Source organism: Vidua chalybeata, chromosome 23, assembly GCF_026979565.1.
Source record: "Vidua chalybeata isolate OUT-0048 chromosome 23, bVidCha1 merged haplotype, whole genome shotgun sequence".
Taxonomy (NCBI): domain Eukaryota; kingdom Metazoa; phylum Chordata; class Aves; order Passeriformes; family Viduidae; genus Vidua; species Vidua chalybeata.
This window is the reverse complement of record NC_071552.1, coordinates 2,902,639-2,972,462: the sequence shown is the minus strand read 5'-3', so window position 1 is coordinate 2,972,462 and position 69,824 is coordinate 2,902,639. Positions and strand designations below refer to the sequence as shown.

Sequence of the window (69,824 nt, the reverse complement as noted above, 5' to 3'; positions counted from 1 at the left end):
CCGGTGCTTCCTGCTATAATCCTATGGTTAGGGGACTTAGGATGGGAGAAGCAACCCTCTGGAGGCAGTGATGCCTCTCCACTGCTGAGAGAGGGAGTTTAAATAGCTGCTTCAGACTAGACATTTAATTTTTTAGGGCAATAAAATTTACATGAGGTGAACCCCAGGTTGGCTGCTTGGGAAATCTGTGTCAAGCGAGTCTTTGAGCAGGTTTTTAAAAATGCAGTTGTTTTCGACATATCCTCGAGAATCATAAATGTTGAATCATCTCCTGTCAGCCTGGGACTCAGCACAGGGGCACTTCTGGGTTGGATCTCGCAGGTTTTTGGCAGGTGGCATTTCTGTGGTGGGAGGGGAGGATCTGAGTTAAGAAATGAGGATGTGCTGAGTGCTGCTTTGTGCTGGGCGTGCTGCTTTGGAGGTGTGGGGGCACGGGTTGGACTCGATGATCTTTAAGGTCTCTTCCAACCCAGTAATTCTGTGAATCCTTTGTCAGCTTTAGGGTTTACCCTGGGCAGGGGATGATCTGGAAAGACCTGACACCTGACGGAGATGCTGGATAAGGCAGCAGAGGCGTGTTCCCACCCAAAAGATGTGGTCACCTGTCCTGGGTCACCTTCCTTGGCTGTAAGCAGCAATGCAAGACCCCGGCTCCATCCCAGTGGCACATCCAGGTGTCCCTTGCTGTCACCTGTGCTCTTTGTGCAGCTTTGAGCAGTGTCACAGCTCCTTTGGCAGCCTCTCCTTCACCCCAGAGGTGTCAGCAGCAAAGAAAGGCATTTCAGCAGAGTTTCTCCCTGTTCCTGTGGGAGCAGCTCGGTGAGGCTGGAGGCAAAGGCTGCAGGGAACAATTCCTCATCCTCGTTTTCCTTCCGAGGCCCAGTGCAGGAGGCTGGGCAGGGATATTTCACACGGAGCCCGAACTCCGGGGCTGCTCCTGTGTGCAGCACGGTGTGTTCAGCCCCTCCGTGCTGCACTCCCAGCCACCATCCCTGCGAGGTGCCCAGGAGAGCCACCCACCAAACCTCTCCTGGGCTGGGAAGGGAGGCACATCCCAGTGCTCAGGGTGCTGCATTCAGCCCAGATCTCAGCACAGCCCCTCCCTGCCCCTGTGCTGTGCCATTTCTGGAACCACTTCAGCTCCCTTCTGCTGCTTTTGGAAGCAAAGCAAAACAAGGCTGGAGAGGGGCTGGGAACACAAACCCTGTGAGGAACGTTTGGAGGAGCTGGGGTTGTTCAGCCTGGAGAAGAGGAGGCTCAGAGGTGACCTCGTTGCTCTCCACAGCTCCCTGAAGGGAGGTGCAGACAGGTGGGGTCGGTCTCTTCCACCGGGCAGCGCTGACAGAACAAGGGGACACAGCCTCAGGCTACGGCAGGGGAGGTACAGGTCAGATATTAGGAAAAAAAAAATCACTGAAAGAATAATCAAGCACTGGAATTGTCTTCCCAGGGAGGTGTTGAATCACCATCTCTGGATGTGTTTAAAAAAAGACTGGACGTGGCACTTGGTGCTACAGCCCAGCTGAGGTGTCAGGGCACGGGTTGGACTTGATGATCTTAGAGGTCTCTTCCAACCTCATTATTCTGTGATTTCTGTGATTCTGTGATTCTGTGAGAGGACCCACAAGCTCCCCAAAATTGGACTTCTTTGTGGCATGTCAGCTAAATATTGAAATCCAGGGCTGCTCTCCCCTGGCAGTGACATTCCCTGTGTCCCCAACGCGATTTGTGTTTGCAGTGAGGGTGCCTGGGATGTGGACCTGCGAGCACCTGGCAGTCCTGGCAGCATTTTGGCCCCCAGCCCCCACCTGGGGACACGTTTGGAGCCATCCCTGGCAGCACCCAGCCCCTGCAGCCCCTCCCAGCACACCCTGCCCCGATGTGAGGCTCCACTGTGCTCAAACATTTCACTGCCAGGATCCCTACCTTTTTATTTAAGTGTTCTAGGTGCTTTTTTCCCCTTTATTTTAATGATCTTTTTATGTTCTTTGAGTGTTTTGATATTTCCAACATGATCCCTGAAGGCAGTGCCTTTCTCTGCTGGCCACCCTGACACTGCAGCCCCTGTCAGAGCTGCTGTGGGCAGCAGGGGGAATAAATGGGAAGTGCAAGGGATGGAATGGCACCGTCACCAGATGCTCCAGCAAGGAAACACTTGGGAACCCTGTGATTTGTCCCTGCTGTGTGGCAGAAGCTGCTGCTGCACCAACAGCACCCCAGCCATGCACTTAACTGACTTTAAAAGCGACCGAGGTGAAGTAACCCTTCTTTTTATTTTATTTTATTTCTTTTTTTTTTTTTTTTTTTTAAATACCCTGTGGTGCCGAACTGAAATGGCAGCCAGCTTCTATTTTCAGAGGGCTCGGTGAGAGAATGTTTTTTATCTGGAGATACAATGACTGTGGCCCTGTAGCCTGCAGTTCCCAGGCTGGTGCTGCCAGGGCCCATGAATGCGTGCTTTATGAGCTGCTCTCGCAGGTGTTCGGGGGGCATGTAATCACTAATGAATAGTGGGGACACACAAACTCGGGGCAGGCTCTGGCACAGCAGCCAGGCCAGGCAGTTGTTTGCGCTTTTTTTTTTTTTTTTTTCCTCCTTCATTCTGTGAGAAAAAGCAGGAAAAAGAAAAAAAAAAAAAAAAAAAGTCCTGAGTTTTTCCTTCAAGAGTTGTCCCAGCCTCTGCCCAGCTCGGTGCTCACCCGCCCCGTTTGCACCCACCCAGATGGAAATTTGGGCACAGAATCCAGCATTTTGGGGTCTCTTTTGCCTCCCTCCAAGAGGGAGATCCCAGAGTGGCCAATGCTTCTGTCCACGTGGAGTTTGCAGGAGTTAACCTTGAGGATTTTGTGCTTTTTGTGCTCCTGGTTCTCCCCGTGCCAGGGCTTGTGCGCAAAACAAGGAGCAGTGACTTCAGGAGGAGATCAGCCCTCATTTGGAATGTGCACGCTATGGAGGGGGCCTATTAGGATAATGATGATTAATTTGCCATTAGGGCTGTCTGATCCTTCCCCTCGTCCCACCCTGCACAGGCACAGAGGGACAGGAGTGGAGTGGCAGGGGCAGTTTGGGTTTTGCCAGGCCGGGCTTCCAACCCCAAACAAGGCGCTCTGAACAAAGTTCTGGGTGAGAAATAACAATAAAAGCAACCCCAAGCAAGGCAGTTTTTAAAAAGGGGGGAAATCTCTGTAATTTTTAACTGATCTAACACAACAGCCCAGCAAAGGAGGGGAAGTCAGCCCAGTTTGTTTTGTGATTCTCAGCCAGAGTTGTTGGATAAATGATTTAAGCCCTCCTGGCTCCAAGCAGAGCAGAGCTGAGACAGCAGCAATCACACTCCAGCTTTGCTGAGCCCAGCCTCTGGCTTGGGATTTGGTCTGGGAGGATTCTCCAAGCTGGGAAACGCCAGAGTGTCCCCACCAAATTGGCTTGGAGAACCTGAGCTGCAGCTCAGCTGTGGCTGCCACAGGTGGGGTGGAGGTGGCCACTGATTCCAGAACTGCTGGGTCTCAGCGTGCCTGGAAAATCCAGGTGCCCAGGCTGGGTGGGAATCCTACCTGGGCAGAGTGGCAGGATTTCCCCTGGGAAAACTGCCAATTATTTCTATTTCTATTTATTATTATTATTATTATTATTATTATTATTATTATTATTATTATTATTATTACTATTATTACTATTATTACTATTATTATTATTTTAACGTTCTGTGGAAGAGAATAGCCCCCAGGTTATGATCACTTTTATCAGTCAGTGTCAGGTTAGCAGTTATCTATAAAGCAATATATCCTTCAGCCTGAAAGGAAGACACTATTTTGGAAAAAAAACAAAACAAAACAAAACAAAACAAAAAAAAAAAAAAACCAAAAAAAAAAACAAAAAACAATATTCAGAGTGTGCAGCCTGAGCCAGTGGTTTTATTTGTGCTCATATTTTTCACTGCCTTTCTTTTACACCTCAAGGACACATTTATGATCTCCTCATGGTATTTCACTTCTGAGGTGATGGTGATGCCTTGAGAAAAAACAGATTTCACATTAATTTGGCCCCCAAAGCCATCAGAGTGCTTGTGGAGTGGGAGTGCAGCTCTTGGATACTTGGTTGAATTTATCAGGAATTTGCCATTTTTGTGCTTCATTTCTGCAGTACCAATGCCTACAGAGGCCTTGTGTTGGAGCAGCACAAGTTTTCTGTAGAAATAAAGGCAGAGGGAAGCATTCCCTGCCCTCCTGGAAGTGGCATCCCTGAAGGATTACCTAAAAATCCTAAAATGCTGTCTGAACCTGCCAGGGAAAAATAAAGCTTTGTGTGTGTTTGTGAGTGGGGGTTTTACCCTGCAGAGGAGGAAGCAGAAATGCTGAGGTGAACTGCTATTAAATGAGGATAATTAGTGATAAGATCCTGCACTCCAAGGGTGCCTTTCTCACCAGGGACTGGGCTGGTGGTGTGGTGTCTCCCCTAGGGCTGAGGGAAATGGGTGTGAGAGAAGCCCAAGATCATCTGCAGAGTTGGTGGCACGGTAGGAAAAACAATCATCAACCCTGCAAGTGCCAGAAGATGCTTTAACCCCCAGAAAATGCAGCTTTGTGGTTGAATATTTTTAATTTTTAATTTTTTTTTTTTTTTGAGAGCACTCTGGCCCTTTGAGCATTTTTCGAGCAGCAAGGCAGCGCCTGTAAAACAGCAATTATCCCAATTTCCATGAGGGAAATGACTCATGCAGGGAGGAGATCCCCACACCTTTGCACAGCTCTCTGGCAGGAGGTTGGCAATAGTCTGGATCAGCTCAGGAGCAGCAGACAGGAATTTCAGGAGGCACACAGGGATCTAAACTGAATTCCCAGTGAGGACAAAGCTACTGGAGCCCTCTGTCTTGACATGGAAAGGGAATTTCTCTGTAGTTTGTCACAATCTTGGCTTTTCTTGGCTCATTTGTGAGGAAAAAAAAAGCGCCCAACAAGCAAAGACAGACAAGATTGGGTTGAGGGAAGGATGAATTTCCCCAACCTGCACGGTGGCACCAAGTCTTTGCTTAAATTTGAATTTACCACTATGTGCATTACATCCAGCCTCCCTTGTCCATCACGTTCCCAGGATGGGAGAACCCTTTCCCACCTTCCTGCAAGCCCCATCCTCTTCACTCAGGAAAAGAACAGAAATCCTCCAGGCCCTGCTCCACCCTGTTCAGCTCACCACTGCCGAGCTCATCCTCACCCTGCCTCTTATTTATGCTTTGCAATATTCCTGCCTCTGTCCAATACCCCGTACTTTTATCCCTGTTGGATTTCAGCCAGTTATTTCAGATGATTTCTCAATTTATCCAGATAATTTTGAAGGCTAATTCTGACCTTACCATGCTGGCAGGGCTCTCCCAGCTCTCTGTTGTCCACAAATTTAATAAATATACTCTCTGTCAAGGTCAGCGTGGAAAACATGGAATAGAAACAGAAGCACAAAAGCCTGCTTAAGTTTGACACCCACCACACCAATATTTTCCTCAAATTGTGCTGGTTTCAGCATGGAGGGAATGTAATTTCTGCCTGGAAAAGCCCCCAAGCTTGCAGCTCTCCCAAAGACTTCCAGCTCTGCTTTGCTGTTCAGATCTGTGTCTCACCTTAAAATTAAAGCAAAAAAGACCTCCCCCAAAAGGACCGAAACCACTTGGAGATTTTTAAAAAGCACATTTCCACTCCCAAGAAATGGGACAAAAATCCTGGAGATGCCATTTCCATCGATGAGGATCTCCAAATCCACCACAGCTCTCCCTGGATTATCTCCCTCCCTCCAGGACGAGGTAGAGCAGCCATTTTAACGCTGCACCGTTTAAACCCACACACACACACGAGCCGTGGGGTTTGGAATATTCTGGGGAGCCACAAACTTCTCGAGCTGAAATCAGTTGCTTCCTAACTCGAAGCTGCCTCAAATTATAAATTGCTTTCCCTCACCGATGCAAAATGTGGCAGCATAATGTGGTGATTGATGCTATAGAGGAAACCCTGGTACAGTTTGCACGCTCTCAAATATAATCCTGGTGCAGGTGGGGGACTGAAGCATGGGGTAAATGCAGCTGATTAGATATTTTGTCTCATTCAGGAGCCTTTTCTGCCAGCACTATATGAGTGAATGCATATTGCATGAGGGGCCTGTTCCAAAGTCCATTGAAATTGAGTGAAAGGCTCCCGTTTTTCCCTCGGCGTGCTTTGGAGCAGGGCAGAAACACTGTCAGGCACACACAACAGAGATGTTGCCTTGCAGTTTGAGGGGGACTGGCTCTCCTAATGGCAAAACCAAATGTTTTCCCCGTGATGTGTGGAGCCCTTAACGACAGCAATTCCTCGGAGAGGCCCGGGATTTGCAAATATTGAATGTATTTCCATTTTGTGGGAATTGAAGGATGGAAAATTAAAGGAAGTGGCCAGGTCCTTAGAGAAGAGCTGGAGTCTTGACCTGTGCTATAGCCTGGACATGCTGGGATGCTTATCCTGGCAGCAGTGCAGTGGGGATGGGGCTGGGATAATGCTCCTCACTTGCACTGCCCTTCCTGCTTGGGAAACGCCCTTTCCTTGCACACGCTGCGTGTGACCCCAGCCAGGTTGTTGTTAGTCCAGGTAGGGAAGAGCTTGTGCCACACCAAAAGGCAGCATGAACTAGGAAAAGAGCAGGGAAAATTCAGTGTTGGCGTTTCTGGGGTCTTTTCTGGGGACAGTCCCAGCAGGACCCTCATCCTTTACTCCTTGCACCCTCAGCTGGTCCAAGAGCAGGACCCAGGAACTCCTCTGGGAGCCCAGCTACGAGGTGTGAGGGCAAGGAATTGCCAAGCTGGGTTGATTTTCCTCTGCATTTCCCAACCACGGATGCAGATTTTTTCTGTTTTCCACAGAAAACCTGTTTTTCCTTGCTTGCATTTTTGTGCTGCGGGCGCTGGGGAAGAGCAGCACTGCCTGCACCAGCGCTGCCACTCCTGCTCTGCAGAGGCTAAACCGAGGCACAAAAGGCAGGGAATTTAATCACTTTTTGCGGGGATCTGAAGCCCGCAGGTGGGACAGACATAGGGCACTGCTGCCGAGGTAGGAGGAGAATCCTCACCCGCATCCCTGCGAGCATCTCAGCGCTTTTTAGCCCGGGGGAGGGAGGCACCAGGGGCTGGGGAGGGATCAGAGCCAGGTCTGTGTGCCCTGCCGGCTTTAGCTGCGTTTGTGCCTCCCCTGAACGTGCTGCATTTATCCGTGCGCCGTTTCTCCCTCTCGTGCCCCCTTTTTTCTTTCCCTCCCTCCTCTCGCCTTTTATAGTCACGGCTTCGAGGGGCGACCTCCCCTTGCCAGCGCCCAGCGCTGTCGGGAGCCCAAAAACCCAAAAAAACGGCTCCGGAGCGGCACCCGCTGCATCCCGAGCCTGGGAAAGGAATAAATGAGGGGATAAAGACAAATAAAGTGGCGGGCACCTCCAGCAGAACGCCAGTGCGTGGCTGGAGGTGCAGCCACTCCCTTGCAGCCCTCACCGGTGAGCAGTAAATGGAACTTTGTTCGCTCTCGGAAGGGTTTGGTTGGTTTTTTGGTTTTGCTTTTTTTTTTTTTTTTTTTTTTTTTTTCCCCTCATTTGCGGGTTTCTAGCGGTGCTCGAGACCTCCAAGAGGTCTGGGCGCGGATTGCAGTGACTTCCAACCTCGCTCCGGCTCTTTTGTGCCAGTTGTCTGCGGCTTTTCCTTCTTTTTCTTCTCCCTCTTTCTTTAAAAAGCCATAAAACAGCGAGGACTATTCAGTGATTAAGATTATTTGGGTTCACTTCAGTCCTGGCACGGTGCTAATAAAATAATAATTAAAAAAAAGAAAAAACCCTAACCCGGCGTTAAAGGGTTTGTTCTCTCATTTGCAGAAGAAACCGTCTGACTATGGGAATGAACAATTAACAGCGTTTAAATGAGCTGAACTTGGTGCTTTTCTCCCATTGTCTTTGTGCCTTTTGAATCATCTGGAATTGGATTTTCTCCGCTGTCTATTTTCCGGTGCGCTAAAATGTTTTACATAAATCACAGGGACCAGCCCCGAGCCGTAACCCCCTCGTCCCTGCAGAGCAAACACCACGACAGTGTTGTGCTCGGTCACCTGGAGCTGTTGCACGATTACAATCTTTGCAGATTATGATTTTATTATCATTCCCTGCCATTTTTAGTTTTTTTTTTTTTTTTTTTTTTTTTTTTCCTTAAAGGAAATACAGCAGAGGGATGGGGAGGGCGTTCTCTCCCCGGTTCCGTATCCGCAGGCATTGCTGCCTTCATTAATTAAAAATGATAGCGAGGAGGAGAGCGAGCAGAGGGGTTTGATCTTTACATGGGAAAGGCAGCGTGTAACCTCTCCTAAAACCTTTTTGGCGATGGATTTCAGCTCTTCTGTCATGCTGTAGCCTCAGCGGGCTGCATCTGTATATTTTATATATATTTTTTTTTTAATATAATTTTTTTCTGGGCTATATTCAATATATAAATATACTGAGTATGTAAAGATATTGAGTATGTAAGGATATTGAATGTATAAATATATTCAATATATATGTATATTGATTATATAAGTATATAGAATGCATAAATATATTCAATTACATATATATTGATTCTATAAATGTATTAAATATATAAGTACATTGAGCATATAATTATATTGAATATGTCAGTATATTCAGTGTTTAAGTATATTCAATGTATAAGTATATTCAATGTATATGTATACTCAATATATAACTATAATCAATATTATATATATAAGTATATTCAATATATTCAATGTTTATGTATGCTCAGTATATAAGTATATTGAATATATAACTATATTCAATATATAAGTATATTGATGATATAAGTATATTCAATATCTAAGTATATTCAATATATAAGTATGCTCAATATATAAATATATTGAATATATAACTATATTCAATATATAAGTATATTGATGATATAAGTATATTGAATATATAAGTGTCTTAAACACGGAACTATATTGAATACAGAAATATATCGAATATCCAACAACATTAAACACCCCAGGCAAGGGATGTGACACGGAAACCAGACAGCTCGTGGCGCTTTGAGCGCTTGGCGGGTGATGCTGGGGGCGGCTTCATCGCACCGGGGCGGCGCAAGCGGCGGCGGGGGGAGGTCGGGACGGGCTCGGGGGGCTCGGCCGGCGGTGCCCGCGGGGCAGGGGCGGTGGGGGCCGGGGCAGGGGCGGTCAGAGCCGGGGCAGGGGCGGTCAGAGCCGGGGCAGGGGCGATGGGGGCCGGGGCAGGTGCGATGGGGGCCGGGGCAGGGCCGGTCGGGGCCGGGGCAGGGCCGGTCGGGGCCGGGGCAGGGGCGGTCGGAGCCGGGGCAGGGGCGATGGGGGCCGGGGCAGGGGCGGTCAGAGCCGGGGCAGGGCCGGTCGGGGCCGGGGCAGGGCCGGTCGGGGCCGGGGCAGGGGCGGTGGGAGCCGGGGCAGGGGCGATGGGGGCCGGGGCAGGGGCGGCCGGGGCCGGGGCAGGGCCGGTCGGGGCCGGGGCAGGAGCGGTCAGAGCCGGGGCAGGGGCGGTCAGAGCCGGGGCAGGAGCGGTCGGGGCCGGGCCCGGTTCCGCGGTCCCGCCGCACCTCAGATGAACCCGCCGGCGGCCGCCCCTGTTGCCAGGGCGTGGCGGGGAAGGAGCGCGCTGATTGGTTGAGGCCGCGCCCCCCCGGCCAATGGGAGGGCAAGGAGGAGGGAGGGGCGGGGCGGGGCTCGCCCCGGCTCCATCCCGGGATGGGCTGAAATGTCCCGGGAATCGAGGGATCTACCGGGAATCGAGGGATGTACCGGGAATCGAGGGATGTACCGGGAATCGAGAGATGTACCGGGAATCGAGAGATGTCCCGGGAATTGAGGGATGTACCGGGAATCGAGGGATGTACCGGGAATCGAGGGATGTCCCGGGAATCGAGGGATGTACCGGGAATCGTGGGATATCCCTGGGAATTGAGAGATCTCCCGGGAATCATGAGATGTCCCGGGAATCATGAGATGTCCCGGGAATTGAGAGATGTCCCGGGAATCGTGGGATGTACCGGGAATCGTGGGATGTCCCTGAGAATCAAGGTATGTCCCTGGGAATCGAGAGATGTACCTGGAGTCGTGGGATGTCCGGAGAATCATGAGATGTCCCGGGAATCGAGATATGTCCCAGGAATTGTGTCATGTCCCGGGAATCGTGAGATATCCCTGGGAATTGAGAGATCTCCCAGGAATCATGAGATGTCTCTGGGAATTGAGAGATGTCCCAGGAATTGTGCGATATCCCTGGGAATTGAGAGATCTCCCGGGAATCATGAAATGTCCTGGGAATCGCGGGATATCTCCGGGAATGCAGAGATGTCCCTGGGAACTGTGAGATATCTCATCTCGGGAATCGTGAGATATCCCCAGGAATGCTGAGATGTCCCCGGGAATCATGAGATATCCCCAGGAATCAAGAGATATCCCTGGGAATCATGCAGTACCCTGGAAATGCTCAGATATCCCCGGGAAGCATGAGCTATCCCGGGATCTTGACATATCCCCGGGAATGCTGGGGTATCCCTGGTCCTGCCCCATCCCATTCTGTGGCTCTGTGAGCCTGTGATCGCTGCCATGAGTTCCGTTAAGTTTTCCCCACGCGAAGGGAAGGAAGCTCCGCTGGGCTGCAGCCACTCCATGATGGACAATGACATTTAAGGTCCTTCACAGCCCCAACCATTCCATGTTTAAGGTCCTTTCTGACCCAAACCATTCCATGTTTAAGGTCCTTTATGACCCAAACCATTCCATGTTTAAGGTCCTTTCCAATCCAACCATTCCATGCAGGAGGGAGGAGATGGGAGAGCAGCTGGTGGGAAAGCTCAGTTCCCAGCCCTGGAGAAAATCCCGCAGGATCACGCTCTGTGCAGAGGTATTTGAGCAGAAAGTGTCGATTTTTGAGAGTACAGCTGAGCAGGCCCGCGTTGTTGCAGGCCTGGCTGTGAAGCTGTCCCTGTTTGGGCTGCCAGCAGTGACACAGGAGCAGCCAAGTCAGCAGATTTACCACCTCCCCTCCTGAACCCTCTGCTGTCACTGTGCTGCTGCAGCAGAGATGGTTTTCTTACATAACCCACCAGACATCCCCCTTCCCCACGGGAGCAAAGCACCTCCAGGGGCATCAAATCCAGCCCTCTGCCCGCCAGCAGCCACAGCCCATCTCTGAGAGGGATGGAGCTCCCTCTCCAACCTCCTGGGGCTGCTGCCTCTTCTTGTCATCTCCTCCTACTCATTGCTTTTCCTGAAGAGTCATCCCAGCCTGTCCCTGCTCAGCCAGGAGCCCCAGCCCACCCTGGGGACACGTGGATTGCCTCCCCTGGCTCTGCGGTGGCTCGTGGACCCCTTCTGTGGCCACCACTGGGGTGCTTTGTCAAAGCTGGGCGTGCCCTGGGGGTCAGAGGTCAAATTGTTAACAAATTATGGGATTTTGGGGGTCTGAAAGTTGATGGTGGCTTCCATGAATCCCTGTGGGGTGCAGGGTCAGAGCGGTGACTCCTGGCTCTCCTCATGAGTCTGGAGCAGCTCCTTGGAGCTCCACGTGCAGGAGTCGCCCTCTGAAAAGGCAGCAGGTGCCACGGGGGCCAGCAGCAGCTCCTGTTAGAAGCCTCAGGTGGCTGAGGAGGTGTCAGGGCTGTGGGATGGAAGGAATCTGTCCCAGCCTGCCCAGCACAGCTCCTTCCTCCGCTGGAGGATTCCTCTTTGCCCCACCATTTCGTTCCTACCAGCCCAGAAGCACCAGGTCTGACCTCACCAATTCCTCTTTTCAGAGCATTTCCATTCATGGCCCATGTCCAAAATTTTTTGTTTTTTTTTTAGTTTTCTCTGTGTAACCAGAGCTCATCCCTAAAACAGCCATTAACCCTTTCAGTTCTCTGTCCTCCCAAAGCAGAGCTGGTTTTGGTGGGTTTATATGGATTTCTGCAGAGGGTGAGGTGTGCTGAGTGTTCTGTTGCTGTTGGGGTGCACGTGGAGGTGTAGGGACTGCCCAAAACTTGCTCTGGCTGACTCATGGAGCAAAACCCTCCCCACATCCTCATCCATCACCCACAGCCACCTCTGGGCAGAGCCCACGGAGCTGCGTGGCTGGGGGAAACTTCAATTTCCAAGTTCCTTAAGTTAAAATAAATGTAATTCCATGTAAGAGGCTGTGGGAGTGAGGAGATGGAACACAGACACGCAACCTGGGGTCCTTCTGCGGAATGAGGGCAAAAGTCTGGCCTTGTTTATTCTCATGTAAATTCAGAGTAAACCCAGGCGATTTTGTCATCCTGAGCTCTGACGCATTACTGTAAATCCTACTTTCGTAACTCTGCCATTATTTATGAGTGTGACTGCAGTGCTGTGTGAGATCAGGGCAGAGTTATGCCTGGTCACGTGGGTGTTTTAAGGACCACAGCTTGGACGTTTGAGTGGAGTAGAGGAGACAAAGGCAATCGATCATCTTCATTTTACAAATAGGAGCGTAGGATTACATGATCTGCTGGAGAGCTTGCAGGAAGCCGGTGTCTGGTCTGGACAGGAAACCGTTTTCCTGTCCTGAAAAACTTTTCCTAGTAGAGGGAGAAAAAAAAAAAAAAATCCTGTTTGATGTTTGGGGTGAAGGGTTTCAAGGGCAGGAAAATGTGATCAGAAACTGCCCGATGAGGGTTTCAGATTTGAGCCCCTGGTCTGCAGGGAGCAGAGGAGGGATGTGGCCTCGCAAATACTGGCTGCAGGTCAGCAGCTTTCCCCTGGATGAGGGGGTTTATGGATCATCCTGTCCATCAGTGCAGGCAGATTTTCTATCTGTGATCAATGGCAATCACACGAGCAGGGTGGATTCATGCTCAGGACTTGAGGTTTTGTCTGCTGCTTCATGTTCAGAGCACGATGGAAACGATAAATAAATAAATAAAAAAGGGTTTAGAGCAGGTCATCGCGTGGCAGGACAAAGGCAGTTAGGGGAAGGTCACCCGATGGAAGGCTCTAGATGTGCACTGTGTGGATGCTCTGTACAACATCACCTATTTAATCACCTTTTGCCTCGGCTGAGCATTCCCATCGCCTGCCCTGGCTCTGGCTGGCATTGCCCTTTGTCTTGGAGCTGCTGGGAAGGATTTCCCTGATGGCTGTGCCAGCTTTTCCATCTCCAGGCTGCCAGCCTGCGCTCCCTGCTCCTCAAAGACTTGTGGCTCAGTGGGTTGTTGCATGCTGATATCTGTTGCTGCCGTTCAAGGACTTCCTCCTCCTGGTTTATCTTGCCATATTATTTTCCTGCCTTGAGCTGGAGGACTGAAAGCACGGCGGACAAATGTAAATCCCTGCCTTTCTCTGAGGAGGTCACTTGTGCAGCGCTCACACTGTCCCTGCCTCTCCTTAATCCCACATCTCTGCACAGCTCCTCACCCCCCGTCTGATTTTTCCATCTCCAGCCACAGCACCTGCTCAAACCACATCAGGTAAATGCAGAGCCTCAGTATTGACCCAGGAGGGGGAAAATTACTTTCTAATCTGTTGGAAAACAGTGTTTCCTTCTCAAATCAGCCTCCTCCTCCCGTGCAGAGCTCAGGAAGGAGGAGGTCTCAGCCCATGTATTGCAGAGGAACAGCCTTTGTTGTGTGTGGGTGCTGCAAAATACTTGGGAGAGCTGAGCAGGTATCTTTCAGAGGGGAAAAATTAAAAAAAAAAAAAAGGCAATTAATTAGACTAAATAAACATATATTAGGGTTCAAAATATGCACAGCCAAAATGAAAGTCACATTCTGGTTCATTAAATCTGAAAAGACTTCACACGTTTTTAAACCTGTAATCATATTCACAGACGCAGCACCCCTCCCCAACCTGCCCCCCCCACCCCCTCCCACAGATTTCACACCTTGGGAATGGCTATTGTAAAAAAAAAAAAAAAAAAAAAAAAAAAAAAAAAAAAAAAAAGGATCAGGGGAAGGTTTTCTGCTTCAGGGCACGGACAGGAAAATCAGTGTTTGCTGTGGCATCTCTGCCGTGGCAGCACTGGGCTGGGTTCAGGTGCTCCAGGAGGAGGAGGAGGAGGAGGAGGAGGAGGAAGCACAAAATCTCAGCTCTGCTCTTCCTCCCCACCCTGCTCCCGCCCGACCCGGGGTCTCTCGCTGAGTTCCCCCGCTGCTTCCAGGCTTCTCCCCCTCCCCTGGAGGCTGGGATGTTACCAGGGAGCTGAGCTGCAGAACATATGGAAACGTCATGCGTGTATATATAGAAGAGGAGCGAAAATGGATGCTCTTGGGTACAATAAACATTAGTGTGTCTGCAGGGGGGGCAGAGAATTTCAGCTATTTGCGCCGCTTTGGTGGATGTTTGTCAGGGGGGGGTTCACTGCTCATTGCAGCCATAAATGCATACATATAATTTATTTGAATTAGGAAGTCTGTGGAAGCCGGGAGTCATTCTTTACATGGAAATTCTGCTTTATTCCGAAGCGGCACAGTCAGAAAGGAGGATGTTGTGACTGAGTGCCAGCAGATATTTGTTAGGAGACATTTTGAAAATCTGAAGGGATCAGTGTGAACGTTTTCAAGATGTTGGGGCTTGTTCTGGGATACCTTGGCGATTCAGTGCTTTCTTCTGGCTTTAGGTAAAATGAGATCAAAATTCAAATGTTTCTGGTATGCAAAATCTCACCAGCAGCTTCGTGCACCCATTTATTTCTTTCAGTATATTTTTTCCTGTTTTTTTTTTTTTTTTTCCTTTAAAATAACCAATATCTAGTGAAGGTTTCTCTCTGCCCCAGTGGGTTTTGTGTGTTATTCAACAGGGTGCCAGCTCCCTGGGCTGCAGCTCCCTGCATTCTCCTTTGTCAGGGAAGCAATCCCAAGGAATTTGATGCAGTTACTCAGGAAAGTAAGAAAGCTCAGCATTAGGTGCCTTACACAGAAACCTGGATATCATATCAGGCTTTCCGTGCCTGGATATCTTGATCAGTTTAAGCTGATTAGAAAAGCTCCTCGGTTCATTCTTGGGCAAGCTGGAAAACGATCCCTGCTTTGTATAATGAAGTATGTTATCTATCCTGCCCTACAATAAATCCAGAGCGGGGCTGCAGGGGGATTGGCATCTGGTCTAAATTAGCATTGCTCCACTGCTGTCGGTGGAGCCCTGACAGTGCTCACCAGGTGAGGATGTGGCCCATTTAGGGAGCTCCCGTGGGGTTACAAAGGCAGCATTGAGGACCACGATTTCAGAGGAGGAAAGAAGCCAAGAAAGGAGCAGGACAGCTTGCAGGGAATCTTAAATGACATTAATTGAAATCTTATCACTTCCTTCATCTTAAGGTGAACCCAGGGCACAATAAAGAGCAATTATCTGCCATCTTCCTTCATCTGTCCCAAGTGCAAGGAGGGGAAGAGCGTATCCATCACTCTTTTTGCTCTACCTTTTTTCTCCCAGAGACAATCCGATATATTTACAGACCTGTCACCCCTTCCAACCCCTCCTTTCACAGGAGAGCTGAACAAAAGCAGGTAAAAGCAATGGAGCTTGGAAAAGAGAGGGGATCTGGAAACTGGAACCAAGTGAAAACAGGGGGCTTCAGCCCTCTGAGAAGCCACTAAAGGGACTTGAGTTACCACATGCCAGGGGAATGGCCATGAGAGGTTTGGCTGGAGGGCTGTGAGGTGGCAATAAATAGAGCTGAGCAGAGGGCTGCTGCTCTAAAACCCACAGCAACACTTGCTGGAAGCTGAGAGAGGCAGGGAATTCTTAGCAGGTCATGGAAATCGGTGCAGCACCCAGCATGGAGATGATCCCCCAGGTGCCCTCATGAGGTGAGATGGAGCCCATGGTTTAAAGCATTAGCAGGGCATGCAGCAATCCCTCAGCTCTTTAGGAGAGACCCAGAAGCTGGATTTCATCTTGGTAGAGCAGGAGGGAGATGGTTTATGCCCTGTCCTTTCATGTTTTCTATCTATTCTGCAAACACAGCGAGGACAGCAGTCCTGGGGCTGCTTACTCTGCACAACCAAGCCAGACTTTTGTTCAGGCAGCAGGGAGGGGATTCTCTCAAATCTCACGAGGAAAACACGACCAAAACCTTTGAGATGTGTGAGCTGATGGGAAAGAGGAGCAGAAGGAGCTGGCCCTGCCCAGGTGTTTCTCTGGGGCTCTGTGTGGGGCCATGGTTTGTGCCCCCACTCTCCCCAGCGGGTTTGAGAGGAGCAGGAAGGGGCAGTGACATCTGAAACGCCGAGTGCAGCCCGTGGAGGGAGTCGGGGTGTGAGAGGGCAGGTTCCAGGCGTCTGGCTTTGGGCTGTGTGTACAGAAACTCCAAGGCCATGTTGCTTTCTGACAGCAAATCGATGCCGCTGTAAACACGAGAACAAAGGAGCTTGCAGAGGAGAGGGGGAAGGAACACGGAAAAGGGAGAGATGGAGAACTGCTCCGCAGCCAAAGCTGGAACAATGTTGGGAAAAGCCGAATGACTTCAGCACCTATTCATTCCCTGGCCAAAGCTGGTTGCTTGCCCATTCCCAAGGCCAGCGAGGAAGTGGTGGCCTGGAGTGGCTGAGGTGTGAGGGCACCAGCCGGGAGCAGGGGGTGACCCGGCTGCTCCCGATCCCTCTCCCAGGGTTTAGCAACTGTTCAGTGCCCGAGGCCAGGGGCTGGACGAGGCAGACACTGTACATGTGCAGCTGGTTAGGGCTCAGCATGCCCCTCCCCTGTGCAGCCTTGTGTCTCATGATGGATATCACTGGCAGGGTGAATTCCCATTCATTTGTCCCATGGCCTCGGCACTGCGAGCGGTTTCCATACAGATCCCGCCGGAGAGAATACCGTGGAAAAATGGGGGTTTGGGAGCCAAGATGCTGGGATGTTCTTCTTCCCAGCTCTGCAGCAAAACAGACGATCTGGGGCCTGGCAGGTCTCAGTTTGGGACGGGGTCTGGCTCCGATTTTGGGGTCACGTCGGTGCATGGGTTTGGGGTTTAACCCATTGCAGGCAGGCTGGTGAGGGGGGTATTTAAGGCAGAATCACAGAATTACCCAGGCCCTGTGCTGATCCACATGGCAGAAACACGGTTTTCCACCAGAACTGAGGGAGTGGGAGCGCAGTCAGACGCTTTGCAGGTAGAACACGTCATTGGAAGGCTCAGCCCAGGATGAAAGCAGGTTTTCTTGTTTGGTTAGGGTTTTAAGTTCAGCTATTTTCTCTGGTTGTCGTTGGGAAGGCCACATGGAAAAGCTTTAAGGACCCATCCAGGATGGGGAGAGGGAAATTTGGAGCACACAACTCAGCCCCTGAGCCTGCCCATCTGTAAAGAATCAGCATAACAGCGCTTAATGTACTTCCCCAACATGGCAGTTGTGGGACTTAATTAAACTGTGCAGAGTGCTCAGAGATCCTCAGATTAAAGGCTGTGTGTACAGTGAATTACAAAAGCAAACAACATGAAATTTTCCATGTGTTGTGCTAGAGCTGTCTTCGTTTACCAGAAACAAATCATTTAATGCACCTCTTACATGGAGCTTGTTTATATGAGATGCGCCTGTTATTCCAGTAGGAGGGAAATCTGGTAGTTTTGATTATTGTTTCTCGATACTTCATCCAAAAAAGAAGCAAAATTCGAATATGATAATAAAATAATATGGTAATAAAATGGGGGTTTTAAACTATGTATGTGTAGTTAGCCCTGGGTAACGCTGTCAGTTTTAACCGGCCTGAGAGATGGTGGGAGGTAAATTTAATATAGTATAAAAAATAAAGGTAATCCCAGCAAAAGACAAGCATGGAGCAGTCGCTGGAGTCACCACAGGCAGAGACAGAACATGTTTTGTGTCCAACAATAGCAGCGTACGTGACTTGAAATGCTCTTTCCTTATAAAACAAAATACCCACTGGTTTGGCTTATTAGTGCTAATCTTCAAAGGGAGAAGCAGTGCTGAGGTTCCTGGTTCAATTCAGAAGTTCAGCCCCGCTCTGGCAGCGCTGCCTTGACAAAGTGCCATTGTTGCCCACGGCCGGGGCCGTGTGTGTGAGGTTTAACCTTCTGCATTTCCCCTTTTCTGCTGCACGAGGAGTGCCCAGAGCTGCGCGGAAAAAATGTCTCTGATGTGTGGTTTACACGTGAAAATGCTGCATTTGAACTTGCACTGACTCTGCCCAGAGTGGATCGGGTTAAATGGACTATTACAATGGCGGGAGCTCATCTGGAACTAATAATTTTTGAGGCCACAAAAAGTAAAAAGTAAAAAAAAAAAAAAAAAAAAAAAAAAAAAAAAAAAAAAAAAGTGGGGGGAGGAGGAGGAGGAGGGATCCTTTAGAGTTTGGTTGGCCAGTGACTAAAGCTTCTGCTGCCATCTACTGCACATGGGTGGCAGTAGGGCCAGCTGGGAACTGCTCACTTTGGACTGAACCAGCCAAAAAAACAGGTTAAAAAGTGAATTATCGGTTCTGGTACAGACAGAACTGCTTCTCAGCTCTACCCTTCATAACTGCTGCTGGGGTCTGGCTTGGGGGGTTTTAGGACTGGTGCAGAGCATCTGGTGGGGCTGTGCAGAGGGAGAGGAACGCGGTGCTTTAATCGCCACAGGTTTTGGGCTGCGCCTTTTGGCATTGTCAGCCCTTGGCTTTGTTGCCCCTTCAATTTGTCGCCCCATGGCATTGTCACCCCTTGGCATTGCCACCCCATGGCTTTATCAGCCCTTGGCTCTGTCACCCCATGGCACTGTCACCCCTTGGCTCTGTCACCCCATGGCATTGTCACCCCTTGGCTCTGTCACCCCATGGCACTGTCACCCCTTGGCTCTGTCACCCCATGGCATTGTCACCCCATGGCTCTGTCACCCCATGGCTCTGTCACCCCATGGTTTTGTCACCTCATGACTTTGTCACCCCATGGCATTGTCACCCCTTGGCTCTGTCACCCCATGGCACTGTCACCCCATGGCTTTGCCACCCCATGGCACTGTCACCTCATGACTTTGTCGCCCCATGGCATTGTCACCCCTTGGCACTGTTGCCCCTTGGCACTGTCACCCCATGGCACCGTTGCCCTTGGCTTTGTCACCCTACTGCATTTTCACCCCACGGCATTGTCACCCCATGGCTCTGTCACCCCACAGCATTGTCACCCCATGGCTCTGTCACCCCACGGCTCTGTCACCCCACAGCATTATCACCCCATGGCTTTGTCACCCCATGGCATTGTTACCCCATGGCACTGTCACCCCATGGCTCTGTCACCCCACAGCATTGTCACCCCACGGCTCTGTCACCCCATGGCTCTGTCACCCCATGGCTCTGTCACCCCACGGCATTGTCACCCCATGGCTCTGTCACCCCATGGCTCTGTCACCCCACGGCATTGTCACCCCATGGCTCTGTCACCCCACGGCTCTGTCACCCCATGGCTCTGTCACCCCACAGCACCGTCACCCATGGCATTGTCCCCCCTCGCTTAGGAGTCACCACCACCACAGCGGAAGTTTTTGGCTCCGGCTGTGGGGGTTTGGGAGGGACATTAACAACCCCCTGCTCCATGGCGGGCGAGGAGGGGCTGCAGCACGAATCACCCGCAGCACGGGCGCGGGGTGAGCGACATCTGTTTTGTCTCAGCTCGGAGGAGCGGGGCCGGCCGTGGCCCCACCCGCTGGAAGCGGCTCAGGCATTACCGTGCTTGGCCAGACAATAAAAGCAGCCTATTTATTTATGATGGCTGGACCCTTAGCAGGTCACTGGCACGGTCTCCAAGGGCGGTGCGTTCGAATCCCTCTCTGGATTTTCCCTCTTCCCATCTCTCCAGGCTGCCTTCTATTCTTTGTGCCTGCTCTCCCGGGAGATCTGGGCTTGGAACAAACAGCTCGCCATCCTTGTGGCTCTTGGTTGCGAGGTTAAATAAGTTTAGGAGGGAAAAGTACATTTGAAATGGTGTTGATGCAGAAGAACGAGCCAAACACGCTATTGTCTTCACCAGCTCCGAGTCTGCCGTGGTAATTTGCAGGGTACAGAGACAGGCTGGCTGTGGGTCCCATACAGCTACTGCAAAGTGGAGCTGGACGGGAAACCAAGCTGGTCCCGTGACTGAACACACAACTGGGATTTGGCCTCCAGGCTTCTGTTCCTGGCTTTCCAAGGGATCCTGAGAAAGCCCTGGCAGGAGGGAAGGAAAGCTGGGTCACTTCAGAGCCAGGCTAACCCCAAAGGGGGCCAGCAGCCTCCAAGGGGGAGTGGGGAAGGGGTTGGGAGAGGAGCTGCGGTGCTGCTCTCCGCTGGAGTGGGGTAGGGGTGCTAACAAAGAGGAGATGTTTGGCCAGGGCTCCTCTCCAGCCTGCAGGGTGTGTGTGCTTCAGGAGCTGCCTGGCTGCAGGGGGGATGTTCTCACCCAGGACTCGGGTTTGGGATTCGTTTCACGTAGGCTGTGGTGTCTTACAGTCCCAAGGCACGGCATGAGGCAGTCGCCGTTGAGTTCCCATTATAGCAATGAGAGTCTGACCTATTTTAGGAGGAGGGAAGCACTCTCTGAACTGCTGTGCCTCATCTTGGCTGCTGATGAGGCCTGGAGTGACCCTCTCAGCTTGGGCAGGGATGAATCCTGCCTGCTGTTACACAGAGCCCAGGCCAGGAGGAACCTCCAACCTCTTCTCCATCTCCTCGTTACTCTTTGGGATCTCTCTCAGGCTTGGGGAGATACAAAACACACAGGTAGCCGTTCTCCCAGTGTACAAAAGCGACTGAGAACGGCTCACTCAAGCCCCAAACTTCTATTCAGGTTCCAAATTCCTCCTTGGAGGGTGTCTGCTTCCCTCCACTGGCTACAGGGAAAATAAGCCTTCTCTTTTGGCCAGGCCAGCCTGGAGATGAGAGGCTTGGTGATGTGAATGTCACTTCTTGTCCACCTCTGCCTCAGGTCCTCCACTCTAAAACATTCCCCTCCTGCACAGCCAGTGTCAGGTTGTAGCTTCAGGGTGAATTTCATGACCTCCTGCTCACTGACTGTCTTTCCTTCTTCCCCAAACTGCTGTCTAGTTCCCTTTTTATGACCCTCCATCACTCTGGGATTCTTTCCAGCACATCCCCATGCAGGTGCTCTGAAAAATAAGAGGTCAGGTCTACTCCCTAAATCGATCCTAGGCTGCAGAGCCTGGGGAGAGAAAATCTTCTGGGCATGACGTCAGCCCAGCTCTGAGAGTCTGAGGTTGTGTGCTTCTGGATGCCTGGAATTTACAGGGAAGAAATAAACCTCACATCCTGGAAGATGCCATTTTTCTTGCATCCCACACTTGGCAGGTTGGGAGGTTTGTGGTAGGAGCCAAGATGTTGATGGTTAGCATGAATCTTTCCTTCCCACAGACCTTCTCTTCCTTCCTTCCTTCGGCTGGGCTATCTGGGAGCTCTTGGCTCCTCCATCCCAAAATCCAGCTTGAGTTCTGCTGTGAAATATCCTCGGTTATTTCATTTTTCCAGCTGAGAAAGGCTAAACACAACAGTTCAGGAGTCTGGCACAAGCACTGGGAGTGCTTGCTAAAGGAGGAGCAGTGAGCCAGAACTTCAGCTGCTCTCTCTCAACATCAGAGCCCATTGATTCTGTGGAAAGCTTAACCTGTGGTGGGAAGGGATTTTTTTTTGCTGTGTTTCCACCTGGTTTCCTCGCTCTTGCAGGCAGGATCCACATCTTCCCCTCCGTGTGGCTGCAGGAAGCAGCCCCTGATGTTATTTGGGGTAAAGAGGTGAATTTTCAGGAGTGGCAGAATGAGGGGAGCCTGGATCCAGGCTCTTGGATGGGTTTGTGCTCCATCCAAAGCTCCTCCAGGAACTGCAATCTTCCTCTTTGATGGGTTCTCATCATAGTGGGGGAAAATGTTGTAACTTGCTCTGGTGAAGGCAGTAATGGCTTGGGGTAGAAATCCTCCCTACCCATAGAAACCTGCAGGTTTTGCTAGGAGAGGAGGCAAATTTTTATTCCATTAAAGTTTGCTCAGTGACAGCGCTGAGGCTTCAGAGTCACGTCAGATCCTCCAGCAGAAAGTAGGTGCCTGGGAATGAGGTGAAACTCCTTGTGCCTCCCGGGGGGAACAATCTATTCCAGCGGCAGTAGGGAAAAAAAAAAAAAAATCAGCTTCATTCACGACCGAGGGGGCGACGGGGAGGAAGGAACGACTGTTTGTTAACGTTGCCTTAAGCTAAATGTTAATGAAGTGCAACACTTAAGATGCTCGCACGCCTCAATTACGTCCACCAAGATCACATGTTGCCTTTCCAATTATCTGGGCTGCGAAATGAGGAGGCTGCTGCCTGCTCATTACCTTCCCTGCCAGCAGAAATCCTGCTGGATTCCGGCTGCTCAGGTGCGGGGTGTTCCTGCGCGCACGCCGTGCAGCGCGGGATTGGCGTGGAAATGGGTTGTAAGCGCGGAAAATAACGCTTGAGGTGGTGCTGTGCGAATGTGGAGGTGAAGCTTGGACAGGCTGGAAATGGTGCTTGGTGTCTGGGGGTGTTGGTGACCTTGAGGGAAGGGACAGGCAGACGTGACTGCGTTAGGAATGAGGGCGGCACCTCTCAGGATCTGCACGAAGCTCAATTTTCCTGATTCTCGTCGCCCTTGTCCTGTCACTGCCTTTTGAGGAGGATGGGAACAGCTTCAGGCTGACACAGGGCAGGGTTAGATTGGGTATCAGGGAGAAATTCCTCCCTATGAGGGTGGGCAGGCCCTGGCACAGGGTGCCCAGAGAAGCTGTGGCTGCTCCTGGTCCCCTGGAAGTGCCCAAGGCCAGGCTGGATGGAACTTGGAGCAGCCTGGGATAGTGGAAGGTGTCCCTGCCCATGGCAGGGGTAGAAATTAGATGATCTTTAATGTCCTTTCCAACCCAAACCACTGAGTGCTTCTGTAATCCTGTTAGGTTTTGTAGAACAAAACTATGCTCAGAAAAAAAAATCTCCTTTTTTCTGCACTAGACACACAGAAGCTTTCAACAATTTCAGAAACCAGAAACTGCTTTGTTTACCCAGTCCATTTTTTATTATTATCATTAAGTGGGAAAAAAAATGGACAGACAAAAATTCCTTCAAAATTGTGCAATAATACATAGCAGAAATCAATGAATGAAAAAAAAAAAACAAACAAAACAAAACAAATAAAGGACACAGAGTAGCAATTCAAATAGTATAACATTAAACTTCACTTAAAGAACCTGATTCAAAGGTGACACTACCTCTATTAGAGGCTGGCTGCTTGTGGACTGATGCAGGTTTGTAAGGATTAATTATAATGTTGCAGCTACTTCCAGGAACAAAGATGCTCTTGGGGTCCAAGAGTAGCTGAGTTATTGCACCATTTCCCTTCTCAAGCCCATTTGAAGGAGACTTGAAAGCTGTTTCAGAAAAGGTTTGGAGGTTTTTTTGCTGAAAAAATGTCATTTTACTTTTCCATCAGTGAGTAGGTGAAGTTTGTAATAATATACTCTGATTCCAAGCATGGAGATGCTCCCACTGAGCTCTGCCCTGCCAGGAATGGGAATTCTGCTCAGGGAGAGTTTCCTTGGCTCACCAAGAGTTCCCTGGTGGATAATGTGAGGGTTTTGGTGACTCTGGAAACAGGAGGAGAGAAATAACGTGGTGACCACCAAGGTGACCATCAAACACAGAGCTCCCCGTGGATGCTGGCAGCCAGCTCTGCCTGTCTGCTCCTCCCTCCCCTTCCCGGCTGGCTCTGAGCTCCCAAACATCTCCGTAACTTGGTCCGTGTCCAAGGAAAAGAGGAAAAAAAGAGGCTTTTCCCGGGGCTGAGCTATCTCCTAGCGCTGTGTCAAGGTGGGAGCACCTGCAGCAGGTTAGGGCAGGGAGAGCCGGCTCTTCTGCACATGAAATACCTGCAGGCAGGGGTTTTCTCCCCAAATTTCACCCCTCTCTGAAATGCCCTTGCAGTTTTCCTGGGGTACAGGCCCTCGGCCAAACCCCAGAGGGGCTGGCTCCTGCTCCAGCTGCTTCCTGCGTGGGCTCTGCTCTCGCTGGGTTCAGGGAGCTTTTACAGGGCTGGCAAGCCACAGATGGGCTTTATTCAGACTGAAAAGAGCTTTTTATTGACCTTTAATAGGTCTCCAGCCTGGGAAATGGTACCTCCTTGTCCTTTCTTGTAAAAACCAAACCCCCAACACAAAAAAGAGCCTGAGCCAAAGCAAAAGAAGCCTCGTGGTCCAAAACCTCAACAGATTTTCGTGTTCAACCTTAATCTTTTGTTCAAATGGACTTGAGAGTACTCATGGGCATCTGAAACGGGTGCAAACACAAATTAACTGGGGGAAGTTCCTCCTAACCAGGGTATTTTCCATACCCTTTTTTTTTTTGTTTTTCCAGACGGATCCAACCATTTTACTGGCTTCCTATAAAGCAAACTCAAATCACCTCCTGAAATTTAGGGTAGCAAGTCATGTCACATCACATAAGGCTACTTCAACAGAACCAGAACAAAATATACATCCACATCCATGTACCATATTTACAGCAGAACCCTCCCACCCCCTGTGTGTCTCCATGAACAAGATTCCGTGCTTCAAAAGTTCATAAAAATATACAATTTACCCCAGAACTGCATGGGTTACTCCCCACCTGGAGCCCAGACTTCTCTATCTCTATATATAAAATACACTAGCCCTGTGAAAGTTGCTTTGCTGAGAGCACAGTGGTGATTTTTGCAGTGAAGGGGAAGGGCTGGGAGGGTTGGGGACAGCTCTGAGTGGCAGTGCTGTCCCCACAAGGGCTTTGCAGTGTCCCCAAACCCCTGGGCACGCAGGGGTGACTCTGCTCTGCCCACGCTGTGTTTGGGGGTTAGATTTAACCAAGAGTGTTGGGGTTTGGGTACAAAATGCTTTGCTCTGCACGAGTGTCCCCAAGCCAGGAGCCTTTCAGAGTGGCCAGGAGTGACCTGTCCCCCCAGGTGATGCTTGGAAATCTCCAGCCAAGGGATTTCTGCAGGATATAAAGTGGTTACAAGGGTCCCCCTTGGCATCTGGCTAGACAGAGATGGGCTAGACTCTAAATTCTGCTCATTTTACTGCACCAGGATTTACCCTGGAGGAGTAAAATATCAGAATTTAACCACTCCTAACCCCCACCAGATTTTGGGATGCTACATTGTAATTTTCAGTTACCTCTGCTAAAAAAATTACTTTATAAAGAAGGGGTTAAATACTCTTTATCTCTGTTTTTAGGCTTCCTCTCCTGCATAAAATCTTTTGATTTATGTTTTGGAGGCTGGTTTAGCCTCTGGGTCAGAGTCTGGTCTCTCTGTGCAGCTGTAACTCCAGGCAAATTGAGCTGTGTGTACTGGGGTGATTTTACTCAAAAGTTCAGCTCCTGAACAGCACCTGATCCACTGACAAGGTAAAAATATTGCAACTCTGCGAGCTTGCTGCTCCTTATAAAAATCAGATTCTAGTTTGGTCCCAGCTTCGGTGGGGAGGAAAAAATCTGTCACCGGGAATGCTAACACCAGTAATTGAAAATAGAGTCAGTATTTCTCTAGAGTATCAAACCATCCAGACTTCAACTTTTTTTTTTTTATACATTTTTCTATTGTGAAATTAAATGGATCAGTCACGTATCAAAACATAGTTGGCCTCTCTCGTTTCATCTGTAGGAAGACTGCAATTATAACTTAATTTACACAGCAAAAATACCTTTGTTTTTCACAAAAACAGTGTGACAAGACAGTGTGCTGCATTTCCTGGTGAGAAGCTTTGCATATATCGAGCACAGCCAGGGGAGAGCCCTGAACATCCTCCCCTGTCATGCTCCTGGGTTGGCAGGTAGTGGTGAGGTTCACATTTTTTGGTGAAATTCACATTTTGCTGTCACAAAAATCAAAGCTCCAAACGGCGGCAAGCAGACTCTTTGCATTTGGCTCTGCAGCCAGTATTGTGTCTGCTGGGAATGTGAGATGAGAAAATAACATGTATGTGTGTGTGTGTGTGTGTGTGTGTATTTATATTATTTCTAAAGCTGTAGGTAAAACTACAGCTGCTTTTAGGAAATTCCGATGAGGGAGCATCAAATCCCTGCCGTGGGCCAAATTAGTTTAAAATTTCAGTAATTATTGCTCCGTGTGAGTGTGGAAAATCCGGATTTGCACACACTGGAGATTCCCCCTTCCATCCCACCACCGTGCTGGCACCTGAGGGAAGCTCCACGGAGGAGGGGTATCCTAAAAATACCTGGGAAATGAGTTTTAAGGTGCAAGTGGCAATGTTTTGTTCCAGTGATGTGGTGGTTGTAAGCTCCAGATTAATTAAGCCCCGTGTGATGGGCAGGGGCAGCAGCAGGAGGGGTTTGGGCAGCACATCTTGGTGTGGGGATATTTTTGACTTCCCACAGCAGCAGGAAGCTAAAAGTCACCCCTAAAAAAAAAAAAAAAAAATGTGCTGCTGTACTTTAAGATTGCTCAAAGATTGGGTCTTTAAAAGGGAGAAAAACTGTGAAAATGAGAGGTTTTATTATCGTGGCAAGGACAATGATGGGGATGCCAAGATACGACTGCCTTGCAAGATAAAGTGGCACATGTTCTACACAAGAATGTGTACAATGTCTGACGACTCTGGAAATCTGTTCCTCAGCAGATTTCCCAATAAATTAACACAACAAAAATACTTTCATATAAAACAAAGTCCAAAGGATTTTTTTTTTCTTTTGTCCTAAAGTAAAAGCAAAACCTTCAGGGACTATATTATCTCTCTCTACATATATAATCTCCTGAATTTTTATTTTTTTAAATAAATTTATTCTTGTCTTAGAAAAATAAAATGAGTAGCCAATTTAGTCAACGGAAAATATCTCACAGACTTAAAAGCATGCCCAGCAAGCATAGCCTTGTAAGACTAAATTAATGTTAAATCAAAGCAATTTGTTACTCAACCAACCTAGTCTGCAATTCACAGTTGATTACTACAAAGTGTATTCTTAAAATTATTATTATTTTTTTCTTTTTTTTGGCCCATATAAAAATAACGTATTGCAACTCAAAGTGCATTTTTAAAATAAACAATCAACTATTTTTATCAAATAAAATATTTACACCATTTGGTTTTGTACAGTCAGAAATGCGCCTCAGGCGATGACCATGGGGACGTCATCTGAAAATCCAGTTATCATTGGGGCTTCATCGTCCTCATCTCCTGGAAAACAAACCCAAAAGAGAGCTGATAGGGGGCCCTCAGCACTTTAAAATCTATTTTTAAGTGATTTGCATTGGAAGGAGGGGCTCAATTTGATAAAAATATTGGTTGGGAAAACTTGTGGCAGTTGGACTTGATGGTCTTGAAGGAGTTTTTCAAGTTTAACAACCCCATAATTCTGTGATTTGTATCTGAGATCAAATCCATGCAGATTGTGATGCCAGAGTGGCCCAAACTGTGATAGAAGAATTAATTCTTGCCTTGATTTCACATACCCAATGTGTTTTTAAGTGATCTGCATCAGAAGGAGAGGTTTAATTTGATAAAAACGTTTGGTTGGGAAAACTTTCGGCAGTTGGACTTGATGATCTGGAAGATCTTTCCCAAGTTTAAGGACTCTGTAACTCTATGATTCGTACTCTTGGATCAAATCCATAGAGATTGTGATACCAGAGTGGCCCAAACCATGGTAAAATAATTAATTCTTGCCCTGATTTCACATCCTCAATGTGTTTTTAAGTGATCTGCATCGGAAGGAGAGGTTTAATTTGATAAAAACGTTTGGTTGGGAAAACTTTCGGCAGTTGGACTTGATGATCTGGAAGATCATCTGGAAGCCAAGTTGAAGGACTCCGTAACTCTATGATTTGCACTCTGAGCTCAAATCCACAGAGACTGTGGCCCAAATCATGACAAAGAACTTAATTCTTGCCCCGAAGTCACGTCCCCAGCGCTGTCCCCACGTACCCAGATCATCCCCCGAGGAGAAGATGGCCGAGCCCAGGCGGGAGCTGTAGTGGCTGTTGGCGAAGGCAGTGAAGCTGTTCTGGAGCCTCCTGTGCCTCATGTAGAGCACCACAAAGCCGATGCCCAGGGTCACCAGCAGCAGGAACAGCACGGGCACCACGATGGCAGCCACGTCCGTGGCCCGGCCCGATTTGGTGGCTGAGGAGTCTTTACCTGGTGAGGGAGGGACACAAGTGCTGTTTGTACCATCCCTAAGGAATTGATGAGGCTTCCCCTGAGTACTTTTTTAAGGAAATAGGGACTCACCCGTTCCCAGCTCGTCGTAGAGAAGCGTGGCCGGCTCCCCACACATCTGCCCCCCGTACAGGCACCGGGCCTGCACGCTGAACGAGTAGTTGTGGCCTATCTTCAGGTTGGACACCTTGAAGAAGTTCTCTGTGGTGTTGCCCAGGTAGGCTGTGATGTTCATCAGGCTGTCAAACATGTGAATCTCGTAGCCCTGAGGGAAACACAAACCCCAAGTCACTCGGCTGCAGAGGGCGGGTTTGCTTCTTCCCAAAGGGCTTGGAAATTTGGTTTTCCTCATGGATCTGGCTTTGATGAACCCTGCTGGGCTGTCAGCTGGGAGGGAGCAAGGTGGAGCCTCCTCCAGGAGCCCCTCCTGGTGTGCACTGACCTTGGCCAGTTCAGGGAGGACAGATTGATTTCTCTTCTGCCAAGTGACAGGATGAGAGGACACGGCCTCAAGCTGTGCCAGGGGAGGCTGAGGTTGGACATCAGGAAAGATTTCTTCACTAAAAGGGTTCTTAAACACTGGAAGGGGCTGCCCAGGGTGGTTTGGAGTCCCCATCCCTGGGGGTGTTCAAGAAACAACTGGAGGTGGCACTCCGTGCTCTGGGCTGGTGACAAGCTGGGGATTGGGCACAGCTTGGAGCCAATCTTGGAGGTTTTTTCCAACCTAAATGACTCTGGTTTGGTTTGTCTGGTCCACTCTGTCCTTAGCACCCACCCCAGCCCACCCAAGCACAGAGTCCAGGAGGGTGAGGGCTTTTTGGTGCAGTTTTGTACCTGCCCATGCTCTGACAGACAACATTGCACAGATTTTCTATCTGAGTCTGAATAATGACAACTTTCAGACTTCCTGGCATGGCAGGGCAGTGCTCTGTTCCCAGTCCTTTCACACATGGGACAATTGTCCTTTTCTAGCAGGGTAATTATGTTCCTAAAAGGTGACTGATTGGATCTATCAGCTTCAGAGCCTCAGCCATGACATGAATTTTAGTGAGCTCTTCTAGAGGGCTCACCAAGGACAGGATGGATTTCAGAGCCTGTGAGAGAGCCTTGCACTGACTCTGCTCCAGGATTTTCTGTAGGACAGGAGGCACAGCAGAACTTACCCGGCTTTCATTGAAATTGCTTTCCTTCAGTGCCAAACTCTTCCAGAAAAGCAGAATATGGTCGTTTTCAGTGATGATTTTTAAGGCATCCGGTGCAGACAGGGGGACTGCAAACGGGAAAAAGTGGCAGCAGGTGAGGTTGTAGCACTGGTGGCACTTTCCTCTCACACAAATGGAGTAAATTCTGAAAGTTATTGGGTTTTTTTTTAGGGATCAGCACAATACTCTGCTTGGAAAAGGGATGTGCTGGAGGAGAGCATGCTGTGGTGCGGAAGCTGGGAGGAATTTTTCAGTGGTAGGGCCGTAATGGTACTTGATGATGTGTACACAGCCAAACTGGTGTCTTTCCCATCTCCATTTATCAGGAGAAAAACACTGGATATCATTTGAGAAGCTTCCTCTCCACTGCTGTTGTTTGGGGGTGTAATCACCTCCCCTGGCAGGCCTCACAAAATTGGGCTTTGCCTGTGGGAGAGGACCAAGAGCTGCAGGAAGATTTCTGCAGCCTTGGATGGGTGCTGTGTCTCTCACCTGTGTTGATCTTCATGCTGGATTCCTTGCTCATGTTTCCCAGCTGGACAATCACGTGGTATTTCCCTCCTGGCTCCAGCTTCTTTATGGTGTACTCCACCGTGCTGTTCCGGCTTTTCACTTTGTAGATTTTATCTGTTTTCCTCACCAAATCTTTAACTGCCACGGCGTAGAGCTGGAGGGGGAGGAAATGGATGGAAAAAAAGTCTCATTTTCCTGCAGAATTTCAGCTAAACAGTGGTAGGACATTAGGGTGGGTAAAATTTGCTTTAAACCAAGGCTGAGCTTTATAGAAAACCTGGGGAGCAAAATTCCAACTCTCTCTACATCTCTGCCCAAAATCAGCATTTACTGATACAGAAAATGCAGTTAGTGAAACAGATGAGAGCAGGAGGAAAACCTCAGGTTGTATTTCTCAGTGAATCACGAGGATGCAATGCAAACCCCTGCCCTGTCAGTTTCCAGCTCTGCTGGGAAGGTTTATACCTCCAAACCTTTGCTGTTAAAGTCTCTGGAGCAGAATGGGAGGGGAAAAGCTTGCTGAGAAAATGACTGGCCTTCAGTGGAGCGAGACCCGAGTGTATTCCAGCGTGGCAGAGAACAGAACTGGGCTTTGTTGAGGCAGGAGGCAGAGCCCCAGCCCAGCCTTACCCTCCTGGGCAGAGCCAAAGCCCAGAGAGGTGTTTTGGCACATGCCCAGGGCTGCTTTAAGACTTGGTCAGCAACAGATATCCCAGACCTGGCTCTTTTTAAACGTTACACTCCTGAGCTAATGGCCTGTAGGGAGGAAACGAAGATGTTGGAGGTGTCAGCACTTTGACGATGATTTTATGCGGAGCATAGACCTGACCTCAGGCTTCCTCCAGCAGAAGAAACGCGGGGATCTGTGTTTGAGGCAGGATTTTGTGTGCACAGGGCCAGCAGAAGGCTCTGTGAGGCATTACCATATCCTGGTCGGGCGAGTCGTAGGGCGATTCCCACTTGACGACGGCGAACGTCTTCCCGGTGCGCACGGCGTGCAGGTGCCGCGGCGGCAGCCGGTTATCCGGGATCATCTTCACCACCACATAGTCAGAGGGGGGCCCTTGGTAGGGAGACACCACCCGCACCTGGGAGGGAGGCACAGAGGTCAGGGCAGTGTCCTGGTGGAGCCAGGGGGGCGGGCAGAGGGCGGAGGAGGAGGAGGGGAGCCCACCAGGAACAGGTACTGCTCGTCGCGCTGCACCAGCACCGTGGCGTTGTGGGCGCTGGTGGTGCTGTTGTGGGGGCTCCTGTACAGCTCCAGGAAGGACGTGGCGTAGAAGATTCCATAAACCTGAGGAGGGAGAGCACAGCAAGGGATTGGCACGGCCCAGAGCATCCACTGGCTGTTGTGGGAAATGGATTCGTAGAAAATTCTCGAAGCCTGACAGAAGGTTGACGTGGTGAATATCTGTATGTAAACTTTGAGATAAGAAATGTTGACTAAGAAATGTCATGGGATAGGATAGATATTGTTGAGAGAGAAATGGAACTAGAAACATATATTGTTGAGAGGGAAATGGAGCTAGAAATGAGTTTTAAAGGATGGTTTTACAAATAAGGCTAAATACTTGGGAGAAATGCTGACTTAGAAATGTCATGGAATAGGACAGATATTGTTGAGAGAGAAATGGAGCTAGAAACAAGTTTTAAAGGATGGTTTTATAAATAAAACCAGATACTTTGGAGAAATAAAACTATGGAAGATGTACTGTAGTAGGATTTACAAGGGGTAATTTTAGATGATTGGTTTTAAGGTATTTACAGTATGGTGTGGTAAGGGTTGATAGGTTAAGAAACACTTATAATGTATTGTAATTAGGAAATAGACTTCTGTCAGACTTTGAGAATTTTCTACAAATCCATATCCCAAAGGCTGTCACTTTTTAGGGGCATGAAACAAAGACCTTTCCTCTCTGGACCCTTTTTCCTGCTTTTCCCTCTATCTTGCCCAAATTCAATCTGCCCACTTGCCTTTGAACCCCCAACCCAAAACTCCTGAGCTCGGCTCAGGTAACAGCAGTTGATTCAAAGGCTGCTGGAGCTGTGTTTAAGCCACTTCTCACTGCAACAAACAGAAGAGAAGCCTTGCTTTGCTTCTGTTTAAAAGGCAGGAGGTTCTTTCCCTCATTATCCCCAACATTTTCAGGGCCTTGGAATTCAATCCAAACAAATTATCCTGACTTCAGGGGGTTTTGTGTGCTGCTCTGAGGCTCTGAGCCGGAGCCCAGGGTGGCTGGTGAGGGAAGGGTTGGTGCCTTACCACATTCCTGGGGCCAGTCCAGCTGCATTCCACGGCCGTCTGGTTGATGGCCTTGGCCTTGAGGCTTGGGGACACAGGTCTTGTGCCACTGGTCACCACATGCACAAAAGACAGAGGGCTGTCACCCAGCTCCGTCTTAGCCCAAGCAGAAATTTCATAGGGGGTGTGTGCTGTCAAATTGGCCACTGAGCAAGAAGAGAAAGGGGCACTATTAGGTGAGGCAAAGCACGGCAAGAGCGGGGTGGGAGCACAAGGGAAGGGTCAGCATCACAAACAGACAGGAGCCTGCCTCTCCTGGGCTGTACTTCCATGACTTTGCAGTAATTTCCTTTATACAAGAGCACCTGAGGCTCTGGAATCCAACCCAGCCTTGCTTTTCTGTGCCCGGATGATTTCACATACCCACACTGAGATTTTCCCAAACCAGAAATGTGGTTAATTAATAGGGACCTGTGCTCTATGCAAGCCCAAGAAATCCCTGTTCTGTTTCTACTCCCATTGGCAGATTAAAAATGGAATAACAAACAAAACCCCCTGTGATAAGAAAGGACTAGTGCAGCTCTGGGGGTAAATCCCAAATTTACTTGAAATCTCCAGGTCCTCAAAACAGAGAATTTGCTGCTTTGTCCTGTCCAGATTTAAACAGAATTGTTGAAACAGAACTACTAGTTGAAAAAAAAAAAAATCCTATAACCTCTCATAAATCCTTCTGCTTGGTGTTGACCAAAGCAAAGCTTTCTATTTTGAGCAGAATTTACCTTTTTGGATGGACTTTTCTCCTTCTATGACCAGAGTCCTTTTTTCCTGCCTGTGGGTATCAAATGTCCAGTAGATGTTGACCACGTAGCCACTGACCTGCCATGCCCAAGGACACAGAGCCATCAGCTCAGCTGATGCACACAGGGACCCAGGGTTACTGTCAGACCCCTGACAGTCCTTGCATTGTATTTTCCATCCCAATTAAGAGCCCCGGGGCAGTTTGGGAGCAGTAAGAAATGATTTGGCATGAAATAACTGGTAATTGCAATGCTTCAGTGGGTGACAGCTTCTCTCAGCCACTATTCACCATTTACCCAGCTCAGATGGAAAGAGGAAAAACTCTTACCTTGATGTTCGTGGTCATTTTTAGGCTGAAACTTATGGAGTCCTCACTGTAGCTCTCAATGTGGATGACAGGGGGAGGAATGACTGGGAGGAAAGAGAGGGAAGAGCTGTTAGTACAGCAGAAAGAAATAAAAATATTTCTTGAGAAGGGACAGATAAAATACAGCTTCTTGTGTTAACACCCAGAACAGGACGCCCCAACCTTGCCCAAGACATGTCCCCCTCAGAGAAGACACTGACAACATTTTTTAGCTCCACCAGCTAAAAGCTGCTTTATCTGTGCCTTGTTCAGTGCAGGCTGGAACTGGAGGGATCTGGGCAAAGGGATTTCCCTCGGAACTCCATAGGGCGAGCTCCTACCCCAGGTGACAGCTCCTGCCCTTCCGAGGAGCTGCTGGGGGAGCGCAGGAGCGATCGGTGCCAAGCACTCATGCAAAACCTGAAGTCAAAGCTGTTTCTGTTCTTTCTACCTCTGTTTTTCTAACCATCAGGTAATTCACATTATCTGAATCCCGCACTTCGAATAGCCTGGTGTTTTCTTTCCCTTCTTTCATCTGGCGAATTAGCAGACAATTTTGACGCAGGGACATAAGTTTGGATGAAAAACTTGGCATGAATACAAACGACTTCAAAAGGCTTTTCTTAAAAAAACAAAACAAAAAAAAAACCAGGTTGGGAAGGAAATGATTTACTGTGCTGTTTGAATTTATCTGCTGTTAGACTGTGATGAAGTGATAGTTCTTGGGAGCTGTGGTTGTTTTTTATGGTCTGCAGGAGGAGCCACAATAATTGTGACCTAAGAGGGAGAAGGATGAGCCAGCATCCTTTTAGAGTGAGAGTGATGGAGTTGGTATTTTCTTGTCTATCTGGAGGCAGGATTTGGCCTACAAAAGTCTGAGGGAATCTGTCTGCAGCCTGGGAGAGAGGGGACAGGGCAGCACATCCATCCCCTGTGCCACAGAGCTCAGAGAAGAGGCAGTGACCCCTCCAGACATGCCACAGAACTCTGAGGCAGCTCAGGCTGAGCGAAAAAGTCACTTTTTACAGGTCACTTTTAACAGCAAAGCTGTTGAACAGTGTGAAAGGCTCAGCAGGGAGAATAAAGGCCAGGGAGGTGGCTCTGGATGCTGCTGCTGCTGTTTCAGGCTGATCCTCTGCCTTTTTGTCACCTTCTCTGAGCTGGCCCAAACAACTACATTTACCTTTGCCTTTGACCGTGGTTATGGACTTGGAATCACTCCAGTTTCCCACCCCTCGGCTGGTTACTGCAGCAACCTTTGGAAACAAGAGGGTGAGGGAACATGAGCAACATTTTACAGTGCAAACAGAGAGGGAGGTTAGAGCAAGGTTACAGACCTGGCGGGGCTCCTGGGAAAAGGACTTGGAAGCAAACAATAGCTTAATTACTTGGCAATAAAATGCTTAATGCAGAGATAAAGCCGACTGCTTAAAGTCAATTAAAGGAATCTAAGAGGAGGGAGGGGCATCCTCTTTGTAGATAACTGCTCTCTGATGAGATCTTTGAGGAGTCCATCGAGATAAGGAGCTGGGGACTCCACGGGTCCTAAAGTAGATGAGAACCACGCCAGGGAAGAACATGCAAGCCCTGAAATACTTCCAAAGATTTATCTGGGCATGGATTATATTGGGAAGGAATACCATGGGAGGAAAGCCTCCAACCAGCTGTGAGAATAACACGGATTTGGAGGAGGGGATTCATCCCCCCTCACAGTGAACTTCCCCAAGAACTCAGGAGGATGGACAATGGCAAAGCACACATTTCCCAGGGCTCACTGTGCAGACTTTCATTTCCTATTCTTATTACTTCTGTCTATAATTACCCAGCCTCTCCCCTGTGCAGACATTCCCCACAGGCAGATCTGCTTCTTTTCCCACTGATACACCAAGGACCAAATTTATCTCTGGCCCACATCCAGTGCAATAGCAGTGACATTGGAACGGGCAATTAGCAGGGAGGATTTTGTAATCCAGCCTGGCCTTCTGGGACAAAGGAGCAAATCAAGGGCCTTGGAACTTTAGACATTAGCAGTGGTGGTGTGGGTTGGCATTAAAGGGCAGGGCTTTAACAGGAAGGTTTTTTAGCAAGGTATTTTTTTTAGCAAGTTTTTGGCTGTGCAGGACTTTGGCCACTCAGTAATGAGAGCTCTCTTAGAGGGAGCTTCGGAAATACTCACTCTGAAAGAGAGCTTTGGAAATACTCTGAGAGTTTTGTAAATACTCACTCTGAGAGAGAGAGCTTTGGAAATAATCACTGTGAGATGGAGCTTTGGAAATACTCACTCTGACTGTGTAGAGAGTGTTGACCTGCAAGTTCTTGATCTCCGTGTAGTTCTTGGTGGTTCTGAGGGATGACCACTCCTTGGATCCACTGCTGCTGTATTCCACCTAGGAGCACCAAAACAAGGCGTGAGGGCTCAAAAATACCACGGGTCAGCAGGTCCCTCTGAGACAAAACCTCAGCAGAAAGAAGCACGACATCTCAGAAAGGGAGAAATTAAGAACTCAAGGGCTGTGGTGCTGCCTGTAGCATTTCTTCTCCCAACTTGCCTGATGTTCCCAGCTGATTTCCTCCCCAGAATATCCCATTCCAGGCCCACCCCCCTGCAGCTGGCTGTGTCTCATGCCACCGAGCTGGGCTCAGCCCCCAAGGGCAGCAGGACTCACGATGAACTCCCGGATGAGGCCGTGGGCGTTGACGGGGGGACTCCACCAGCCCATCACCACACCCTCAGCTTCTTTCTTCAGGGACAGCTGGAGATTGAGGGGAGCATCTGGAACTAGTGAGACAAAGAGAAATATTAGTGCCAGTCACAGAGGTGTGCCCAGAGCGTGCGGGGAAAAGCAACATCTCCCTGAAAAATGGGGACAAACGGGTGGATGGCCCTTTCCAGCACAATTCTAGTTCTGGAATGTTCTGCCCAGGGAGGTGGTGGGGTCACCATCCCTGGGTGTGTTTAACAAAGCCTGGATGTGGCACTGGGTGCCAGGGTTGAGTTGAGCTGCTGGGGCTGGGTTGGACTCGATGACCTTGAAGCTCTCTTCCAACCTGGTCATTCTGTGAATTCCCAAGCTCATGGAAAGACCCTTTTTGTTCATAGCAGGGATATCTCTACTTTTTAGCCCAAATCTGCCAGGCTTTGGTGGGAGCAGCAGCTGTGCTTACGTCCTTCGGGCGCCCGCAGCGTGATGAAGTCGTTGGTGTTGTAGACCCGGCTCAGACACTGCACCTGCACCTTCACCTGGTAGGTGCAGTCGGGCTTGAGGACTTTCAAAACGCTGTTGGTTTTGTTGCTGTGGGTCTCCAGGATCTTCCAGATGCTCTCACCCACCATCCTGAGGGACAGAGACACACACCTCCAGTCAGGATGGGCTTTTTAAGCACAGAACGTGAGAGGTTTGTCCCAAAAAATGGAACCATTTTAAAAGGTCGCTGCTCATTTTGGTAAAGCCACACCACCAATCTTGAAAAGATGCCACTGGAAAGCCTGAACTAACCAGGGCTTGGTGACTTGGCTTTTCTGTAACTCTTGTGCTCAAATTTATTATCTTTGTTCTTGCTCTTAGTGGTCCTACAAAGACAAGGCCCAAGTGAAAAAAAAAAAAAATGAATATAACAACTTTACTGTCTGAATACACAGTAAAGGAGGAAACCAATGCAGTCTGTCCCAAACGCCCTCTGGGTGCATTGTGTCTCTTTTGCTATCAAATATTAGATTTTTTCCAAACAGAACTTGATTAAGGAGCTCTGAATGTTTCAGGCCTGAATCTGTGTGGTTCTCTGCAGTAAATACAGGCACACCTGTGCTCACGCTTGTCCTCTTTACCTGCCACAACAGCCGGGGAGGGATGATGTACCTGTAGTAGATGTTGTAGACACAGGAGGTGGAGGACATCCTTTTTGGCCGAGCCCATGTCAGGGTGACATCACCAGAGAAATCAGCTGTCCACTGCAGGTTCTGGACCTTGTAGACAATTGTGTCATCTGAGCAGAGAAGGGGAAAAGTGAATTTAGTGCAGGGAAACAAACCCTGTGCCCAGGAGAGAAAGGGGAGTTTTGTTTGTAACACCGACGACAGGGGAGGTAGGAACAGCTCTGACTGAAGGGGTGCCTGCACCGTTTGAATGAGATGTGTGATTTATCACTGGAGAAGACTGGGCTCACAGAGGGCAGCTCAGAGCAGGGATTTGCTCTTAGTTCTACCCAAAATGTCTTTATGCTGCACCAGGCAAGCATCCCCTTTCCCCTAAGGAGAGATAAAGTGTGGCTGTTGATGAAATACTGGGAATTTTGGAAGTGTGTGAGTGCAGACTGCTCAGTGTCACCCTTCTCCTGGTGTGACCAGTCTGTGCTGTCCCTGACACCACCCAGGGCCTTTCTTTGTGTGTTTTCCCTTATCACATCTTGGGTTCAGCAGCAGGACCCAAGCAAAGGCTGGTAATTCAAGTTTGGGGCTTGCCTTGACACAAGCTCTGTGGCTGAATCACTGCCTGACCTTCACAGAGGCATTTAGGGGATGAAAGCACCGTGGAACCCAGCCCTGGCAGAGCTGGGGATGGGAGGTGCTGATCTCAAATGCCCCAAATCCATGCCCTGCTCCCACCAGGCCATTCCCTGCTCTCTCTCTCTCTTTCTCTCCCTCTACATGTTGGAGTCCAAATCCCACTGTTGTGGTTTGGCTCTGCTGGGGCGCTCAGCTTTGGTGCTGAACAGAAACCAAGCAGAGCAGAGGCAAATTGCTGCTGTTTTGCTTTCCCTAGACAGCTGGAATTACATCCAGCAGGCACGTGGGGCCATGGACAGCACGGCAAGACAATTTTTCCCAAGGGAAAAGAGATGGTTTTCCCTTGGTGTAGCAGCTGAATTGTGCAACTCAGCAGCTCCTTCCCCCTCCCCTGAACCTGCTAGCCTCTCCCAATCAATATTTAATTAAAGAACTAAACCTGATTGATGCCTAGCCCCCCCAGCAGTTCTGTGGGGGAGCAGCTGAAGCTCATGGCTGGCTGGAGGCAGTGATCAATCCCTGTTACCAGCCCAGGGCGGGCTCTGTCACTCTGCGCCCACAGGGCCACCAAGGGCCAGCGTGGGACAGCCAGGGATGGCAGCAGGACACGTGCCACGTCCCCCAGGGTCACCTTGCAAAGGAGGGCAGAGCAGAAGACTCTTTCTTCACCTGTGGGCTGTGTTAAATAGCCAACTTTGCTCCTATGCATCCTAAAATGTTTTTTTTTTTTTTTCCTGTGTCTGACGCTGCTGGAAGACAAATTGTCAGTGCAGAAGCTGCAGGGAAGTTTGTCCCAGCTGGTGATAAATGGGTGAGGAGGTAGCCTGGACAACTGAGCAGAGGCAGATAAATCAAGGATGGTGGGAGGGAAAGGTCACATATCCAGGAGAGCTGTGTGCTGACAGGGAGTGAGGGGTGGGAGAGAGCTGCTGCTCACCTGTGCAGTTCCTCTCGTCACTGCTGTCTGAGCAGTCCAGGTACCCATCACAGCGCTCTGTCAGCAGGATGCAGGCCTCCCCATCCTCACACCTGAAACCACTGGGGCACGACAGGCTGCTCGGAGTAGCTGAAAGAGGCAGAACAGTTCAGGACTCGAGGCAGGGAAGTTCCCTCGGCAGCACCGGAATGTTTGCAGGTGGCTGCATGTCAGGGATGGAGCTCAGGCTGATGTGTCACACACTGGGGTGTCTCCTTCTGGCTGCAGCTGGAGCTCATCCCATGAAAAACAACAACGGGATTTCTAATGGGAATGGCACCGCTTGGGCTTTTTATCATCTTTAAAATTTCTTCTGTAAAGGATTTCTGTTTTCTGCAAAGAAATTTTTTCCTGCAGGGATTTCCCCAGCAATCAAAGCCTCCTGAGAGGCTTCCCTGCCCTCACAAGGAGCTTCCCAGGGGAAGGCTCCAGGTGTGCCCCTGTCCCTGCCCACACTCACGGCAGTTCCTCTCGTCGGTGCCGTCCTGGCAGTCCCTCACTCCATCACACCGCTTCCAGTTGGGAATGCACTTGTGCAGCTGCTGGCACTCGAACTCGAAGCGGCTGCAGCGGCCCGGGAGCGCCGGGGACGTGGCTGTCACGTTGGGTCCTGCACAGAGAGAGACAGGCAGGAAAGCACCGAGGCACGGCCGGGTGGCACCGCCACCGGGAGGGAGCAGCTGCTGTGCCCAGGTCCCTGCTGTGCCCAGGTCCCGACTCCACTAGATGGCAATCTCCTCCCATCCAGCAGGCGGAGGGGATGACGCCTTAGCCATCCTCTCTCCTGACTGCAGAGGGCTGGAAAAGCCTCTGTCCTGCTCTGGAGCACTGTCCCAGCTGGTGGCAGGAGGGTGACCCCAGCGCCAGAGGACATTTTACACCACGGCATAAATTAACCCCGTAACCCGGCCAGGCTCTGAGAGGCCAGAATTCCTTGCAGATGCGATGTGGGAAAAGGGAAGGGGTGAGGGAGAGGAGAGCTTACTCAGGGTGGGACAGGCCTCTTCGTCAGAGCCGTCAGAGCAGTCCTTGTAGCCGTCACAGACCCAGCTGTTCATGATGCAGGCGCCGCTGTTGCAGCGGAAATGGTTGGGCAGGCACGTCGGGGGGACCAGCGTGGTAATGGGATGAACTGGAGATCCTGGAAACACACCAGGGAGAGCTGGCCTGAGCTCCCCGCTCCTGTGTAAGCTCCCTGCTGAGCCAAGGGGAAGCAGGTGAGGCATCACAAGCCCGGTGTTTTCATCTGCATTGTGTCTGTAATCAGGATACCCAAAAATACAGAGTAAAAAGATGCACGGAAGTGCCCACTCAGCCCACTCGTGGGGCATTTTTGGAGCCACGGGGCCTGTGGGAAGGCAGAGTGATCCTTCAGCACGTCCCAGTCCCTGTCACGTCCATGTCACAGGCTCAGCAGTGTGTCCTTACCCTCGCAGTCCTTCTCGTCAGACCAGTCCCCGCAGTCGTTCTCCTCGTCGCACTTCCAGCGGTTGGGGATGCAGTGCCCGTTCCCGCACTGGAACTGGTAGTACCGGGAGCAGTTCGGGGCTTCTGTTGGGTTTTCTGGCAAGGACAGGAGAGTCCCGTGAGCCACAGGGTCACCTCAGCACAGCTCAGAGGTGGGAGCACCTCAGAGAGCATCACCCTGAGCAGCACAAGCACATTTCTTCCTCTTCATCCCCAGCATTCCCATTCCTCCCAGCCCTCACTCTGTTGCCAGCACTGCTTTGTCTGTGTTCTTTGTGGCCAGACACCACCCCTGATGTCAGAACCAGAGCAGAATCCACCAGAGCGTGACAGAAACGGAGGAGCAAACCCTGCAACTCCGAAATGAGGCTGCAGCTGCCTCGCCTGGCTGGGTACAGCTCCTACAGCCACCCAGGGAACAGTGGTAAATATTGGGTTTGGCTGCAAACTGCCTGTCTGCTCGGGGCTGGGAGTCTGTGCAGTAAATATGGTCACAGAGGAGTTAGTCAAGCACAAGATTTGCCAGGTTTTCTGCGTGCTTCACTTCACCTGCCTGCAGTAGGAGGGAAATGACACCGATCTCCAGGCAGGACAGGCTGTGCTGTGCTACACTCACACATACACACACGAGTGAGAACATGAGTAAGACACTACTCCACGCTCCTGAAATCCAAAGGAAGCTGGAGCTGCAGCGGCAGGAGGCCCTGGGGGTGCTGCTCACCACAGTTTGCTTCGTCAGAGTAGTCTCCGCAGTCGTCCATCCCGTCACACTTCCACACCAGGCTGATGCACACACCATTCTGGCACTGGAAGCTGAACTGGTCACAGGTCCGGTGGAACTCGGGGTCCTGGGCTGCAGGGAGAGGTTTGGTGTAAAGATCAAGGGCTTCAGGAAATCTTGAGCAGGAAGGAGCACACTCAGGGGCAACCAGGGATTTCTAAGCAGGCCTAGAGCCACCTCTTAGGAGAGCTGGCAGCTTCCTGGTAGCCTGGCTGTCCCCATGGCTGTGGCTGCGTGCTGTGCCCACCCCTCCCTTGGCAGAGGTGCCCAGTGTGACACTTACAGCACCCAGCATAGCTGGCATCTTCGTCCGAGCCGTCACGGCACTGGATGATGCCGTCGCACACCATGGAGTGGAACAAGCACTGCTGGCGGTTCTTGCACACGAAATCCATGTAGCGGGTGCACAGGGGCTCTGCAGGGATGGGGGGCAGGACAGGAGGACAGGGGTGGCACCTCTGCTGTCCTTGCAAACAGCGGCGTCACCCGCCGGGGTCCGCGCAGGCCCGAGCGCAGCGGGCGGATTTTAGGGGCTTACAGAGAGTTCCCCAGACAAACGGTTTGAGCCGTGTCCCTGCACAGGCTGCCCTCACCAAATCACCCCTCAGGGCGGGCACAGGCACCAGCAGGGGTTTGGTCACCTCCCTGGCAGCGTCCTCCCAGCCTTTGCCTTTTGCTGGCCCGCTGGTTTCACAGGGGGCTCGTGACTGCACTAAGGCTTTCCCATTATCTCACAGGGCTTTACTCCCAGCGGAGTAAAGTGGCTTTAGTCCCATTTCTGGCTTGGGCAGAGCAGAAATGCTGTCAGCCCTCAGAGCTGGGCCCCAGAGCTCCCCCTGAGCCCGGTACCCACCACAGTGCTGCTCGTCCGAGGCGTCGGAGCAGTCGTTGACGCCGTCGCAGTGTTTGCTGGTGGGGATGCAGGTGCCATTGGGGCACTGGAAGCCGTTGCACTTCTTCTCTGAAATGCAGAATTGGGTGGATGTTGTGCGTTTTTCAGGGTTTTGTTAAAGCTAAAGTTTTCATCAGCTAAAAAAAGCCACGGTTGCCTCCGCACTGTGATTGCTTTTGGGGGGGTAGGGGCTCTCCCCATGAGTTTGCTGCTGGTTTAGCTCAGTGGGTGTGCAGAAATCCCTCCCAGCCGTGGCAGAGCCCCACACACACACAGGACACATTACCACAGTTGGCAGGGTCCTCGTCAGAGCCGTCCTGGCAGTCGGCGTCGCCGTCACACGCCCAGCGCTGCGGGATGCAGTGGCCATTGTGGCACTGGAAGCTGGAGGCCTCACAGGTGTGATAAACTGCTGAAACCAAGGCAGGGGGACACCTGAGGGTGGGGTGTCACCGTGTCCCTGCTGAGCTGAGAGTATCAGGCCGCAGCACCACACCCTGCTCCTTCCCCTGCCCCAGGATCTCGCAGCAGGGCAGGTCCCAGCACAACCACCCACCCCATGGAGCCCAGGCAGGAGAATTCCTTGAGTCCCGTGGTCTTTTCCCTCTCTGTGCCATTCTTGCTCACAAGCCTGCTGTGCCTCGGGGGTGGCTTTTGCAGGGTAGAGATCCCCCAGAGCTCTCCCCAAAGTCAGCAGCCTCTCTCCCTTTGATCTCAGTCCTTGGGGTGCCTGGGCAAAGGTGACAGCGGTGGTGGCATCGTGCCAGAGATGGTGAGAGATGTCACCGAGATCAAGCAAGGCTTGGCAGAGCTGCAGAGTCCCCCATGCAGGGCAGGACAGAATAAGAGAGAGCTTTTAATTAAGGCAAACAAGGCTCTTCTGTGTTGCCAAAGCAAACAAGAAATACGATTCTCCCTGGGGGTTTTCCTTAGGCTCCTGTCAGGAAAATATCTGCCTGTGGGGTATCTGGGTTGCAGCCTGGTTTGTGTTGTCACTTTAGAGACAAATCCTGTTCCTCAAGCAGGAGAGCACTCGGAGTTATTGAGAGAAGCAGTGTCCAGCTTAATTAAATGGCATGATCCTGAGTTTTAGGTTAGAGAGTGACATGCACTCACAGATATTTCAAAATTGTACAATCTGGCGGCAGTAATATTCTATTAGATATTCAGCATGAAATGTAATTATTTCAGATAAGAGCAATAATTGCAGCCCGGTGAAGTCAGACGGAATGTTCCTCAAATAATTGTGATCCTCTTAGATAATTCCAACTTGGGGCTTTACAAACCTGACACGCTTTTTGAAGTAGGTTCCTCTCCTGTAGTAATTCCCTCTGGAGAAACTCATACGAGAGATAAGTGATACCAATATAAATTAAACCTCCTTAGAAAGCCACACTCACGGAATACTAATGACCAGGATCAGCCCTGCGTGCTCCAGGCACAGCAAATGCCACGGGGGTGAGCAAAGAGGAGCTCAAAGACCTGAAAGGGATCTCTTAAATCCTCGTGCCAGAGCCCCGGGACAGCACCTGCTGCCACTCTCTGTCCCAAAGGCTCCAGGCTGCAGCAGAGCCAGGCTGCTGCCAGCATTCCCAGGCTCTCCTGGTCCCTGCAGGCTCCCCACAGATCTCTGCCCCATGCCATGGAAAGCACTGCTTTTATCTTGAAACATCCCGTGCGTGCCTTGATAAATACAGCCTTGTGTCTTTCCCTGACAGACTGGTGCTCTGCCTACCCTGAGAAGTTTCTTCTCATGCAAACACTGAGGTTTTTGGTTGGGTTGATAGTTTTTCTTGATTGTTTCTAGTGGAAAAGGCCAATGCACTGCTATCTGCTGTTTTTTCTGATGAGAAAAAGGCTCTGTGTGGGTGTTAACCTCAGGAGGCTGCTGAGGAGCATCACTGTGGTGGTGAGGAGGGTGGAGTGTTGTGACTTTCCACTCCAAACCCGCAGCGAGGCTCACAGGACTTGCTGCACAGGAGGCATAAAGTAGGAACAAGGTTATTTCTGCCAGCCAGGCTGCTTTAATACAAGTTGTAAGTAAAACCAAGAGTGGGTCTTCTATGTGGACTCCCTGCTTAGGACACCCATTTTAGGTTTTCGAGCCCATGGAGCAATAAGGCTGCCAGAGGAGGACTAAAACTGCCAAACTAAACTTCCCAAACTAAACCAGCCTCTTCTTCAGATCAACTAACTGTGGAGAAGCTGCAAAGAGCGTGCCTGTTTTCTGCACCTAATTAATGGCTAGGAAACAGAGTGAAAGCTGTGAAATGCAGCCAGTGCCCACCAGCCTGATTGCTGCCTCCCTGCAGCACGGGAGCTCTTTTTGCAGGAGAGCCCTTTGGCTGCTCAGCAGCCACAAAACCACTTCCCATTCCACAGAGCTTTGCCTGGGGGTGCAGTCTTGCAGGTAAAAAGCAAAGCAGGGTCACTGTGTGAGCATGTCAGCGCTGCCAGCAAATTCCCAGTGAACCTGGGGGAAAGAAATCCTTGGATTTGGAGCACCACATCACCCTAAGGTGCTCTAACAAGCAAGGAAAGTGAGGCACAAGACACTGGCTAATGTCTCCCAGGCTGGAAGTAAAAAGTAGGAGCAGCAGGAGGTTCTTGACCAGCAGCTGAGCACTCACCAGTGCAGTTTGCTTCGTCAGACCAGTCCCTGCAGTCGTTATCCCCGTCACACATCCAGGACAGACGGATGCACATCCCTGAGCTGCAGCTGAACTCGTCATTCCTGCACTGGTGAGCTTCTGCAAACAAAATATTGGGCTTCAGGTCACAGGAATACCCAAAGGAGCAGAGCAGGAGAGCTGGATAACAGTGGCACAGAAGTGTCCCAGCTGGAACACGGCGAGGGCAAGGACCAGCACACGGCCTCGCTCTTTTCTCTCGTCCCTCACTTCCCAGTACACGATGGTCCTGCCCCTAATTCCCAAATATCCCGTAAATGCTGGTCCTGTCCCCCATTTCCCAGTCCCCAGTAGAGGAGGAGGAGACAGCCTGGGTAAACGGGGGGATCTTCCCCTACATCACCCCTGAGCAGAGGAGGAGCAGCTCTGAGCAGCACAGAGAGTGCTGGAGAGCAGCTGCCCAGCCGTGCCCAGGGGAGGAGGTGTGAGGGTGGGCACTCACCACAGTGACTTTCGTCGCTGTTGTCCCCACAGTCGTCCTCCAGGTCACATTTGTAGGACAGGGGGATGCAGGTCCCCGAGCCCTGGCAGCGAAACTGGGTCTCGGTGTCGCACACGGTGGTTGCTGATGGAGAGAGGGAGAGGAGGAGGAGGAGGAGAAGGTGGTGGTTAGAAAATGGTTTGTGCTGCCTGAGGGTGTGCACTGAGTGCAGGGAAGTGGAGGGACAGGGACAGAATCCTGCCAGTCCAACCTGAATTCCTGCTCTTGTATTTTAATGCCATTTTTAGGCACTCCATGTAGAGCAGAGTGCACAGGGGTCAGTTTTCTGTCTGGGAATCAGGACTGAAACTCCTGATGTCCACTCCCAAGGCAGGGAGCAAGAAGCCAAGGCTGCAGAGCTGTCTGCTCCCCACAAAGGGGACTGAAACCTCAGCTGCTGGGATGAGACAGGGCAGCCAAAGCAGGGGAGAAGCTGGCCATGAGTGATGCTGTCCAAGGCAGCATCTCTGCACCAAGCTGGTGACCTCTCTCCAAGGAATGGAGAGGTTTTCCCACACCTGGAGCCACTGAACTCAAACTTGGACTCTGCTGACTGGTACCTCAACTTTGTCAGGGAAATAAGTTCCTCATTGGTACAAAATGTGCATAAACAGCCTCCTTCCTGGTCCTTCAGTGATTCCTAACTTCAAACCAGTCCTTTTTCCATAGGGCACTAATCCAAACCCTTCAGGCTGTGCAAAGCTGTGGAACATCTGCCCCTCCTGCACACACTGGCAGTTCCTAACTTTGCTCAAAAAGGTGACCTTCATCCTTAATGTGTGAACTTGATTTATTATCTCAACAAGAGGCCCGTGTCAGCACTGTCTGCTCTCTTTTCCTCATTGGCTGTGCCCTCAATTAGCTTCAGAAGACAATTAGTGTGAGACAGTTGGCATCAGTCTCACCAAACTTCACACATTGACACTTCATCTGGTCAAGGGGACTGGGACAAAACCCATCCAATTTGCATTGGGCGTTTACCAAAGAGCTGAGTTACACCCCCAGAGAGCCTCTTGCTCTTCCTGACTGCAAAAGGAGTGTGGAGCACTGTGACATTCACATTCTCTGGACAGACAGACATAATTCTGTCTCTCAGGAGAAGCACAGAGAGGAGAAGAGAAAACAATCTTTATCTCTGCTCCTTGGTTTTCCCCATGTGGAATGTGGTGTGGAGATTGTTCACCTGCAGGGATTGCTGGGCTGGATTCTGGTGAAGGTTGTTTGGGATCAGTGGGATCCAGCTGTGGCTCGGGCTCTCAGCAGAGAGTCACAAGTTTGCATTAGATAGGTAAGTAAGAAGTAAATATGTACAATAGGATAATATCTCTTTAAATAGTATATTAATGTAATATAGTATAGTTTTAATAAAGCTGTCCTTCAGCCTTCTGATCTGGAACCAGACATCAGCATTTCTTCCCTGAGCCAGGGTTCACTGCATTTTACTCTAGAGCATCAGCTCAGCTGAGGTGCCACCACAGCAGACACCTGAAGCTGGCCAGGCCAGCGCCACCAGGGCAGGACACTCACGGCAGTTCTTCTCGTCGCTCATGTCCCCGCAGTCGTTGTCGTTGTCACACTGCCAGATGCTGTTGATGCAGTTCCCATTGGAGCACCTGTACTGGTTGGGCAGGCACGTGTTCTCTGGGGCAGGAGGGACAACACAAACGAGCTGGCATGAGGCTGTGCTTCCAGAAATGGGCCGCTGTCCTCCCCGACAGAGCACAGGTCACGCCGACCTCTCGTGACGGCAGAAGCCACCTGAGCACTGAGCAGCAGCAAGAGCCAGGCAGGACCTTACCTTCCTTTATGCAGGTGTTGTTCTTCATGGCGTAGCCGTGGGGACAGTCGCACCTGAGCTCCCCGCTGGGCAGCACCGTGCTGGCCACCCCCTCGGGGCACTTGCAGCTGCGGCCGTTGTTGGACCTGGGCAGGCAGAGCAGGCTGCAGGGCTTGCTGATGCAGGCGTTCTGCCCTGGAGCAGGGCAGGAGGAAGGGAACAGTGTCAGGGCAGAGGCACAGGAGTCCCAGTGTCACTGCCAGCCCAGCACAGAGGCACAGGAGTCCCAGTGTCACTGCCAGCCCAGCACAGAGGCACAGGAGTCCCAGTGTCACTGCCAGCCCAGCACAGAGGCACAGGAGTCCCAGTGTCACTGCCAGCCCAGCACAGAGGCACAGGAGTCCCAGTGTCACTGCCAGCCCAGCACAGAGGCACAGGAGTCCCAGTGTCACTGCCACCTCAGGACAGAGGCACAGGAGTCCCAGTGTCACTGCCACCCCAGCACAGAGGCACAGGAGTCCCAGTGTCACTGCCACCCCAGCACAGAGGCACAGGAGTCCCAGTGTCACTGCCAGCCCAGCATAGAGGCACAGGAGTCCCAGTGTCACCTGCCACCCCAGCACAGAGGCACAGGAGTCCCAGTGTCACTGCCAGCCCAGCACAGAGGCACAGGAGTCCCAGTGTCACCTGCCACCCCAGCACAGAGGCACAGGAGTCCCAGTGTCACTGCCAGCCCAGCACAGAGGCACAGGAGTCCCAGTGTCACCTGCATTGGGTTCAGACCCCCTCGATAGCCAGCTCTGCAGGGCTGAGTGCTGAGGTCACCCCTAGGAATGGCCAGAGCCATCTGCAGGGAGTTTGAGGGCCCTTAAGGGGGAAAGATTGGCCTTTAAGGGACACACCTCATCCGAGTGTCTTTGGAGGGCTACCGAAGGATGTAAGTCACACCCCCAGAGTGCCTCTTGTCCCTCCAGTCTCCTGCAGAGACTGGTAGAGCCCCTGAGTGGTCTGATACCCATCTGAAAATGGGTATAAACAGCCCACGGGGGTCAGCACTGCCTTGTCACAACGCAGACAGATGATTAATGGAGGACAAAGTTGGTGCAGCCCTGAAATCCTGTGGTTTTTTGGTCTATACAACACTTAGATGGAAAAGCCAAGATCTGTGACATAAACTATGAGGTGCCACCACAGCTGACTGCCCTACGAACTCTCTCCCTGGGGAGCATCTCTGATATATATATATATATATATATACACATACCCCTCACGAAACTCATTCCTGAAAGCCTCAAGCCCTGCAGGAATGGGTAGTCAGGAAATGCAAGCCAGGATGGCCCAGTGAGCTGGGAACCTGTGGAAATGGGGGATGAACAATTTCCAGATCCCAGGGAGGTTATCTGCATGATTACCTGTTGTCTTTCCTCTGTAAAAGATCTTCATATCCATGATCCCATTCAGTCGTCCGACCAAGATCTCCATCCTGGAGCCGCTGGTTTTGGATGCTCTGAAAATACTCAGCTGTGACCAGTCGTTCCAGTAGATTTCATTCTGAAACACAGGCTTGGCTCTTAGTGTGAGAAGAGGCACCACCAGGGCCGTGCTCATCTGTGCTACCTGCACTAAGCACCCTAAAAAATGGATGTGGGGGGACATGGAGAGTGAAAAGTGTCCCCAGCCCAAGGGGGAGAGGAAGAGGAAGGCCTGAGGTGGGATTTGAGCAGGAAGGAGAGTGACAGAGCGATCTGCTGAGTGGCAAACATTGCAGTGCAGCTGCTTGGGAATGTTGGTCCTGGATTTGACTGCACTTGCCTGCTCGTTGCAGGGATTTGTGGGAATGTTTCAGGGAAGCAGACAGAGAGACAAAGTGTCGTGCCTGCTCCAAATCACATCCCTATCCTTCAAATTCAGCGTGCTCCATGCTCCTCCAGCACCGGCCTCAGAGCCTGCATGCTAAAAATGACAACGTGGAAAACAAACCTTAAATACAGCAATGGCATAGGGGTGAGGGAGGCTGTCCAGGATCACAGATCTCTGCATCCCATTGAAATCCACCCTCTCGATCCTGTCCATGTAGGCTTCAGTCCAGTAGATCCAGTGGTCATCCACGGAAATGCCGTTTGGCCACCGCACGCCCTCCGAGACGATGCACCCGGCCAGCGACCCGTCCATGTCACTTCTGTAGATGCCAGCCCTGGAGTCCCCCCAGTCTGTCCAGAACATCAACCTGGCAGCAGGCAGAGAGGTTACTCCAAATCCACATGGCAGTTCATCAAAAGGATCCAGGTTAGGAGAGGCAGAGGTTGGAATGCTTCACATTCCACGTCTCTTGCTCCGCATGCCTTTGAACAGGGAGCTCTGCAATTCTAACGAACACCACCAGCAGATTTATGAGCAGCACAGAGGCTTTTGAGCTGCAAGCTCTGTGGTGGGAGTGCAGCTGCAGGTTACCTGGCCATGAACTGCTTTGGTTTGTCAGAGCTTACATTCGCAGCCGAGGCCAAACCCCAGGAAGATGTAACTCGAATGTGGCTCCTGAATTTGAGCACAGCTCAGTTTCTCACGCATCACTGCAGCTTTCCCCACTGACCAGACCAGTTTTACAGGCAGGAAAAGTTATTTACTAATTGATATGTATGGGTAGGAATGAATAATTGTTGGTGATCTGTGCTCTGAGGGAGCTGGTGCCTCAGTTGGGGATGCAGTGGTGACAGTGGGCTCCACAGGGCAGGACTGTGCAGTGCCTGTCCCCAGTTTCACCTCACCAAACTGTCCTCCCTAAGGAGGATGTGGTGAAGGAGCAGCAGTTTCCCTTGGGAATAGAAGGGAAATACTTGTGACGTTTCCTTTCTTACCCATCTCGGGGAACCAGAGCCAGGGCTCTGGGTCGCTCCAGTATCGAGGAGTTGAGGACGGTGAGTCTCAGGTCTCCATCTGGATTGGCAACCTAGACCCAAAACCAAAGCCAGGACAGGTGTGTTTGCTACTGACACTGCTTGAAGCGACACAAAATCTGTGACAGGCTATTACTGCTCCTTAATAAAACATGCACTGCCACGGGTGGGCAGAGCTGTACCTCGATTTTGGGAATCCCAGCGTTGACCCAGTAGAGCAGCTGGCTGAGAGGCTCAAAAGCCAAAGCTTCCACTGTCTCCAACCCAGTGCTTATGATTATTTCCTGCCCAGTGCTGCCGTTGAGACAGAGACGCTGGGAAAAAAATAAAAATAATCAGAATTTTTTCTGATTCAGGCAGGTGGAGGAACTGCCTGAAGCCTGAAGGCCAGGTGACAGACAGCTCGGAGGGGAGGAGTACCAGGACAAACATTTGCATTTCAGGGTGTGGATGCAACACCCGGGTGGCAAGGAGGTGATGCCTCCCAGCTCCCGGCTCACCTGGATGATGTCCAGAGTGACATCAGCCCAGTACAGGCAGTTGTGCTCGTAGTCAAAATCCAGGGCCACAGCCCCCCTGAGCCCGGCCAGGGGCAGCTCCTCGCTGACGCCCGAGGCGAGGTCGTAGCGGTGGATGGAGTAGCGGGTGGCGTAGAGAATGAACTCGTTCTCCTCTGCAACAACAGTGCCTTATTTAGCGGCCGTTTTTGGCTACTCCAGGGGCAAAATAAAGAAAATAGCAGGTGTTTTTTTCACCCGTGGTTTTAGCACCTCGGGGAGGCAAAGAACCTTTGTCTCAGTGGGATTAGGTTAATGGGAATGTGGTAATAGCCTCACATGGGACCGGGCACACACTGTGGGCATTGTCTGGTCCAGGAGGAGGAGGAGGAGGAGGAGGAGGAGGAGGAGGAGGTGGAGGTGGAGGAGGCACAGAACCTGCCCCGACCCCTTTCTTCCCACTTTAGTGCTGCCAATGGGGAACAAAATACTGATCTCCTCTTCCTCAAAAAAACCCAACCTTAAAAAGAGTGGGAGTGATGCAACTCTGCAAGTCCTCAGGGACACTGGCCCCCAGGAAATATCCCAGAGTGGGTTTTGTTTCTGAATGGAGCCGAATCCAGGTAATGGGATCCTGGTCCAGGACAAAGTCTCCCGGGCATTATCCCACCACCGGTCAAGTCCAATAATGCTATTAATGAGTAGAGCTAATGTCAGTAAGTAACTCTGGCTGTGCATCCCTAATGAGATTATAGGGAGATATGAAACAGATCCTGCACATGAAAGTGTTACCATGGAGTGAGCCAGCACGGATCCCGAGACAATCTCTGGGAACACGGCGCTTCAAAGGCCGGCCCGGTGGGGACAGCAGGTTTACTTTGCAATCAGCAGGGCCCTTCTCAGCATGCCCAACACAGCTCTCCAAATAGCTCAAGAGGGCTCAGAGGAGTGAATAACGTGTCAGGAGTAATGCTGAGTGCAGAGCTGGCAGGAGTCCCAGCACAGGGGATGCCTCCCCGTGCTCTTCCGCACCTGGAATATCTTTGGCGCGCTGAAAAATTTTAGGGCCGTGCAGGGGAACCTGCTGCTGGTGGGTCTGGCTGCTCTGCTCAGCTCCCCAGCCCTTCCATGAGCCCCTGCCCTGCCTGAGGCTCTGGAGCTGCAGCAAGCAGCAATGCTGATCACGCAGCTCGTGACAGCAGATTAAATTAAAGCTCTAATGAGCAGAATGCAAATAACTCTGGCAGCACAGGGGCACGGGACTGCTACAGTGCCTTGTACGTTCCAGAGGAGAAAATAAGGATGGGGGGGGGTGAATTCTGGCAGGCACAGGTGTGAGGGATGAAGGCCTGCCCTGGTCTGACCCCAAAGGGCCATCGTTCAGCTGCACGTGGTGGCTGTCTCAGAGTGGGACCTTCCCAAGGGGACTTTCCCGAGGATGGGGGTGTCTTTGATCTAATTCCTGTCTTTCTGGTTGGGTTCAAGCCAGCTACAGCAAGGACGTGAGCAGGATGAAGGGGTTCCTGCCTCCAGCCTGCCCCTGAGGGCTTCAGAGGGCTCTGCACTGTGGGCAGACACTGCTCCTGAGCAGGACCCTCAGAAGCTCTGACCACAGGACAGGAGAGGGCGATTTGTAACCCACCCAGGCTCCTGTGTCACAGGTTTTGTCTGAGAGCCCTCTGGGACTCTGTGCCTGGTCCCTCAGGCACCAGCCAAAGGTTTTAGGAATGGAGCCCTTGTGGCCAGAGCAGATCCTGCACACACTCACCCGCCAGCGGGCATGGCACCAGCTCCCCCTCCAGCCGCGACTCGATGTCTCCACCCGTGCAAGTGTCCCCAGAGATCTTTCTGTAGCTGCAACACACAGAGCCAGGCAGTTTATTCCATGAAAAAAAAAACAAAACTGTGAACAAACCACCCTGTGCAGCCAGAATAAGCTGTGGTGTTTAATTGCCATGTATGTCCTAACATGCTGTTTGTTTGCTGCCACTCTTGTGGGTTTTGTGGTTGTTTGGGGTTTTTTTTTAATCACCAGTAAGAAAATTCCAGCACTTGGAATATCAGGTTGCCCTCCCAAGCACAGCACATACCCTCGAGTCTTCCTGTAGGTTGAGCCAACAGGGCAAGGGACTGGTGGGTCGTAAGGTTTCCCAGCAAACTCAGGGTCAGGGACACAAACTTCTAAGGATAAGTCATCGCTCAGCTTGAAGCCAAAATCACTGCAAGGAGAAGAAAGACATAGGGAGGAACAGGGAAAAGCAAAAAATGCAGCCATGCTATACCATGAGTCTATTTTTGCATAGAATTTTTAAGAACCCAAAGTGACCAGTCATTCATTATCAGCATTTAGCTGCACAGAACATCTCCGAGCCAGACAGGATGTTTCAAGAACACTTTGCAAATCAGCTTTGCCAGTGGCTGGGCAGGCTGGGGAAGGTGAGGCAGCGAGGCAGAGCTGAGCCAGTGTGCTCTGCAAAGCTGGCTGCAAGCCCCAGTCCTGCTGCTTAGCTGGCTCGGGTCACTGCTCTGTCTCTCGGCTGGTCCTGCTGGTAAAATGGGAGTTACAGTGCAGCTGTTCTTTGGAAAACACTGTGGGAGAGAGAGGTTTTGTCAGTGGGATTTTGTAGGGAGCCCAGGGCTGAATTCTGAGGCAGGCTCCCACCAGCCCTGCTCTCAGTCTGCTCGTGGTGAGCCAGACTTGGTCTCAGCATCAGACAGGAGCAGCCTGGTGTGAGCTCCACTGAAAGCCCAGTCCCTGGAAAGCAGTTCCCTTCCTAACCCCAAACCTTTGCATCAGGTTGCCAGAGCGTGTTTCCTGATCCTGAAAGCAGTGTCAGGATTGTGGGAATTGCAGTCAAAGGGCAATAGCAGGGCCAGCTGCACCCCTGTGGCTACAGAATCACAAGGATTTTTAGTGGATCTCTGTCTGTGATGGGAAATTACCCATTATCGTTTGGAAGGTGATGGATTAACAATACTTCCCTCTTCCATGGAACCTTTCAGAGGCTCCCAAAAGGCTCTAAAGACATTCATTAAGTCTCATGCCCTGTTATTAATGAAAGGATGTTTTCAGTCTGTTTAGTTTCCTCTCTGCTATAAAATGAAGCAGCGACATTCCGAGCTACGTAAATTGGATGTTTGTTCACTCGGAGCGATTGGTCACAGATACTTATCTTGGATTTACAATCCAGACTAGAAGAAATTAATTGGTATTTTACCATTCAAAGTCCTCCCTCGTACAAGAGCAGTTGGAGACCATGACAGGTCTGTCAAAATCTTCCCCGTTGAAGCAGGTCGCATGAGGAGTCCTCCTCTTGAAAACGGTTTTATGCCCCAGCAAACATTCATTGCCTCGCTCGTCCGAGGGTGACCACAGCTTGTAGTCGTTCTCTGTGCAAGGGACCCCTGAGAGGAGAAACAAGGTTGGGGTGCTGAAAGGTGCAGCATTTGCAGCACCCCAGGATTAAAGACAGAGAGATGCTGATGTCCCTGGGTAGCCAGGAGTGGCAGGCGTGCTGGCATCCAGCCCCACACCACAGGAATGGCTCTGTCCCAGAGACTGACAGAACGAGGGGACACAGCCTTAAGCTGTGCCAGGGGAAGTTTAGGTTGGACATCAGGGAAAAAAATTCTTCACTGAAAGAGGGATTGGGCACTGGAATCACCTGCCCAGGGAGGGGATGGAGTCACCATCCCTGGAGGTGTTTAAAACAAGACTGGACGTGGCACTTGTGCCATGGTTTAGGTGATGAGGATGTGAAGGGTCTTTTCCAGCCAAAGGTCTTTTCCAACTTAGTTCATTCCACCCTCCCCTGGCACAAAACTTCCCCCAAAGTGCAAGGCCCCAGCCCTGTCCCACAGGGAAAGGCAGGCAAGGAGCACTCCAGCTGGGAGCGTGCAGCGGCACGCGGTGACAGGAGGGAACAGGCAGCTCCGTGGCAGTGACAGGGAATCTGAATGAAGTCGTTCTGGTTACCAAACAGATCCACTCCCAACAAAACGTCAAGAGAATCGGTGATAAATTTTAGTCAAGCAAATTCCTCTGCTGGGTTTAACTGTGCTTTGATTAAAATGCTGCCTCGCAATCAAAGCTGAAATGGGTTATAAAACATTCATAGGCACAAGCCTTCAGAAGGAATTTTTTTTTTCCCCTTTCCTTTTCAACAAATTCCTCAGTGAGGAGGGAAGGAATACAGGGAGAGCACAGGGCACATGAGAGCCTTCAGCAGCTGTGTCGACGTGGGCATGAGACACCTGGGACAGGGCATGAGGAGATGCCCTCTCTCCTACCTGCAGAGCCACCCCACAGATGGCTCTGCCACCCATCCCCTTACCCAGCACGTCAGTGATGTTGATCTGCAGGATCAGCCAGCTGTGGCCATTCTCCTTGTAGGAGCCAAAGATGGTGAATATGGTGCTCTTCTCGCCGGGCTCGGTCAGGAGGCCGTACACAAACACCGGCTTCTCCGAGAATGTGAACACTTTCCAGGTTTCCCCTTCGTTTGTGCTGTACCTGCACAAAGAAGGAGACTGGGAGAGATGCCAGGGGCATGTCCTGCCTGCTGCAGGGCACTCTCTGCCATGCCCAGCCCGAGCAGCAGAGGCAGTCCCTGTGCCCTGACACTCACTTGAGCTGGTCGGTCTCGGTGCCTTGGGCGATGGCCACCAGAATTCCACCGTGGTCACCCCAGGTGTAGTAGTGGGGTCCAGACAGTGCCTGGAAGAGAGACAGTGCTGAGGGGTGATCAGAGCTGTGCTGAATGGAAATGGCTCTGTCAGAAACTCTGCCTGAGCCAAGCTAATGCTTCAGCCTCGGCCAAATCAAGTATCTGGAGACACCAGAGATTCCAGCGTTTATGGGACACCATCTGCAGATGGGAATAGCCAGCCCATTTCCCCTAAGAGATGTGTGTAAAAGCTGCCCTGAGCCCTGGACTCTGCTCCTCCTGTGCTCTGTGCAGGGAAAGAATCAGTGGAAGAAGCGCCATGACACAAATCCAGAGTCCATCACTCCTCCTCTCATTTGTCACCTCTGTGAGGCTTTCCTGATACCCAGCAGTGCCTTGTGGCCATCCCAGGACTGCAGAGAAGTTGGCCCTCAGGCTGTGGAAGGTCTTGTGAATGTTCAGAGAGAAGTGGGGCCATGGCATGCAGGAACAAGCCCTGGAGACAATTCATCCATGGCAAGAAGCTTGGATCTCACGCTCACCTACACCTCCTGCACACAATCAGCTTTGCTTTCCCACCCAGGGAGCCCAGAGCACCTCGGGATGAAAACAGGGAGCGTGTCCATGCCAGACCCTGCTCACAGGGCGTGCTGTCACACTTGGGGACATTCTTACACAGGGCACTGAATGCATTGTTCCTTTCTTCTCTGGGCTGTGAAATCACCCCAGTTCTCTGCAGAGCAGCGAGCCTCCCAGCCTGCTGCTGGCCAAAGCTGGGCAGGAGGAGTTGTGGTGCTGCTTCTCAGCTCCACTGCTGGGTCATTCTGCACCTCTGCTCATGATACAAGGATCAGTAGCTTTGGATCAACGCTTGCTCAAAGTGTTTTAACTGCACTCCAAGGCAAACCTGTGGGGCTTGGCACCTGAAAGTCTCTGGTTTTGGATACCCTGCCCCATCTGTCAGCTCCTGCCTGGCTGCAGGTCCCCACGGCTGCTCTCCAGCTGGGTTTTGGAGCCAGGAACAGTCTCTGAACCACCTTTGGCATCAGCCAGACCTGTGGCGTGTCCCCAGCCCCACTGCAGCTGCCCAGACCTCACCCCGACCGCACAGCAGTCACGGGGGGAGAAGGAGGCTGCTCAGTTCCCAGGAATAAATAGCTTGCAGATGTTGGAATACCACATCACACTGGCTGCAGAGTGCACAGGCACACCACAAACACTGCCACAGACCAGAACATCCCCTCAGTAAACAGCAGCAAACTCCTCATAAACCCAGGGCAGCATCCCACTTCTCTGGAAGAAGCCAGAGCCTCTCCAAACACTCTCACACACAAAGTCCTGGCTGTCAGTCCCACCTAAAAGACACCAAATGCCCTGTGCTGAGGAAAAGACCTGCCAGGTGTAAAGGAAAAACAGAGGAGGGAGCTCTCCAGTGTCTGAATCTACCATCTACACCAGAGGTTCATCTCCAACCAACCCACGCCTGGTCCTTCATCTAAAATCCTTTTTCCCTTGTTTTAAGGCACTGAGCACCTTCCAACTCTTGCATTCATATGAAATCACCTTTAACGTAACTCATCTATACTGCTGCCAAAATTCTTCCTGTTCCCCCACCACGCTGGCTGATCTGGCAGGTGTAAGAGCAGCCTTACCTCTCTCCACCTTGCTCCAGCACTGCTCGAGACATAAACATTGGTTTTCCTTGCCATGTTCTTGCCAACAGAGCCTGGGAGAATGGGAGAAATCATCCTTCTTGAGGAATGCAAAGTGATTGCTTAAAAGGAAGCCAGACACCTCCAAACTATTTTTATCTGTGATTGAGGAGACGATTTTTCACACTATAAATTAATCCCTTCAAAAGCAAATATTTCAAGGACTATTACAAGTTTTAAAAGCAGATGGGGGGAAAACCCATGGCTACAAACATGATTAAACAAAATGTGTGCGTTCTTCAGTAACAGAGCGAGACAAACAGGAATTTCTGAATCTTCAAGAAGCCCTTCACGACGATCAGGAGAGAGGATCAGAACAGAGCAGGTTTCTCACATCTCTGTGCTGCAGTGAAATGTTCATTCTGTAATTACTGTGTGGGGACTGCAGCAGAGAAAGGACAGCAAAATGCACCATTTAATTGCATTTTATAACCTGCTTGTACAAACTAAATACTGCCTGGCAACAACACCCCCCAAGGCAAGGGAAAAGCGGTACCAGTGGCAATGATCAGTCCTGGCGCTGACTCCTTGGAGAGAATGGGCATCCTGCGCAGCTGGAAGTTCAGCAGCTGGCTCAGGCGCTGGGCCAGGTGGAGAGAGCAGCCCTGGGACAACTGGGAAAGCAGAACAGTGGGTTAACATCCATCCCTCATCCTGGCTAGTCCAGCCCTCTCTGCTTGGACAGGCCAGGAGGGACTCCCTCATGGTGGCATTGCTGCTCTAACCTCTTTTCATGGAGTGAAAACACCTCCAAGATCACCAAGCCCATCACCAATAAACCACATCCCCAAATGCCACTCTTGGGGGTCTTCTCCCTGTCCCACCCCGCCGTGGTACCTGGCAGTCGATGTGCTCCCCATAACGGGTCTGTGTGGGGGGCTGGAGCAGCTCCCAGGTGCCGCCCTTGTCGAAGGTGATGACGGAGCGCATGTTCTCCTCGCTGAAGGAGCCGTTGATCAGCGTGGCGATGTAGACGCCCCGCACGCCCTCCACGCGGTGGAAATCAGCGAAGGGCTCGTTGGCGAAGTACCTGCGGGGTGGGCGGAATGGAAATTGAACCCCTTCCCCCGTCAGTCTGGGGGCGTGGGGGATTGCCAGGCAAAGGTGACGCCTCGACCCGGCAAGCCAAAAATCGCGGATTTTGGTCGATGTTCTCATTTGTCATGGGGCGAGTCCTGTCCTACCTGACCAAGGTGTCGCTGCCAGCTCCCCCTGGGCTGTAGTAGAGCACATTTTCTAGAGACAGGGAGAACTTCAGGCCCTCAGCCTCCGAGATGTAGAGGTTGGTGCGGTTGTTGTCGTGGCTGACACACACAAACACCTGGTCCTCCGAGGCATCAGCGATGTAATATTCCTTTGGGCCACAAAGAACAGGCTTCATGTGTGTGTGTGCACACGGGGAGGATTTGGATTTCCTCTCAGCTTGCTTCCACTTTTTTCCGCTCAGCAGGTGGAAAATCTCCACTTTGCTTTTTTTCTGTTGTGTTCCCCCCACAGTGATTCCCATCCTCCACCCTGCAAAGCCCCCTGGAAGCAGCACTGGTTGCCAAGCCCCATGTGTGCTGGATCTCTGGCCCCTCCTGAGGCTGGGAGCACACCCCAGTGCTCTGCCAAGCACCAAAACTTGCTTCTTGTGCCCTCCTTCATCCCCACCAGCCTGGGAACACCACAGCATGCCTGGTTCATGCATCAGGGACTCTTTGCAAGCCCTGGCGGTGCCCTGGGCTTCTTCAGCCTGCAAGAATTGGATGCTCCAGGTCATGCCAGTGCACCCCACAGCATGGGAAGAGGTGAAAACCCCAAAAGCAGAGTCAGAGCAGTAGGACCAGCCCCTCTCTGGTGTCTGGGCTTTGCTGCCAGCCCCTATCCCCAGTGACTGTCCAGGTGCCATTGTGTAAACCACAAGATCATCCCAACATGAGCCTTTGCTCTGCCACCCCCTAGCAGGGTCATACAAGGTCCCCTCCCTCTCCTGCAGCATCTGGAGCTGCTGCTGGCACGCAGGGTGTCCTTGGCAAGGCAGGGAGCTGGGAAGCTGCTCAGGAAGCACCACTTACCTTAATTGGATGCTTGGTAACGAACTGTGCCACCCGCATGGGCTTGCGGTTGAAGGAGACCCAGAGCTGGACCGAGGGGGGCTGTGAGCTGCCCAGCAAACGCTGTGCAGAGCACAAGGACACGTTAGGAGGGGCTCTCACCCCAAAAAATCACCCTCATCTCCACTGGGATCACCCAGTGCCTGGGACTTCTCCCTCCCTGCATGAGGGCAAAGCGTGGCAGCTGCCCGATGCTGGGAGCAGTGATCCCCGCTCAGGGTTTAAATTTCCACAGCTGAGGCTGAGCAAGGAGACAAACTCTCCTTCCTGGTCAGCTGGGTGGGGGTAAAGAGGCTGGGTTTAATTCCTCCTTTCTCCTCACACTGACCTTTCCTTCCTATTTTTACCAATTTGTGCAAAACGAAAGGCACCGGCGCGAAGCCGAGAAAGTAAAAAAGCTGGGGGCAACCTATTTCATACAGGATGCCAATGGCGAGGACCTAAACCCAGATCTAGGCTCCAAAAATAAGCGGCCTGGTTTTTTTTTTTTTTGGGGTTGTCTTTTTTTTTTTATCCCCAGCCTCTGTATCACTAAGCAACCGTGCCTCCCACGGAAAGGAGCAGAAGTCAGAGCCCTGGGTGCCGCTGCCACCCAGCCTGTCCTTTCCCCAGCACTGCCCCTGCTGCAGGCAGGCTTGGAGGCCTCATTCCACACCTGGGGATGTGATTCCCGAATGAGGGGTTTGCAGCCAGCCTCCCTCTGTCTCAGTGTTTCCCAGCAGTGCTTGCTGTGGTGTGGAATTCGGGTGATTTTATTGATGTTTAGTCATTACAGCTGCAGGAGGAAGCAACGCGTGCTGCCCGGTGGCCCCTGAGTGCTCCAGAAGCAGCAAAAGCTCCAAAGCACCCCCAAATGGTGCCCAAACCCTCCTCAAGCTTTCAGGATGCTGTCCCTGAGCTCAGTGGCTTCTCTGCAGAAACACAAACCACCCCCAGTGTTTCACCCTACACCAGCACCGAGCCCTCGATAAAATCTCCTGCAAACCACAGAGCAGGCACAGCGCCAAGGGGCCGGGCCCTGGGAGTTACAGGCTGTACTACCTGCAAGAGAGACTTCTGAGAAACTGAAATTGCTCTGCAAATGTTCCCTGCCTCTGTCAGACACCGCTGTGCCCGCTCAGGGGGCCGGAGGTGGCACACCCATCACTCACTGCCGAGGAAACCCTCCCTGGTTCTGCCAGCAGTCACCCCTTAATAAAGGGCTCCTCCTTAAAGCACTCGATGGCAGCTGCAGGGCAGAAATGCATCTTCTGAAAAGAAAGCTGCCCCTTACATTCTAGAAGGATCAGGACTTTATCCCTCTGATGCTGTTTCTGATCTAGAAAGGCCTGGCCCTCAGAGGAAGCACAGACACTTTCTTGCTTTCTTTCAGGTTTGTTCGAATTTGGCCAAGAACTGTAAAAATCACAGAGAGGCTCCGGCTGCAGAGGGACCAAAAGATCACTTTTGCTCACCCACATCCTCTTTTCCTAGGCAAGCAGACTGAAAATGCAGCTTTCTTTCCAGGCCGGAGCACATTAGGCTGCTTGGACCTGGTCCACGTTTGATGGTAATCTCCTCTGACAATCTCCTTTAACCACCGAGCTGCCGAGCCACATCCCCCTTCCCCTGCCACCCCCACCCTGCCATCCTGTGCTTTTCCCCGGGTCCCAGCCCTCTGCAGGCTGACCTACTTCTGCCCAGCCTGCCCGAGGCAGGGCTATGGAAACACCACTGGGAGAGCAGCACGGGCAGCCACTGCTGTGAGCCCACAGGGGGTGGCAGCTGCTGGCAGGCCGGGTGACACCCCTGTGACAAGCCACTGCGGTCTGAAGGCTGTGAGGTGCAGCAGAGAGCGGCACCATCCCTGGCAGACGCTCTTGCCCGCTGTGGTCCTGCGCCACATCAACCCCCGGCACTGAATTCCTCGCGCCTCACTCACCACGGACTTGGTTGCAAACATGTATTTGTCCCTGAGCTGGAAGTCCTCAACATCTTCCAGGATTATGTCCTTGTTCTCCCGGCTCTGGAAGAAGTCTGTGCTGCGGATGACCGTGGAGGCCCCCGAGGGCTCGTGCCGCTCGATGTACACCGTGGTGGGCTTGTCGTAGGGCTCAACCCCCCTGGGGAGGACAGGGGACGTGGTGGGGTTGGAGAAGAAGGCAGCAGGAGCAAGGAGATGGGGTAGGGGGAACGGGAAGCACCCTTGGGTGCCAGTGTGGGTGGCTGTCGCTTGCCACCCTGCCGTGCCACGTGCCCACAGTGCAGGGTGAGGGGAGCAGGGGGCTGGGACCCAGATTCTTGGTTCCCACAGGGCAGCAAACAATGCAAGAGGTGAGGAGTGAGAGAAGACAGGAGCTGGGTGCAATACATACCAAGAAAAGGACTTCACGTGTTCCTGAATCATTATCCAGGTCTGGCCAAAGTCATCTGATTTCCAGAGCTGCAACAACAAAGGTGAGAGATGCCAGTAGGACTGGGACACAAACAGACCCAGTCCTTCAAGAGACCCAATGTGTCCATCCATGGCTACTCCCTTGACTTTTCATGTGGCAGCTCCTGGAGCAACAGCAACTTCTCTGATAATAATAGGCAACCCAAAAAGCAAAAAAAAAAAAAAAAAAAAAAAAAAAAAACAACAAAATAACAACATCCTTTAGCCTTCTACCAGAAGGATTTCCCACTGTTTCACCTCCAGGTTTTACTCAGTGTCTATCTGAAGGTGCTGTAATTATTTTCAATATTTACCCAACAGCTCTAGAGGGAAAAAAAAAAAAAAAAACCAAAAAGTGTTTGTATTCAAGCAGCAATTTGTCGTTCAGGACCCAAAGCCAAACCACAGGCCCACATGAAACACTGCAGAGGTCATCCTGCCTCAGCTGCCAGTGCTCTGTGGTGAGCTATGACCACAGTAGCCGGGGTGATGGATGTGGTTGTGAGCAGCATGGAGGGAGGAAAAAGGAAGGGAAATAGGACAGGCAGCCTGCAGGTATTGTATCCTCACTCTCCAGAGGTAAGAACAGGACAGACTGTAGGGAAGGGGGTGACCTGGCCGATTTGGACAGCTCTGCATGGGAGATCAGACACCCTGAATGGCCAAAGCGTGAAGCCACATGGCCCTGGCACGAGGCACGGCGGCTCCCAGCTGTGGGACACAAAAGAGGCCACAGGAACATCACAGCAGGGCAGGGGTAGGATGCTGGTTCCCCACCTGAGCAAAGGGCTCACCTGCTTTTTAGGGTGAGACCTGTCGAAGCCCAAGAGGAGGTTGGGGTTCCTGCTGTGCAGGAGGAGGTCTGCTGCTCTGAAGGGAATGGAGAAGCCTTGGATGGTGTTGCAGAAGTCGGTGGTGATCCAGAGGTACGGAGCAAAGGCATCCACAAAGATATACTGGGAGTGGAGGGACAGACAGGGGAGAAGAGAAGGTCAGAGCGGAGCTCAGGCTGGCAGCAGTGAAGGTGCACATCCCAGGGGAGCCTTTGGGAGGGCAGACTTTGGAGGAGAAGAATTTGCCGCTCTCCCACCACACTCTGACCGTCACCAAGGCACAAGAAGGGCCTGGCACATGCCACCTCTGCCCCAGGGACAGCCCAAGGGGTGTCCAGGCTCCCTGTGACAGGAGGGACAAAGGCCCAGCTGCCACGTCCCCCTCACCCTCTTGTTGTCAGCCGGGCTGTGGTAGAACTGGGCGATGGCCACCTCGCTGCTGTTCCCCCCATCGAAGCTGAACCTCTCCGAAATCTTCTTAAAACTCTTCCCATAGTCATAGGACACATAAACCTGCAAAGGAGAAGCCCCACAATGAGAAGAACAAAGTTCTGAGCTCCCTTCTGACAGATTTGGTGAAAATCCAGTGAGCTACAAGGCGGGGAAAGATTTGAGATTTTCCCAACCATGCCTTGAACCCAGGGGGAAGCACAGAGGATATTTAATATTTTTGTGCCTCTGAACCCAAACTTGTGGGCCTTTTTTGTGTGTCTCAGGACACAAGAGCAAGCCAGGCTGTAGCTCAGCAGCCACCATCACCTTGCCTGGCCCAGAAGCAGAAGGTGCACCCGGAGAGGGCCAGGGTGTGTTACTTACATCGCTGTTTTTGGGACCCAGCAAGGACAGGCTGTCCCTGGCCAAGGCCACAATCACGTTGCTCTTCTCTCCTGCCCAGTGAACGACCATCTGATTGTGGGAATCGTTGAGGCTGACCTGCAGTGCCAAGGAAAAGGACACCCTGAGTCAGCCTCATCCACAGGGACAGCTAACATCCCCTCATGCCACCCTTCCTTGGAAATACCAGACTGGGAAAACTCATTCAAAGCAGCGTCTCTCCTGGAGACGTTGGCAGAAAATGCCTACAAGGGTAAGTTTTCCTTTTATTCTTCCTCAAACAGGATTCAGATGATGAGAATGAAAACTCAAACCAAGGACTGAGAAGTGTTTTCAAATCCAGGCTGATGAGACCACGGGGAGGCAGAGGGCCAGGCATCCCTTCTCTCTGGTGACCAGTGACAGGACTCAAGGGACTGCCTCGAGCTGCCTCAGGGGAGGTTTAGCTGGATACCAGGGACAGGTTCTTCCCCCAGAGGGTGCTGGGCACTGCCCAGGCTCCCCAGGGAATGGGCACAGCCCCAAGAGCTCCAGGAGCATTTGGACAGCGCTGCCAGGGTTGCACAGGGTGGGATTGTTGGGGTGTCTGTGCAGGGCCAGGGGCTGGGACCCTTGCAGCTCAGGATACTCTGTGATTCCGTGCGGGTTTCCAGCGCCCACGGAGCCGTGCACGATCCCGTTATTCCCGTGCGCGCCGTATCTGCCAGCACGCGGCTGGTTTCTATGGGGAAGCTCTCGCAGCACCAGCACAGTGGGAGCTGACGGCGCAGGACAAACCCTCAGTGGCTCTCACCAGCCAGCAGGGACAGCCAGGCGTGCTGGGCGAGCCGGGAGAGCAGCTCAGCCCGGCCATGGATGGGTGCCCCGCTCCCTGCAGCAGAGGAGTGCGTGCCTGAGCCCTCGCACGCCACAGCTCAGCCCAGGGCTCTAACCCCGGAGCTGGGGCCTTGGGAAGCTGTAAAAATACAGGGATAAGCCCTTCTTAGGCTTGATGCCCTGCAGCTCTCGCTGACCCCGAGATCAGCGAGCAGCACCGCCTGGAAGAAGAGGCTGCCTTAACCTCCAGCAAGCCAAACACTTGGAAAAACAAGATCTTTATTCTGGAAGACGGGCAGGGGGGAGAGCCAAGTAGAAGCCCTCAAATCCCTCTTATGCAATAGGCTCACAGGAGGGGAAAGAGAACCGACCCCAACACCGGCAGGGAGCATCCCCCGAGCCGGAGCATCCCCCAAGGATGGAGCATCCCCCAAGGATGGAGCATCCCCCGAGGTCGGAGCATCCCCGGGGCCCGAGCATCCCCCGGGGCCCGAGCATCCCCCAGGTCGGAGCATCCCCCGGGCCCGAGCATTCCCCGGCTGCCCGGGCAGGGACCGCCCCCGCACCGGGCAAACCCCGCCGGAGCTCCCGGCTACGAACGCGGCGCAGATTTAGGTCAGGCAGCAGCAGCAGCAGCTACAAAGCCAGGCAGACGGAGCCCTGCGTGCCCGCCAGAAAAGAAAACAAAATAAAAATTAAAAGGAAGAGACGCTGTTTGAGGATGCAGGGAAACAGGCCGGAGGAGGAGGAATTGCTGCCGACAGACAGCCTGGGGTGTGGAACTGAGCTCTGCACTGCCAGTCCCCCTCCCCTGCTCTGGAAGCAGAATAACCCCGTTTAAATCTCTGACATCTCTGTTGGTTATTTTGGGTGCAGATTTTCTGGTCACCAGGCTGGAGCTGGGCGCTGTTGGAACACAGAACTTGGTGCTTTAGATCCTCTCAATCAAGATGGGTTTGTTACTACCTCAGTGTCAATTTTAATGGCACTTCTCTTTTTTATTTTTTTCCCCACAAGAAATCCAGCACTTGAAGTTTCAAAAGCAGGAAAACCAGAGGAGCATCTTGATTTAACCTCAGCAATAAACCTCTATATCTTTTTTTTCTTGTAAGATAAAGCAGACAGCAAGATCCCTTTTTTGGAGACTTGGGAAGTGTAGTCAAACCCAAAAACCAGGGGCAGCTGGGTTCAGGGCAGCCGGCTGAGCTTTGTTAGTCCTTGAGGAGCAGGGTGAGCCCAGGCAGTTTGAGTATGGCAGAGTCCCTGTATAAAGGCAGGAGCCAGGAGAGGTTTGGCTCCCTGGTCGGAGGGAGGAGAGCAGGAAGGTTTGGAGCAGCTGGAGAAGCTCTTACTAGAGGGTGTAAAGCAGGAGAAGGCAGCACGTGGATGCTGTAAGACTCCCAGGAAGGGGTTGTACAGCAGTGGCTCAGGTTTATGAGCCTCACACTTTTGTTTTTGCTGCCTTGCAGCCCTTCAGAGCTCTGTGGGGACCCAAGTGGCTCAGGGGAGCACCAAACAGGACCCCACAGACAGCAGCTGGTGTCCCATTAACCAGGATGGGCTTTGTGGAATAGCTTTGGAATAAAGCTGCTGTTGGGGACCCTGCCCTGCTGCTGTGGCACTGTCACAGTGTCCCCACCTCCCCTAGCAGGGGACAGCTGCCTGGGGAACTGGTGTAACCCCTGAACAGGCAGTGACTGGTGCCTAATGGAAACAGCATTTAGCATAAATTCCACTTAATGGGGAAGTGTTTTGGTCTTTGCCAAGTGATTAAGTATATATGAAATATGCATGAAAATCTAATTTGTCCTCCTAATATGTAAGGTGCCAAATGAAGTCCAGGAGGGGAAAAGTGGAGCCAAGACATAGCGGAGGCTGCTTGTAGCTGCAGTTGATGGAGTCAGTGTTTCTAGCTTTGCCATGGATGTATTTTTTTGTCAACAGCATCTCCCAACAAATGAATGCCCTGCAGGAAGGGGATGGGAAGAGGACAGCCCCTGGAGGGGCCATCTGAGAGCACGTATGAGCTTCTGGGATGCAGCTGGAGCCTGAGAGCTCCAGGCTGGGCTGGCAGAGGGAATGTCTGGGAGCTGAGATGGAAGTGTTGCCCTGCTGAGCCTGGAGAAGTGATGGATGTCAGGAACTGAGGAGACCTGGATGAGTGCAGTGCTGACTCCTCGAGTGCCCAGGGCTGGGAGAAGAGCCCTGATCCGTATTCTTTGGCACCTAAACTTCCAGTTTCCCTTCCTGCCACATCCCTCTTAGTTGCCTATGCCCAGATTTGGAGTTTGGAGAAGGATTTTGGTTGTGGAGGTGGCTCACCCCTGGCATGTGACAAATGTGAAAGCTCCAGCATGGTGCAGGCTGGCCAGGGGACGAGTGACTGGCAGGGACAGCTCTCTGGAGCTGCTCTCAAGCCCTTCCCTCTAAATCCCAGCCTTGGAGCCCCTGCTCTGTGTGGGAAGCGTGACTTCCCTGTGCAGAAACCCCACTGCTGGCTGTGGTGAGCTGCCGGCAGAAATATTGTGTGCTGGCTGACTGGTGGCAGCAGTGACAAGTGACAGGACAGCATTAGGGGCTACTCTTGGTGTCCAGCAGCCTTGGGAGCTCGCTGTGTGTGTCCCTGGGCTTGCTTTGTTGAGGATTAATGCTCCAGCTCCAGGGCTGGCACTGCAGCTCAAACCGGGTGTCGCGATTCCTCGGGAGGTGATGTAGTGTGACAGCTCGGGGCTGAGGCTCAGTGCTGTAAAACTGAAGGCAGAACAAAGATTCCTAGGGATCACTGGGGTGTTTTCCCATCCTCAAAGTGGCCTACAAACAAATGCAGTTCCCAGGGAATTTCTGAATAGTTAATAAGTTATTCCTGCGGTTTGATAAGCGAAGCTGGCAAAGAGCAAGGGTCCTCTGCGGCTGTGAGCGGCTGCTGAAACCATCCAAGTGTTGCCATCAGCTCAGATCAGTTTCAGGGCTGCCAGAACATGTGTGGAGAAGGGGAATGGGTGAAATATTTGGATCCCAGTAGCTGGTGGAACGAGGATGGGGTTGAAGAAAGGGTCAGAAGCAAAGCTGCTGCCCAGGTAGCACAGGGCAGAACAGGAAAAGGTGCTCTGACCGTGCCCCTCCTCGTTCCAGCTCTCTGGAAGCTGCAGAGGACAAGTGCCAGGCCTTTGGTCCCCACTGCCCATCCTCCCCCCGGCAGGGCTTACGCAAGAGCCCGGCCCCAGAGTGCCACGGGTGGCTCCTGCTCCCGGCACGCCGCGTTCCCCGCGAAAGCTTCATTGCTGCACCTTCTGCTCCACTCTGAGCATCTGCTTCCAGCCCTGCCATGAGATTTTAAAATACAGCCTGTGCCTGCCGTGGCGCTGCTTGTGGCTTGGACTGAAAATGCCAGGGTCTGAAATCATTGATATGAAACACGGGTGACTCATTTCGGAGAGTGCCAGGCCCCGTGTTAATTTAGTTAATACTGAAATCATCTGCTTGCAGGGCTGTTTTCTCTCTGCCACCACCAAGAGAGCTCTCCCTGAGCTGTTGTTTCCAGGAGAATGGAAAAGGGAGGGGAGTGGGAAGATTGGGTTCAGGGCAGGAATCCAGAAACAACCCCAGAAAGAACCTGGGTTCTCCTAAATTGATAGAGGATGTGATGGGAATGGAGGGTTCCCCAGCAGATTTGGGAAGTGCTGATGAAATTCACTCCCCCATAACGAAGGAAGGAGGCTGCAGAAGAGGTCCAAAGTGCGCCACGAGCTTGTCACTGCACTTCTGGAAAGCTTGAGCGATGCCCCTGGGACACCACAGCACTCACAGGATCTGTGAGGAATCTGCTGGAGGGGAAAAACAATGAATAAAACCACAAATACCTCTCCCAGACACCATGGTGCCAGGAGCAGGAGCTGGGTGGCTTCCAGGGATCAAGCTCTGGCAAAAAGCAAATGCCAGGAGCAGGGAAACCTCAGGGTGGCTGTAAAAGACCCAGGATCGGGGAGGAAGACCTGCTAACACAAAGAAGGAGGAAAAGGACACAGCTGGGACGTGTCACCACCCAGGGCACCTCCAGAAGGTTAAAGTCTGATCTGGGAAGGCTCTGCCAGGCTGGCAAAGTAGGTCAAAATTAAGTACGGTTCAATTGCGATGCGGCGTGACTGATGTCTGCGCTCCCAGGGCTGGACCGTGCCCACCCTGCAGAGCAATCTCTGTCTCCCCTGAGCAGCAAGGCTCTCTGCCAGCTCTGCACCTTTGAGAGGAGATCATCTGAGGTCTCCTGCAGCGCAGAGGGGTGGGCAGGGTCGAGGTTCGAGTGGTGGGCTGATAAGAGGTCAGGTCGTAGTAAACAGCCTGGAGATGATGAAAACTCGGTGGTTTTCCTCAAAGGCTGGATGGGTTATCATCAGGAAACGGGAAGGCTGGGAGCAATGAAATAGCTCCCCCCAGAAGGGGAAGAGAAAAATGATGTTAGGGCAGGCACTAACACCGGTTCGGGGGACAGGGAGGCACAGAGGTGACAGCCACATGCAGGTTATGAGCACAGGGAGAGGCTCAAGCCTTGCAGTGACAGCAGAGAGGGGAAGTGGCTGCCACAGGAGCCACCAGCACTCAGAGAAGATGCCTTTTTTCCTAGCATGGTTTAAGGCAAAAAGATTTCTTGTGAGCTGTGTGCTTTGGGGGGTGGCTTTAGATAAACCTTTTCCAAAGAAGGGGAAGGGATGTCTGCAGGTCAAGGTTAGATACGCTTTAGCAGTGTGAACGCTCTCATAACTCCCCTCAGGACCAGCAGAACCAATCTGGGCTCCTGCCCCAGCATTTTTCCTCTCTGTGTGCCACAGCCATGACAAACACTCTCCCCACACCCATCCCCAGGGTCACCCTCGAGCCCAGCACACACACAGGCAGCCAGAGTGGCTGCTGCTCTCTCCCTTGGCCGTGGCAGTCCGTGTGGCTCGGGGCTGGTTCGCACCAGGATTTATCTGGTGTGGTGGGGAGGTTCCGTGGAAATGGCAAATCCTGGAGCCAGGCCCCATTTCCAGGTCTGAGCAGGGATGTGTAGGCAGGAGCACAAAGGTTGTGAGGGGACAGGAGGCTGGGTGGCAGACCAGCCACTGTGCTGGTGGCCAGGGGCTCGTGCCACGAGCAGGAGGGCAGGGTGAGGTGCCACGCTTGTGGAAGGGGTTCAGGGAGCCCTGCTGGCCCCAAGGGTGAAGTTTTCTTGCCCTGGGGATGCTTCTCTGCTGTCAGTGGCATCCTAGAAAAGTCCTATCTCTTGTCAGGGCCTTCAAACAGTCTGTCCATTGTAACCCTCACCAACAATCCCACAGAGGTGAGGGCTGTGCAAGGGAACAAAACCTGCTCTGTCTTGAAGCTGACAGACTCGAGTCGGGCATTTGGTCTCCTGATTGCTGCTGCAGAAAAAACAAGGAAAAGCCGCAAAGGGGGTTAGGCTGCTGGTCCTGTTATTTGGTGATCTTCCTGGAAAGTTTTGCTGCAGCGTGCCCAGCAAGGATGTGATCAGCAGTGAGGGTCCAGATAAAAAAATCCAAGTAACATCCTGTGCTTGTGCTTTGGTGTCCAAGGCAAGAGGGCTCCGAGCCTGCTCCTGACAGTGCTGAGTAAGCTGTGTTTGGTTCCTGAGCAGCTACAAAGGCTTTGGATGTTCTTCCCTGCTCGGTTCCAGACAGAGCGATGCATCCCTCCCTCTGCTCCCCCGATGACATCACCCACACCAGCAGCAAACCCTGCTTTCCCCGGCCCCTGAGCTGAGCCTGGGCTCTCAGCTGTCCCACCAGGCTGTTTTAGGAGCACAGCGGAGAGGCAGGGAAGGGCAGGGAGTTTTGGGGCACGAGCCAGTGCGTAGCATATGGCCAAGTGACCTGCCAAAGGCACGGGAGCGCGATGTGTCCCAGATAAGGGACTGCAGTGACACGGCACAAGGATGCTCGCTCCAAGCACTGCCCCTTATGCTGATGGCCCTGACAGAGGAGTGCTTTGACTGCACGATTTTCTGCTGGCATTGGAGTGCCAGAGAGCTGGGGGAGGGGGGTCATGGGGATTGCTGGGTGCTTGTGACCACACACGAGACCCCTGAGCACGGTGCTGCACAGCTTTTCCGGCTTCCCAGGAATTAGTGACTTGTGTGGTCAGATCTGTAACGCAGCCTAGGACACACAGGCTCCCTCTTGTCCCATTTATTAAGCCAGACCCCTGATTTGAAGCACTGCAGCACTTGGGAGAACTCAGAAATGTTGTCTAGTGCCG

General features: G+C 51.6%; 1 protein-coding gene across 1 annotated transcript; it reads right to left on the bottom strand.

Annotated features, from left to right (window-relative positions):
* Positions 1-22,993: 22,993 nt before the first annotated feature.
* Positions 22,994-62,846, bottom strand: SORL1 (sortilin related receptor 1). Its single transcript, XM_053963458.1, has 47 exons — positions 62,742-62,846; positions 62,313-62,438; positions 61,887-62,048; positions 61,034-61,101; positions 60,601-60,781; positions 58,641-58,742; positions 57,768-57,937; positions 57,421-57,613; positions 57,080-57,197; positions 56,524-56,597; positions 54,833-54,921; positions 54,539-54,717; positions 53,423-53,609; positions 52,295-52,423; positions 51,973-52,058; positions 50,208-50,380; positions 49,890-50,021; positions 49,669-49,760; positions 48,794-49,040; positions 48,226-48,364; positions 46,835-47,008; positions 46,564-46,677; positions 44,998-45,120; positions 44,496-44,615; positions 42,152-42,277; positions 41,827-41,934; positions 41,257-41,388; positions 40,914-41,045; positions 40,154-40,288; positions 39,711-39,866; positions 39,186-39,335; positions 38,687-38,815; positions 37,103-37,229; positions 36,411-36,580; positions 35,912-36,024; positions 35,528-35,632; positions 34,429-34,501; positions 33,228-33,310; positions 32,881-32,977; positions 32,123-32,307; positions 31,034-31,153; positions 30,783-30,947; positions 29,839-30,013; positions 29,308-29,414; positions 28,217-28,409; positions 27,911-28,123; positions 22,994-27,163 (listed from the first exon to the last, which is right to left on the bottom strand). Exons 1-47 carry the CDS (start codon positions 62,829-62,831, stop codon positions 27,096-27,098), a joined length of 6,330 nt encoding a protein of 2,109 aa, XP_053819433.1. The 5' UTR covers positions 62,832-62,846; the 3' UTR covers positions 22,994-27,095.
* Between the last annotated feature and the right edge of the window lie 6,978 nt (positions 62,847-69,824).

Bases quoted from the DNA above. Each gene is read 5' to 3' on its own strand.
- SORL1 (XM_053963458.1), bottom strand. From the start codon at position 62,831: ATGGTCGTTCACTGGGCAGGAGAGAAGAGCAACGTGATTGTGGCCTTG. The intron at 33,311-34,428 runs GTAAATGTAGTT...CTTTCCTCCCAG, and splicing joins AACCACGGTCAAAGGCAAAG to TCATTCCTCCCCCTGTCATC. The intron at 32,308-32,880 runs GTAAATTCTGCT...CTTCTTGCTCAG, and splicing joins AGAAAAGTCCATCCAAAAAG to TGGCCAATTTGACAGCACAC.